The sequence below is a fragment of the Glandiceps talaboti genome, chromosome 17 (assembly GCF_964340395.1).
Source record: "Glandiceps talaboti chromosome 17, keGlaTala1.1, whole genome shotgun sequence".
NCBI lineage: Eukaryota > Metazoa > Hemichordata > Enteropneusta > Spengelidae > Glandiceps > Glandiceps talaboti.
In genome coordinates this window covers 3,100,096-3,152,077 of record NC_135565.1, presented here as the reverse complement: position 1 = coordinate 3,152,077, position 51,982 = coordinate 3,100,096, and the positions used below count along the sequence as shown (strand labels likewise).

Sequence of the window (51,982 nt, the reverse complement as noted above, 5' to 3'; positions counted from 1 at the left end):
TAGCGGTGTGATTCCATAGAACTTCGTGCAGCCAGGCAGCTGTAGTCTGACGTTTCTTAGATGTTCAATTTACCGGGTGTTGTTGTCAGGTTTACCGCCACAACATCGAGATATCCCGTTCGGTATCGATCCTATCCCACGCCAACTTGTGAACAGCTGGCAACACTTCGTTAACACATACTGTGAACGAAGTCCATCATCACAACGCTCTCCCCTCTTAGCTTTTGTGCCGCCTCAGTTGATATTAGTTGTTTAGATAGCGTGGTTTATCTCGTTCTGGTGTGATTCTTTAATTAAACAGTCTAAATTGACAGGGAAATCTTCAATGTAAATTGTAAATTGTGTTGGCAACTTTCACTAACTATGTCTTGGTTCGGAATTTTAATCGAATCTGAAGTTACTGTAATGAACGTTAGTCTCCCCGATGTTTGTATTCCTTGTAATTGAATTTATTAAGTAGTTAAGAAGTCAGCTTCCATCCCGCTAGTTGTTAATATATTCTGTGTCATGACAGTGTTGCCTGCTGTGACTATATTCTACCCCATACAAACAAAATCCAATCATCACACGCCATGGGACGCCAGGCAAGACTTGACAGCATATGTGCACGCATTCCCCAACAACAAAAATCAAAGGTATCGATATCAATGATGAAAAACAAGTCGCGGAAAATTCCTCAGAGGTCTATAAGGATGGGTTGTTGCGTTGAGTGCACTGCTGAAATATTTAATGGTTGCAATTTATTAAGAAATAGAGTCAACATTCCCAAAATAACACTTATAAATTGGATTATGGGTGGATATGTGATACTTAGCAGCAACAATAGCATACTTGTCAATCTTGAACTTTGACAAACTAATATTTATTTTGATCAAAATAGAATGTGAAGCATTATGAAAATAATTTACCAAGCTGAAAGTGTCAGTTATATATATACATAGGAACGTTAATGAGATAGATAAAGATATATAGGAAGACTGTCTTATAATGACATGGCTAGATTTATTGTCCGCAAACTAGAAACATCTTTACTGTTCACCACATGATTACATTTGATCAGTCAACAATATGTTATATCCCAATTGACTAGTAACAAATAAAATACTGCCTTTAAGAGCTTACAAAGCTATAGAACAGTTAATAAGGCGTACTACTAAACTGTGACTGTTTTGAGCGAATGGTAAATGTATTTTGACGTTTATGCTCTCATCTAGTTTGGGACAATCGAATTTTCCTTAAATTAGGCATGTCAACCGTTTTGGGATATAAAGGTCCACTTGAAGGATTAAGATTACGTTGATTTAAGATTATGTGGATTGCAGGGATCAACCATTTTAGTTCTCGTCCAACAAAAACGATTTTACTTTTAACTGAATCTGTTGTATTCCTAAACACAAATATTTCTATTTAACATGTCAAGTTGAGAAATTGAAGAATTCTGTATTCATAGTACTATATACTAATTTGAAATGTCAAGTTGAGAAATGGAAGAATTCTGTATTCATATTACTATATACTGATTTGAAATTAACTTTGCTTTCTGAAACACACATGTTGGCCAATTAAAGTTAACTAACAGTTTTGAACAAAAATGTCCACTATTTTAACGACAGGGCCTCAACGTACAAGTTGATAGAATATAACCAAATAAAAAACTCTTTAAAATATCATAAAAAACGAGGTTGCAAATGATGCTGAGTTGGCTTACTAAAACTAGACTTACTTTTAATGACCACAAAGATCTCATTTTTGGAAAGAAATTGAAGGATACTAGATCATATTGTTTAGGTTTTACGCAATCGACTGTTATGAATACAACATTTTGTGTTATCTGAATTAGGCAGAACGTCTCCATGCCATTTTGCTAGAGAACATAAATGTATACTTATATATGAATCAAACGTTGGATATATACAAGCATATACAAATCACTATTCTGATATACATATATACATATACAAATCACTATTCATATATGCGATTCGCCATTTTTATTCGAAATAAAGGCAACGTAGCTGTCATTAATTTTAGAATTTGTCTTTTGTCGGATTTTTTTTTATATTTTACGTGAGGGAGGTCTCGTGTAAAGGGAGGCTGCATTTGTTATGATCCGGAAATGCAGATAATTCATTTCAGTAGAGACCTGCTATAAAATGAAAATCCAGGCCAACATTGCCCAGGTAGTGATATTTTGACAATCCCCATTCAATATCCAAATCTGAAAATGTAATATACGTACGAATGACGAACCTGAAAGAAGGAGTTTGATTGGAATATGTTAGTAGATTGTCCTGTTCGGATAATGACCGTGGTTTTCAACAACACCCATCGTGATCTGAGGTTTCGTCTTTACTAAAGTTGAAATAACGTTTCCATGGTTACATGATGTAAATAATACGTTGACATGTTTCAACGTATTTTCTTCTCTCGAACGACATAACACACATACATAACTAAACCCATGTTGATCGTGCACAATCCAAAAGAGTGCCGGGAGAAGGCTAGGCTGTGTGCATCTTGGATTCAGCAAGGGATACTATTTAATAATATATATCGGCTACATATACTCACAATTTATTATAAGAATAAAACAGTTTCCAGACATTTACTGTTCAGCAAAAACCCCAGACGCGTGTGAAAAATGCAGAAAGTGAATTTCACAATAACTGTGTACAAAAACTATTGGAATGTCAGACTAGTTTCGTATCTCACAGGAACTCAAATCTATCATGATAAAATGTTATGAAATATTTGCTGGCGATTGCTTGAATATTTGACATCAATTCATATATTTAGGATTGTTCTCAATTTAACAATACGGTCCAATTGCTTTATTTACACCCATTTCCTTCGAACATTGTCGTTTGTTTTCAATTTATTTTGTTCTAGGAGTGATAACTGACTCTTGCACTCTTTGATTTAGTTTTATTTCTGTCTGTCTGTCTATCTGTCTGTCTGTCTGTCTGTCTGTCTATCTGTCTGTCTGTCTGTCTGTCTGTCTGTCTGTCTGTCTGTCTGTATGTCTGTCTGTCTGGCTGTCTATCTGTCTGTCTGTCTGTCTGTGTCTATCTATCTATCTATCTATCTATCTATCTATCTATCTATCTATCTATCTATCTATCTATCTATCTATCTATCTATCTATCTATCTATCTATCTATCTATCTATCTATCTATCTATCTATCTATCTGGCTGGCTGTCCGTGTGTCTTTCTGTCTTCATTCTATTTTGGTATCCGTTTTTGTCCGTAAATTATATATATTGTATGAAACTTCAAGCTGACATTCTCTGTTGCGGTCTGCCAAAAGAAAGGACCGTCCTAGACACCTTTATAGTTCGATTGATTAAAGTATTACATAAATGGACAGATTGCTTTCACCCTAATCTAAAAAGTCCGATCATCAACATCTGAAATCTTAGCCTTTTCACATCACTGAATGGTATGACAACTAACGGAGTAACACAACAGTCAGTGTCGTTACTGTACCTAGTTATAAACATTGCACCATTTTTTCTCAATCTACCAAACATTGCACTATTTTTTGTCAATCTACCAAACATTGCATAAAACATGCTTGTCAATCATTCTGATCAGTTGCATTACCTTTCTACTAGTCGTTGATACCGGTACTATGTACACTGTCCTGATGTCCGTGTGTAAACATTTTTCAAATGACGTATGTAGTTTATCAAGAAATTGTAAATGTGTGATGATATTTATAGAGTTTGATCCATATTATAAGGCACAACTAAATGAATGATTAAGTTACAGACATTGGGACTTTAAACAAAAATACGAGAAGAAATGTAAGATAACGTCTCTGCTTTGACCTATTACAAGTAACAACATGATTTGCAGAGGAGACTGGGAGTACGTTTGACAGTTATAATAGTAGAGGTTTACTTGAAAACAACAGAATTTTCGTCCTGAACTCTAGGAGGTAACTTAGCAAGAGAAATAAATGATGCCAACCAAATCAGTCATTTGATATGTTTGGTTCCCTTTATTCATATGATTTTAGTATTTTAATCAATACACAGAGTTACAATATAGTGAGTGGGATTTACATAGGTTGATTCTTACTACGGTGGAAACCTAGCTATCGGCTTATTAAGATAGTAACAAACTAAAACTGTTGTTGTTCGATGTGGTAGATGACACAAGTGGGTGATAGCAATGACTCACCCTGTAATCAAAATAATAGAAATATGGGAAGTCCCCAGAAAGGTACTTTGCAAGATCATGTGAGAACAACCTGCCTTATGTGACCACTGTTCATTCTGTTACTACAATTAAACAACTGTCCATTCAATAGCTATATTATCGCAGTCATTGTTTTACTTCGTGTCTATTCTAGTTACTTCAAAGCTTGCTTTCCAGCGTCGTAATCTGATCATTATCTATATGACAAAAAACAACACCATGTGATCAAAATAACCCGCTGGTCATATTAAAACCCTCGCCACAATAAATAACCACCTTACAAGCATTGCCAAGAATAGAACACAAATGAAAGAAACAAAATAATTACAAAGGAAAACATGATACAATAAAATTATCCACATCCATAACTGTATTTCAATTCCGTGATTATCATAATTCATTTTCGGGTAAAAATAAACTAGAACACTTCAACTTACTGGGCATGCCCAGTTAGTTATCACTATTTTCAACACTGAGTCTCTAGAAAGCATGTGCAACTATGACGTAATAATATTCTAGAGTGAAGACATTACGTCATTTTTAATTTTATCCAATGGTGATTGTCAGTTTTTCATTAAGTAAAATAATGTGTCACTGTAAAACAACGCCATATGAAAGTGAAACACCTAATAGTACACATAGTAGAATATATAGTATAACAGTAGTGGTTATTATGTTGGTAAAGTACAGGTGAGGACTTAGATAATATTAATGTGGTTATTCGAGATGAGAGAGAACAATAACATAAATATGTATTGTCTGCAGGATTATTGGTATTTATCAGGAATTTCTTTCTCTGACATCAAGCGAATTTCTTGTTGTCCAATAATCAATACTTGACGGTCAAGGTCCACAATCGCCTTAAAGAAAAAACAAATATTTTAAAAAAATAAATACACATTTAACTAATCACATGTACCAACTACAAGGCCTGCATGGCAATGACGTCATTGATATTTTAATGACAAGGGTGACCTTATTTCTAAATGTTTCTCATTATTTTTTTTGAGCAACTATGGGTTTTATTGGCGATTTCTTTTCCCAAAAAATAAAAAATTCCTCTTCATGTTTCTCTGCCTCCTCTCTATCTCCTTATTATTGGTTTCCTGGTAACAAGCTCTTTCTCAGCTACTCTACACAATTGTCACACGTTCTCACGCCTCCTACTTGAATGCTCTGTTCATGAATAATTGTCGTCGCTGCTGCCATGACTGTAGATGACGTCGACAGTCCAGACACCAGAAAATACTAAAGGGCAGGCGAAACTAAATATACATTGTTTTTACGTCGGAGCTGAAAATGTGGGTCCGTCGGGTAATGAGAAGAGAAATTAATAGCGTCACCCTTACAAACAATAGGATTGTATAAAAGTGGTGAAAATATCCAACTGATACTAAGTAATATCAAAGTATAATCCCTAATAAATTTAATAAAGGGTGATCAAAAAATGTATGAGGTAGGTTTTGTTTACAAAACTCAGAAATTATTTTAGCCAACTCTACATACACGACATTTATACAACATAGCCTGAGATGTTAGATTCTACATTCTGACATTGTTTACAAATACCCGTTAGACTACTCATTCTAACACAACATTTAAACAACTCTTCTCAGCAAGATTTGTCAAAATATTCATAGTTCTGTTTCAGTTAGGTTGCACCTATGATTGTCAGTGTAAAAAAAAATCATGTTTTTTTAAGACGAATTCAGCAATGTTTGCGATCAGTATGTAGTGCAGATTACAGCTTGGAGAGCGCCACCAATGGCGGTATTTTACTGTTAGTTATTGACATGCGCAAAGTAGTTCAGCGGTTAAAATAAGTTATATATTCTTACCTTACTAATACGTAAAGTGTCTAAGCCAATCAACAACTCCATATTGTCATCATCTGTAATGAAAGATTCGATACTTTTATGTACAATTAAAATGATAGAATATCACAATTCGTCTCAATATCACTTTGGGACTTGTATATTTTTAATGAACTGAATCCTTACAAAGTGTACATTAAACGCATATGGTAGTCATGGCGACAGTTTCTATGAAGGGAGTATAGAATCTCCAGATAATGTTGACAGTTGTATATAATTCTGTATATGCAGCTTTTCTACGATCCTGATGTAAGTAACAATGTTGGAAGTAATCTAAATGTTATCCATGGCTTTGAGTCTTAAGATCTCTCTTCACCCCGTCTAGCTCAATCAGAAATCATCAAACAAAGGTTCTCCATAATAATAATAATACACAAACATACTCATTTAGAAAATTAACAAATAAATTATTAATTAATAGACAAAGTTGAGGCTGTAAGATGCCACTATTATCAATCTAAAGAAAGTGAGAGTGATTTGTCATCTGATGACAGTGACAGTGAGAATGATGATACATCTAGTTCCAACTCTGATGAAGTTGAAGGAGAAATTGGGTCTGATGATGATGATGATGACAATGCCATGTTTATATACACAAGATCTGGAAGGAGAGCTACCACTTGGAAATCAAAAATTTAAATAAACACATTCTGAGACTTTGTTTAAAATCCTGCATTTACCTTTGTAATCTAACGTCAAAACCAGTCCAATAATCAGGCTCTTACAAGGTAAATGTTACCAGGTTCATTAAGATATACAATTACTATGATAATAGAGCCATCTTAATTATCATTACCACTAATATATATCACTTGATTCCTATTCTGTTAAATGAAATGTGGCTGGCATTTTTGAGTCATACATTTATTTTCTTTTGACATTATATTGAACTAATTTACATCAAACAAGAACGGGATACATGACAATGCAGTTTTTTCAGTGTTATTTAGACCAATTTGATTTCTTCTAGCACACATTTAGGAAACTGAACTGGAACAATACAGTATAAAACTCTCTTTAGATAACATGTGCATCACAATATTTGCAAATACAACTAAAATGACATTCAACTGTAACACTACTAGTATAATGTACTAATACAATATTGAACAGAAAACAAAGACTCGGTTGGTCTGCTGATCATTTTACAAGAGTTATTCAAAGTGTAATTCATTTACAAGTATATGTTGTTTTTTGGAAAGGCAATGCACTGGTTAACATAACATTTTGTTTTAACTGGTGTTTGTGTATATATATACACACAATATACAAATTGATTATATATATAATGGACAAAGTTGGTATTAAGTGTATTATGTACAGTTTTGTACTTGGTATGGAATGTTAACGCACAGGAAGAGTATTACAAAAAATTTTTATTCGGGTGGGGGGGTACTTGAAATATTTGGGGCTTTGGCGGGGGGGGGGGGGTACTTGAAAAAAAAATGGAATATGGCAGGGGGGGTACTTGAAAAAATTAGAGTTTTACAAAAAATCCCCCCCCAACAAGTTTTTGTGAAAGCAGCCTTACTGGGGTCCAGTGAACACTAAATGTACACATTTCACTGTGATTACTGGGGTCCAGTGAACACTGTATTGTGTACATTTCACTATGATTACTGGGGTCTAGTGAACACTACATTGTGTACATTTCACTGTGATTACTGGGGTCCAGTGAACACTAAATGTACACATTTCACTATGATTACTGGGGGCGATTGAACACTGTATTGTGTACATTTCACTGTAATTACTGGGGTCCAGTGAACACTAAATGTACACATTTCACTATGATTACTGGGGTCCAGTGAACACTAAATGTACACATTTCACTATGATTACTGGGGTGCAATGAACTCTGTATTGTGTACATTTCACTGTGATTACTGGGGTCCAGTGAACACTGTATTGTGTACATTTCACTGTGATTACTGGGGTCCAGTGAACACTAAATGTACACATTTCACTATGATTACTGGGGTCCAATGAACTCTGTATTGTGTACATTTCACTGTGATTACTGGGGTCCAGTGAACATTAAATCATAGTAAATGTACACATTTAACTATGATTTCTGGGGTCCATTGAACATTGTATTGTGTACATTTCACTGTGATTACTGGGGTCCAGTGAACACTACATTGTGTACATTTCACTGTGATTACTGGGGTCCAGTGAACACTGCATTGTGTACATTTCACTGTGACTAGTGAACACTGCGTTCTGTACATTTCACTGTGATTACTGGGGTCCAGTGGATACTACATTGTGTACATTTCACTGTGATTACTGGGGTTCAGTGGACACTACATTGTGTACATTTCACTGTGATTACTGGGGTGCAGTGGACACTACATTGTGTACATTTCACTGTGATTACTGGGGTGCAGTATGAAGTGATCAAATAACAATTTGACAATGATACAATTACAAACAACACAAGTATATGATCGTAAACATCAACTATCATTTTTACCCTGTACCTAATAAGTCACAGTGAACACGGTAAACCAACACGTTGAATGCTTACCTGTCACAAGTAAGTCACAATGGATGAGACAACCACCAAGATTAATCTCAGCACCTTCAATCTGACCTTTGACTTTCCATCTAGCATCTGGAAAAGCAGTTGCCATGCCGACATCACTATGGTTACTGGATTCGACCAACCTTGAATGAAATAAAAGAAGGCAATATACCATAATTATTGAAAGGGTTTCAATACGCGCACATACTTGTCAAACTGAGACAACTTATTCAAGATTTCCTTTCGTAGATTTAAAAACCAACAACGGGCGATTATTTCGATACCTGGTCCTACTAGATGGCAACTTGTTTATATATACAATATATAAAACTCTTCTAGTGTTATATTCATGTTGATGTGTGCCTGTAACGTTAATATAAAAGCGACCCTATACGCAATGTTATGATATCAATAACGTATTCTTTAATCCTAATGATTCCAATAATACTTTACGATACACCCACAAATGACGTCATTGAATAATTATATAATTGTGTTCATTACGTTGGCCCAAATGCAGTGTATAGATGTATCGTCCAATGACGTCGTCAGTATATCGTACAAATTTACACCAATCTAACACTGTGCAAAAATGATAAGATGTGGACCGTGTCCCCTGTAGGTACAACATACAAATCAGTATAAATGGCAGTATCACATTTCAGATTTCATGTACTCTAAAATGTATTATTCATGTTGGCAATACACACTGAATGTCGCTACTAGTATAAACAATTGAGACGACATGGATGGATTACTTTTCATCTCAAGCACTAGCTGTCACCATGGAAACTATATATATATAAATGGTTCCTAATTTATTCATAGCCTAGCAAGCCACAGGGATACCACGCTTTGAATATGGTTGTATGCATGCATGCATGTATGTATGTATGTATGTATGTATGTATGTATGTATGTGTGTATGTGTGTATATTTGTATGTATGTATGTATGTATGTATGTATGTATGTATGTATGTATGTATGTATGTATGTATGCTTAATATTTTCAAGACATTGTAAACATCAGTGTTTCTCTTGGCATATTTCCTTGCCAATGTCACTTCTTGTGCGAGCAGGAGGGTGGGTAGGTGGTTGAGTGGCTAGATAGGTAGTTAGGTAGGTAGGTATGATTTAGCACACACTGTATACGACTTATAATTATTAAAGTGAGCTATTTAACATCCAACATGATAATAACATATTTCTATTCCCAAAAATGATGTGCAGGTTAATTGATAATTAGGAGTACATGGTGTATGTAGGATTAAAACACATGGAACAGCAATTATACATGTGAAGATTTACTAGCAAATAACAACACGACGAAAGTTCACACAAAACGTTGGAAGTGTGACAGCGGTTAATGTCACCTTATGTGTACACATAGTGAACTAGCTGATAACAGCTATTAACACCTTATGTGTACACATAGTAAACTAGCTGATAACAGCTATTAACACCTTATGTGTACACATAGTAAACTAGCTGATAACAGCTATTAACACCTTATGTGTACACATAGCAAACTAGCTGATAACAGCTATTAACACCTTATGTGTACACATAGTAAACTAGCTGATAACAGCTATTAACACCTTATGTGTACACATAGTAAACTAGCTGATAACAGCTATTAACACCTTATGTGTACACATAGTATCCTAGCTGATAACAGCTATTAACACCTTATGTGTACACATAGTAAACTACCTGATAACAGCTATTAACACCTTATGTGTACACATAGTATCCTAGCTGATAACAGCTATTAACACCTTATGTGTACACATAGTAATCTAGCTGATAACAGCTATTAACACCTTATGTGTACACATAGTAAACTAGCTGATAACATCTATTAACACCTTATGTGTAGACATTGTAAACTAGCTGATAACAGCTATTAACACCTTATGCGTACACATAGTAAACTAGCTGATAACAGCTATTAACACCTTGAGTGTACACATAGTAAACTAGCTGATAACAGCTATTAACACCTTATGTGTACACATAGTAAACTAGCTGATAACAGCTATTAACACCTTATGTGTACACATAGTGAACTAGTTTAGTTTAGTTTAGTTTAGTTTAGTTTATTTCAGTAAAACAACAAGATCGACAGTGCAGATATACAAGTAAAAACTGGTACAAATTGTTGAATTACTTGGATAACCCACGAAAGTCAAAGACTTGTTTCCAGTGGGGTCCGTACAGTGATTCAAGAAAGTGGCAGGATTAGCATAAGTATTTGACTACATGGAATGGGAAAGAATAACAGATGAAAAGGAAAGCTATCGAGGCAAACTAGCTAATAGGGAATAAACACGCTGTTTCCAGTATTAGTGGTCCCTTAGTGTACTGGACAGATATGATTTGACTGCTTTTTTGAAGACATTCCTTTGTGATATCTGTTTTATCGATACTGGTAGATTATTCCAGTCCTTGATAGCATTAGCGTAAAATGTATTTGCAGCCTGACCTTTAATCATTGGCTGGTGAAAATTGTACCTACTTCCCCTAGTACCATAGTTATGAACAGAGGATACTTTGGTAAACTGATGGGACAAGTACTCCGGGCTGGAGTTATTGTATATTTTGAAAGCATGGTTGAATCGGAGCTGGCTCACTCTACCCTTGACATCCAGCATACCCAGGGCATCAAACTGATCAGCACCTATGTGTGATCTTGGCTCCATAGAAAGGATGAACCGTATCATTTTGTTTTGTGCAATTTGGAGTTTCTTTTTGAGAGTTGTGGTAAGAGCAGAGTACCAGGATGAACATGAATAATCAAAGTGACATTGGATCAGAGCAGAGCAAAGGGTTTTACGGGAGTATTGGTTGAGAAAATTTGCTTGTCTGTAAAGGAACTTAAGCCTTGAATTGGTTTTCTTAATGATATTCTGAACAATTTGGAGCCCTGATAGATTTTGATCAAGATCGAGCCCAAGGTATTTGACAGATTTGCTGGCATGAATATCATGTTGATTACAAGTTATTTTGAATTCAGAAACCTTACTTAGTTTGCGTTTCGAGCCGAATAGAATGAGTTCTGTTTTCCCGAGGTGGAGAGAAAGCTTATTGTCAATCAGCCATTTGTTACATGATTCAAGTTCTTTGCCCAACTCCGAGGCAATGTGATGCACGTCCTTATGTGACACTAAAATGGCACTGTCATCAGCATAAAGTAGGAGTTTACATTTGATGGAAATTTCCATATCATTCACATAGCATAGAAATAATAATGGCCCTAGAATACTTCCTTGCGGAACACCACAGTGAATATCCTTGATATCTGAATTCGTTTCATTTACATTAACTAACTGTTTTCTGCCAGTTAGATAAGACTGGAACCATTGCACTGATTCTATACCCATAAGGTTAAGCTTTTTGCACAAAATAATGTGGTCAACGGTGTCAAATGCTTTTTGAAGATCTAATAGAAGCATGCCAGTGTAATTTCCAGAAGCTGTTTGGGATCTGATATAGTCCTGCAAATGAATTAAACAGGTATCGGTGGAATAGTTACCCCTAAAGCCAGATTGTAGGTGATAAATCATGCTATTATCGCTAAGATATTTTTCAAGTTGTACATAAACTGCCCTTTCGAGAATCTGAACTAGCTGATAACAGCTATTAACACCTTATGTGTACACATAGTAAACTAGCTGATAACAGCTATTAACACCTTATGTGTACACATAGTAAACTAGCTGATAACAGCTATTAACACCTTATGTGTACAGATAGCAAACTAGCTGATAACAGCTATTAACACCTTATGTGTACACATAGTAAACTAGCTGATAACAGCTATTAACACCTTATGCGTACACATAGTAAACTAGCTGATAACAGCTATTAACACCTTATGTGTACACATAGTAAACTAGCTGATAACAGCTATTAACACCTTATGTGTACACATAGTAAACTAGCTGATAACAGCTATTAACACCTTATGTGTACACATAGTAAACTAGCTGATAACAGCTATTAACACCTTATGTGTACACATAGTAAACTAGCTGATAACAGCTATTAACACACCTTATGTGTACACATAGTATCCTAGCTGATAACAGCTATTAACACCTTATGTGTACACATAGTAAACTAGCTGATAACAGCTATTAACACCTTATGCATACACATAGTAAACTAGCTGATAACAGCTATTAACACCTTATGTGTACACATAGTGAACTATCTGATAACAGCTATTAACACCTTATGTGTAGACATTGTAAACTAGCTGATAACAGCTATTAACACCCTATGTGTACACATAGTAAACTAGCTGATAACAGCTATTAACACCTTATGTGTACACATAATAAACTAGCTGATAACAGCTATTAATACCTTATGTGTACACATAGCAAACTAGCTGATTAACAGCTATATATATATATATATATATATATATATATATATATATATATATATATATATATATATATATATATATATATATATATATATATATATATATATATATATCCTTATTGATCATAACAATGGTCAAAAACATTATCTAATTTTCACATATATGATTGTAGTTCTCTTTGATTGAAATACTACATCCCGAGTAATTAACTCTTTGAGAGATTATACACTTTCAGGGCCAATGGCCGACCGCAGGTGAACAAAACCATGAATGGAACAACTTACCCACACTTTCCTGCTCGTTTTGATGACACAATAGTGTAGCGACTTCCCGTGTCGATCAACGCTTCAAACTCTTCTTTATTGCACTGGAGTAAAGAAACATAAATGATGACATCGATATATCACATTGCGTGTCTGTACATGTTAGATACGCCATTTATGTTTGCCACCACCACCCCCCCCCCCTCCCAAGAAGAGGGCAGGCGTAGGGGAAGTATTACAATGGGCTATGTCTATCAGTCTATGTGTATGCGCGTCTGTAATATGCCATTTCTCTGACGTGTAATATCCGATTTCAATCAAACCTGGTGCAAATGTGATATGTCGCAATGGTTCATGTGCACGTCACTATGTTTTACGAGATGTGCCCATTTGACAGAATGATGGCTATATTTGTTGTTAAAAATCAATATTAATAACGTAACTCTAAAACTGAAATATCTATAGACTCCATTCAAGAGTCTACTCCAATATCATCAGGTGCAAGCTTATTTCCTCAAGACATTGAACTTTCACCTTGAGCGTCATAGTCAGTTGTAAAAATTAAGCCATGTATTGCATATCACAGACACTTTATAGTAGTTTGTTGTTGCCACTTTCTTAAAAACCATGTTTACCGATACTACAGAAAGAGAAGTATACACAAGACATTCGGTTTACTTTTTACTCAATAGGTCAGTTTATTATTTTACCAAAGTCAAGTTATTTCGTGCATATGGCAGACACTTAGTGGTATCCATATGTAACCAATTTGTTGTAATATCTTGAGCACAGATAGTAAAGAACAAAGGGAAGGGAGGAATGGAGAGAGAGAGAGAGAGAGAGAGAGAGAGAGTGAGAGAGAGATGGAGAGAGTGTGTGTGTTTGTGTGTGTTTGTGATAGTTAGGCAGATATATACATAAAAGGAAAATAGTGATATAATAATTAAATACGTTGTAGAGAGTCTTATAGGAGGGAGAAGGGGTAGGGGAGAGAAGGATATATGAATTAATCAAATATTGAATATGTAGGGGAGTGTGCTGAACGAGTTGATATTTGATTGGAAATCAACTTACCTGACATTTAACCATCAATGGTAAATGTTTAGATTTGATAACTTGTTCAGCTGTAGTTTCTTTGATTGAAGTAAATTGTCCTCCTTTGTTACCACTTATATCAAGTCTATGTAGATCACCTTCAACTTGTTTCTTTTGTACAAGGACGTGTGGTTGCTGCATGAATTGAATCAAACCAAATATATTATACTCTACTTTACGGGCCGGATATGGGTTTACCGGACCGAGGTTGTTCGGTGGAAGAGCTTGTTACAACTGGTTATATAGTAAAAAAATGATAATGTATCAACCCAATATTGTAGTAAATATTTAGCGATACTGCATCAAAATTAACCGAATAATGTATCAATTGACGGATAATGTAGTAACTTTTGTTACACATAGAGTAGTGTAAATATTTACCGATACTGTAGTAATTTCTGGTACTGATAATGTAGTAAAATTTACTGATTTTGTGTACTTTGCGATTCAAATGAAATCGAGGACGAATACAATTTCCTATTGAAATGTGATTGTTTTGCAAACCTTAGGTCAAAATACACCCCGCAATATTTCTATGAGCTGTTACCTTTTGAAAAGTTTACTCAACTGTTATCACCTGATCAAACAAGTGAATTACTGAGACTTGCAGACTTCATTTATCACTCATGAAATATCAGGTCAGAAGCAAATCATTTAACGGAACTGTAACATTTTTGGTTAGATAAGCTTGAAATTGTTGTTTGGGCCTATGGACTTTGACTACTATAACGTATAAAGTAATATATGATATATATATATATATATATATATATATATATATATATATATATATATATATATATATATATATATATATATATAACTCGGTGAGTATCAATCTGCTAAGACAGTGCTCTATACCGCAGTGGCAGAGCGTAATAGTTTTGGTAGTACTGGAACTCTGAGTGTCTGATGATCGCACTATGCGTGAAACTCCGAGTTACAACCTAGAAAGAGTTCCAGTACTACCAAAACTATATATATATATATGTATATATATATATATATATATATATATATATATATATATATATATATATATATATATATATATATATATATATATATATATATATATATATATATATATATATATATATATATATGTTACACCCAATCTGTGAAATTGCCCAATTCATGAAATTGGTGGGTAACTTTGCCCAGTTCATGAAATAGTCAATCGTGTTGCCCAGGTTATGAAGTGGGTATGGTAAGATATGCCCAGTACATGAAATGAACATCTTTTATAGGACACACACAAAATAGAATAAGAATCAAACAACTTTATTATCATGTATTTACAAACTCATCACTTCACAATTCTTATTTTATTATAATTCAGTGTAGCTTGAGTTTTTAATACAGTTCGATAATCAACATCCCAGTTCAAAACTCTTGCCCCAAAAATTTAATTTCGCCCTTTTATATCGTAATCTATACTCTCAATTGCATAAGGTAGACCATTTCATGAACTGGGCAAAATTACATTGCACATTTCATGAATTGGGCAGTTTCACGGATTGGGTGTAACATATACACACCCTCTACTCGAGTCAACCTTCATTGTGAGAAATAAACCAATGGTAGGTAAATGCATGTATGGCCAGTACCGTAGCCTGCGGGGGGGGGGGGCAAGGGGGGCAGCTGCCCCCCCCCCTGAGATTTTGGAAAAAAGAAAGAAAAAAGGCTACTTTTTGAATACATAGCGATGTTATTAAAATCGTTATTTACGTGACGATTCCTAGCATGCGCCATTTAAATTGATAGTTCACTATTGACTGTACACTAACTCCTCGCTTATATGTATCTTATATCTCTATTGTACGCTGGCTTAACTTTGAATAAAAATGTGTCCACTTAAAAATTGTAACTTTTTGCAGCAAATTAAAAGAAGTGCGCACATGCACTGTGCATTTTCCTCGAGTAACAGTAGTCTTGAAAGTCTCCTTCATTTGAAGATATCAAGTCGCAATTATAATGTCAGCGAGTGAAACTCATCAAAAAGACGGAAAAAGTCGTTCAATGTGAGGTCGCCTGTTATTTCATACTGATAAAACGGCAGATCTCTTTTTGGAATATTTGGTGGCCCTGAAAAACTATTAAACTAGGTACGCAGTTTAAGATCCACTCTTTGAATTGAATTGAAGATCCACTTTCAATAATTGGTATGACAATGACAAGGAAAATTCACTGAGTTCACCCTGGGTTCCGACATAAACGCGACAATAAAAGTTTTAGTAGTTGGGTAAAGAGAATGATTATTTTGTTGTGTTACTTATTTGAGAAAGCACCGTCCATTTTTTTTACTTTGAATGTGACATCTTTTCGGCAACTACTTTGAAAGATACGACATTAGGCCAGAGAAAGTGAAAAAGCTGTTCAACCTACGCGTATATTGTTTCTGGTGATGGGCAATATATCCTCATGCGGGCTTCGCATTTTTTTTTCAAAATTAATGATATTTCAATGGTTCATGTAACAATACACATTTGGGTCTATTCCAAATTATATAACATCTTATACAATGGTTATTTGGCTCTGGTGATGCAGACAAACATGAATTGAGATTAGATTTAGCTGTTGCATATCCAATGTACACTAAAACGAATTGAACAAAAGTTTACGACCATTGGAGTGGGCTGAGCAGTCATTGGGCCATCAAAAGTCTGAAAGTTTTGAAATGTTTTGGCTTTGGGATTTTTTGGAGCCAAATTAAACTTCAGGAGAAGTCATTTACAAAGTGCACATCCGCAAAATATCTTTCAGCTTTGCCACAACAAAATGCACTTCCAGATAATATGTAATGCATAGCATAAATGTTTCAATTCTGGTATTTTATTACAATATTCAAGCATTGTAACACTTTAGATTAAGTCTATGGTTTGATATTTTATGCCTCTAAATGGCCTCCTACGCTGTCTTTTTTCAGGTTTTTTTTTCACCCTTGGAGTTGTCTCCTTCCAATCAGTAGCAATCAAGGTGATAATTGTCTTTCTCCCAAAACAAGATGGAAGGTTTCTGGCTAAGTACCCCCCTGTATAGGTTAGAGCTAATTAGAGACATCTCCTTATGCACGTGAAATCCACATTCTGTGTAAAGTAATCTCGTTAGGAATATTATTGTAGTTGGCTATCGCTTATGCATCACTGTACCATATGATCTCCACTGTAGTGTAGGTGACAGAAGGGGTGGCTAAAATAATGCTTGAGTTTCATTTGGCGAGGCTTAACATTTTTTGGAGAAGAGAGAGTGAGAGGAACTACACCATTTGTTTAACCGTAAATTGTGTACATTTCCTAACTGTAGCTATGCAGACAAATTGCAAGAGATAGTATCAAGATAACTTCTATCTAAACTCGACCTGAAATATTTTGCTATCATTATATATGGTTTGTTTTTACATCCTGTCAGGCATTGTGAAAAGATTAAATCGACCTACCTACCCAATGTGAAGAGTTAGGTTACCCGTTGACCAGCATTTTTTATTTTTTCTGGCCTTACACATGATATTTAATTGCGTATGCTAAAATAGATATTATGTAAATTGTATGCAAATTAGCACCTTTCTAAATTTTAAACGCATGATTTCACCAAGACAAAGTACTGCCCCCCCCCCCCTTGGCAATATGGTCAGGCTACGGCTCTGATGGCACATACATGACCGCGTACCGACGTCCGTGAGAGATTATGTGAGGTTATGTCGGCTGACGCGACGTCGGTCAAATCAGATCAACTATTTAAGCACTAAAGGGGAACAAAATAAAGGAATTTGTCCAGGCTATACATATTGAGTAAAGTACTGCGGCTAAAGTAACCTTTTTCGCATTGAAAGTTCAATATAATTTGTTCTTTCTACTATATACAACAATGCAATCAGTTCATATCAGGCAGTGTACATCATTACAATCAGTTCGTATCAAGTATTGTACAACAATATAGCCTGTTATTATGAAGTATTGTACAACAATACAACCAGTTCATATCAAGTAATGTACAACAATACAACCAGTTCTGTTTACAGCGTCTTATACCCCTGTAGGACTGGGTATAGTCGTTTTATTTACAGCGCCTTATACCCCTGTAGGACTGAGTGTAGAGTGTAGAGTGGTATTTATAGTTGGGTTATATCCCTGTAGGACTGGGTATGAGCGTTGACTTGTTCTGTATTAAAATGGCCATGGATAAGGATTGGGTATGTAGTTTTCGACTTTTAATTTTGAGACAATTTTATCATGTCCTTCTACTTGAAAGCACAATGTGAAACAATATCGACAAGTCCTTCTTTGTTACTCAGTAATTGCCAAAGATTAATAAATAAATGTATACAATGTTTGTTATTGTACATGTACGTATAGTAACAAACGTTTTGCAATGTATTAAGTTACAAACAGTATGGTTTGTCACATTGATTTTTCAAGTAGGAAGTCATCATGTTAAAATGCTTTTATAAATCACAACTAAATACCCAATTCTCATCCTTATGGCAAGTTTGAAACAACCATCACACTAACAGCAACATATATATATTCTCGTGTCGGCATTAATAGAATATGCATGTGTGTTATCTTATGGCCGTAGGTACGTAGCAATGACTATTTAACATAATACCTACTTTAAATAGTAATATATCACTCGATGAGTTTAAATTACTGTCACAGTTGGTAAACGAACGTTTTAGAAGAATTCTACAGTGATAGATTTCATTCGTATAATTTTACATATTTTACATTTTTAGATATACCTGACATTTTGAAATGAAGTGAGTCATGGGTTATTACCATCTATCTAACACGATACATCTGCCCACGTCTGACCTTCATGAAAACGTGACAGTCTTAGAAAGCCATCATTATTTACGGCTTGAGGGTCTGAGGAACAGTCATGAAACACTTGAAATCCATAAATACGAGTGACACCTGCCTAGCTTGAGATATTCGAGCGACCGCCGCCCTTAGGCTGCAATCACAAACACCTTGGGTGGAAGGTCGGGAGATTTTACACCGGCAATTCAATTTTTCCCAAATACCCCTGATACACTCAAAGAAATTGAAATACCACCCTCCCTAGTTTCAAGAGTTTTGAAGTAACCCCCCCCCCTAAACCTGTGAATGAAAAATATTACATGTGAAATAATTACTGTTACATGTATTTTATATTACTCCGTCAGTTTTACATTAATTTTACTATTAAGTTATACAAATTTCTGATCAAAATTATATTATAAACATTATAGAATTTGTGGATTATTTCTGTTTATGTTATCTTTACAAACATTCACAAGAATACATTCAGCAACTAATTGGGTTTTTTGATAACAATACTATTCTAAATACGACAGTTTATGTGCTTACAACAGTTGTAGTATTTGGGGAAAATTAACAGTACACAACACATACACTGCATAGGTTATTTTGTTCATATACAATTGGGGTACCTAAAGTAGTATGGACTTTTATACCACCTCACAGAAACTTAAGATTGTTCTTAAAAGGTGTTGTATATTGACATTGAGAATAATCTTCAAGTGGTTATAATAAAATATGTATTCAAAGAAACATTGGGAGTTTGGAGTTACTGATCCATACAATACATTTATGCTTTGAATAAATGCCAGTCTGCACTGTCTTCTTCTAAACCAATCTCTTCTTCCACTATGTCTAAATCACAACTACTGTCTGTACTGTCACTGTTTTCTTCTACTATGTCTAAATCACAACTACTGTCTGCACTGTCACTGTTTTCTTCTACTATGTCTAAATCACAACTACTGTCTGCACTGTCACTGTTTTCTTCTACTATGTCTAAATCACAACTACTGTCTGCACTGTCACTGTTTTCTTCTACTATGTCTAAATCACAACTACTGTCTGCACTGTCACTGTTTTCTTCTACTATGTCTAAATCACAACTACTGTCTGCACTGTCACTGTTTTCTTCCACTATGTCTAAATCACAACTACTGTCTGCACTGTCACTGTTTTCTTCCACTATGTCTAAATCACAGCTACTGTCTGCACTGTCACTGTTTTCTTCTACTATGTCTAAATCACAACTACTGTCTGCACTGTCACTGTTTTCTTCCACTATGTCTAAATCATAACTACTGTCTGTACTGTCACTGTTTTCTTCCACTATGTCTAAATCACAACTACTGTCTGCACTGTCACTGTTTTCTTCCACTATGTCTAAATCACAACTACTGTCTGTACTGTCACTGTCTTCTTCCACTATGTCTAAATCACAACTACTGTCTGCACTGTCACTGTTTTCTTCTACTATGTCTAAATCACAACTACTGTCTGCACTGTCACTGTTTTCTTCCACTATGTCTAAATCACAACTACTGTCTGTACTGTCACTGTCTTCTTCCACTATGTCTAAATCACAACTACTGTCTGCACTGTCACTGTTTTCTTCCACTATGTCTAAATCACAACTACTGTCTGCACTGTCACTGTCTTCTTCTAAACCAATCTCTTCTTCCACTATGTCTAAATCACAACTACTGTCTGTACTGTCACTGTTTTCTTCCACTATGTCTAAATCACAACTACTGTCTGCACTGTCACTGTTTTCTTCCACTATGTCTAAATCACAACTACTGTCTGCACTGTCACTGTTTTCTTCCACTATGTCTAAATCACAACTACTGTCTGCACTGTCACTGTTTTCTTCCACTATGTCTAAATCACAACTACTGTCTGCACTGTCACTGTTTTCTTCTAAACCAATCTCTTCTTCCACTATGTCTAAATCACAACTACTGTCTGCACTGTCACTGTCTTCTTCTAAACCAAATTCTTCTTCTACTATGTCTAAATCACAACTACTGTCTGCACTGTCACTGTTTTCTTCTAAACCAATCTCTTCTTCCACTATGTCTAAATCACAACTACTGTCTGCACTGTCACTGTCTTCTTCTAAACCAAATTCTTCTTCTACTATGTCTAAATCACAACTACTGTCTGCACTGTCACTGTTTTCTTCCACTATGTCTAAATCATAACTACTGTCTGCACTGTCACTGTTTTCTTCCACTATGTCTAAATCATAACTACTGTCTGCACTGTCACTGTTTTCTTCCACTATGTCTAAATCATAACTACTGTCTGCACTGTCACTGTTTTCTTCTACTATGTCTAAATCACAACTACTGTCTGCACTGTCACTGTTTTCTTCTACTATGTCTAAATCACAACTACTGTCTGCACTGTCACTGTTTTCTTCTACTATGTCTAAATCATAACTACTGTCTGCACTGTCACTGTTTTCTTCCACTATGTCTAAATCACAACTACTGTCTGCACTGTCACTGTTTTCTTTCACTATGTCTAAATCACAACTACTGTCTGCACTGTCACTGTTTTCTTCTACTATGTCTAAATCACAACTACTGTCTGCACTGTCACTGTTTTCTTCCACTATGTCTAAATCACAACTACTGTCTGCACTGTCACTGTTTTCTTCCACTATGTCTAAATCACAACTACTGTCTGTACTGTCACTGTTTTCTTCCACTATGTCTAAATCACAACTACTGTCTGCACTGTCACTGTTTTCTTCCACTATGTCTAAATCACAACTACTGTCTGCACTGTCACTGTTTTCTTCTACTATGTCTAAATCATAACTACTGTCTGCACTGTCACTGTTTTCTTCCACTATGTCTAAATCATAACTACTGTCTGCACTGTCACTGTCTTCTTCTACTATGTCTAAATCACAACTACTGTCTGCACTGTCACTGTTTTCTTCCATTATGTCTAAATCATAACTACTGTCTGCACTGTCACTGTTTTCTTCTAAACCAATCTCTTCTTCCACTATGTCTAAATCACAACTACTGTCTGCACTGTCACTGTTTTCTTCCACTATGTCTAAATCATAACTACTGTCTGCACTGTCACTGTCTTCTTCTAAACCAATCTCTTCTTCCACTATGTCTAAATCACAACTACTGTCTGCACTGTCACTGTTTTCTTCTACTATGTCTAAATCATAACTACTGTCTGCACTGTCACTGTTTTCTTCTACTATGTCTAAATCACAACTACTGTCTGCACTGTCACTGTCTTCTTCTAAACCAAATTCTTCTTCCACTATGTCTAAATCACAACTACTGTCTGTACTGTCACTGTTTTCTTCTACTATGTCTAAATCACAACTACTGTCTGTACTGTCACTGTTTTCTTCCACTATGTCTAAATCATAACTACTGTCTGCACTGTCACTGTTTTCTTCTACTATGTCTAAATCACAACTACTGTCTGTACTGTCACTGTCTTCTTCCACTATGTCTAAATCATAACTACTGTCTGCACTGTCACTGTTTTATTCCACTATGTCTAAATCACAACTACTGTCTGTACTGTCACTGTTTTCTTCTACTATGTCTAAATCACAACTACTGTCTGCACTGTCACTGTTTTATTCCACTATGTCTAAATCATAACTACTGTCTGCACTGTCACTGTTTTCTTCCACTATGTCTAAATCATAACTACTGTCTGTACTGTCACTGTCTTTACTGATATCACTTTCGTCTACACTGCTTTTACATTAGTGACAATGTCTTCTGTTGCTTCTATTTTATTTGTCTTCCTCATTTTTCAAGTGCCCCCACGTTAATGAAGCTTTAGCGAGCCTTTAGTAATTACAGGGGGGGGGGCATTTTTTAGCACAATTGATTAGGGGGAGTGTTACATTTTATGCCGGCATGCCACAGACCGAGCTTGATTTCCCCCGACCCTCCCCTTGTAATTACTGACGGCTTCCTTACACATGATGTTTTAGTAAGCCAACCCAAAAATATTTCTTAAAGATAAATAAATAAATAAATAAATAAATAAATAAATAAATAAATAAAATAACAAAAGTCAACAAATAAATAGTCATTTATATACTGGATGATACTTAATATGGATATCTTTTAAATTAATACCTGGTGCATTTAGCCTTTTGACATTCCAGTGTACATCAATTCTGTAATAGTTATATTAGAGAAAGAGACATTAGGGAAGAACCATTCGATTTCAGGTGGGTGGGTGGAGGATTTTAGGAAAAATTGTCGGCAGTTGAAGGAGAAAAAAAATAATTTGATCCTGTAATGGGTTGAGAAAAAAATTGTTCCAAAAGACAGAAGTAAAAAAAAAGTGTTGCGATGTGCTGAAATCAGCAAAATTTGGGAATCCGATTCTCTCATTTTCTCTGGAGGTGCGCTGCCTAAGACAGTGCTAATATTTTCAATATTTGTGAGCAAGCCCTATGTTACTCCCCAGATCAGTCAGCTCCTCATGGATTTTTACCAGCTATCTCTTGTACATAAAATTTAAATAGCAGAAGCATGGATTGTACACTGCTACTTATTGTTACTTACACAGAACAAGTTAGTTGTCAGTGAACCAGTGACATGTAGGTATAGTTATGAACCGCATTTAACAAATTTGTAAACGAGAAAAAAAATTACATTGCTTCTGCATATGGAAAAAATAATTTGATGCAGGAATGACAATATAAAAAAATTGATGTCACAGTGATGGGAAAACAATTGCTGCCATACACACTTCCTCCACCCCACCCCCCCCCCCGAAATGAAATGGTTTTCCCCTTAAGGCAGACACACGTGTTCATGGTTGTCAAAATTAAACACAAGTAAGTGAAGTTTACATTATTGCGGCAAAGCCACGAACCTTTTGACAGGGGAAGCATGACTCTTTAAATTCCATCTTATGTATATGAGTGTGTTGTATATTTGAATATATGTTTGTGAAATATAGTAGCCATCCCCATTCACTCCTCAATATTTGAGTTACCCCACCCCTTTATAGTTTTGCACATTTTTAAAGTAATCCACCCCTCAGATCCCCCCTCCGCCGTATATTTTGACCAATCTCTTACAACTTTGGAAATAACAGCGTTGCGGTTGCTTGCTTGTGGCAATGAAGAATGAGACAAGTTTCAAGCAAAGACATACAATATAATCAGTGTCGGTAACTTTTCAAAGTATAAACACCACAGGATCCCCGGTGACACACTCTGTTTACTGATTAGGACACTGCATGTGATAATGATCAAATGGGACAGTGTGGCTCATACCAGAGGCTCATACCATTATGAAGTATAATATTAAATTCAATTTCGTATACAACAACAACAACAACAACAACAACAACAACAACAACAACAGTAACAACTTCATCTTATTATAATTCAAGCTACATACAACATGTTATTTGTTGATCACTGAAATCAGTATTGAAATGGATTTATTATTTTGTCTATTCATGTACTTCGAATGATTTATTTTGTTATCCAGCAGGCACACACGTAGCATTACTTTTACAAAATGAAGTCATCCCTCGGAAAATGGTTCATGTAAATTTACGCTCAAAAGTTGTGAGAGTTGGAACAAAAATACTCGACATGTTATCAATTTATCATTATTTCAAACCCAACTGCTTGTCCGACATGTAGATAATCGACTTTGGCTTTCCCATCGGCATGCAAGGGTAAACAATGCCTTCTGTAAACATGCTATACCAAATCATGTACTGTTGTCCTCGCTTGGTACATGTAATTCCGACATCTTTGCTACCTCTGATTTGCAAAAAGATGACTTCAATTCTGGTCGACACATTATGTGACTGTACAAATACGTGTGTGGTGTACGGGCCTTAGTTTGCTGTCAGTATACGTAAGTTAACAGTATCTCTCTTCCCATCGCTCATTCCATTTTGGCTGTGTGTTGTGTCGGCATTGATAATCTAATGTACGTATATCGAAGTAATAAATGCTATTTCTTGCCAATTATTTTGTAATAGACTAAACATTCCATAATCAAAAATACACACCACTCGGTTTCATTTCACCAACATTAAGATGTAACATTTCAAAATTCAAAGACCAACCCTACCGAGAAATGGTATATGCTATGGTTCGTCTTGTACAATCTTATTTAATGTTATCAGCAGTAAAAGGAAGTCACGTTGACGGCATGAACAGTCCTAGAACACCGTGGGAGTTTATTTTAGAACATGACAGATATAAACAAAGTCATAAAGCTTTCCGTCGACCGACATCAGAGGCACCGGCTGTTGTTTTGTGTCAGTTATCTTGTTGTCTTTACCTAAATTGTCTCTACTTGAAGCTCACTTCATGCAAGCAACCGCAACGCTCTATATTCCATAGTTGTATTATTGTGCCCCGTGCCCATGCTGAATTTCTGTCCATCTCTCTCTGACTGTTAGGTTTGAGTATTATAATATTTGTGTTTGTCTCTCTGTGTCTCTCAATCTTTTTGTTTCTGTTACAGTATGTCTTTCTGTTTATCCCTGTTTGTCATTCTCTCTCTCTCTCTCTCTCTCTCTCTCTCTCTCTCTCTCTCTCTCTCTCTCTCTCTCTCTCTCTCTCTCTCCTGAATAATGACGTCGCAACATGTGACTGTGTCTTCAGATGTCACTGCTAAAGTGCTCTTATAAATATCAAAACCTTTGTCAATATGATATCGCGTACTCACCGCATCTTTAGAAGTACCAACACGCATATCCAACGGCAGCAAATCTTCCGAATTTTTATGAGTAAATCCAACACCTGGTTGTCGTCGTTTTGGTTGTCGGTCCATGATATGTGTTGTTTAGTTGTACTGACACTACATCTGATTGCTACAAATGGAGTTGCTTTTCAAATAGCCAAGATAACAAGGTCCCTGAAGGTCTAAACGTAACAAATGAGACAGCTGTAATGAGAAATTTTGAACAATTACACGTTACAGCACATATGATCTCCTTTTACTGTTTGTGAACAACTCGTTGTAGGCTCTAAATGACGTCGATGCAAGGTTTATAGAAAGCAGCTAGTAGATGAGTAGATGTGTCGCTTATATTCAGTGAATATTACAGTCTAGAGTTCATGCCAAGCATGACGGTCATTGCACTGATGTATGTTTTATGCATAGGCTACAAACAATATCATATCAAAACATTTCATAGATCAACACAACATGATGAGGAATACAGGGAATTGCGTATACTGGTAATTGTTTTGTCAATTTCAAAGGGTACATTCACCAATCTGTACATACATACATACATACATACATACATACACACACGCATACACATACATACATACATACATACACGCATACATACATACATACATACATACATACATACATACACACACACATACATACATACATACATACATACATACATACATACACACATACACACATACACACACATACATACATACATACATACATACATACATACATACATGCATGCATGCATGCATGCATGCATGCATGCATACATACATACATGCAGGCAGGCAGGCAGGCAGGCAGACAGACAGACAGACAGACAGACAGACAGACAGACAGACAGACATTTTACATAGATGAGGAGAAAAGATGCATTTTCACTAATAGCTTGCCAGTCGTACACAACTATGGTACGTTTTAAAAAACATTTAAAAAAATTTCCGTTTTCATTATCACAAAATATTATACGAATACTTTGATCTGTGAAATGTACACCAATGTTCATGGTCACCAATCCTATTATGGTGTAACAAAAAGATTTTCTTCAAGATTGTTATCTTCGAAATATCTTATCTTTTAAGATACAAAACGATGCGCCGTAAAGTGCATGTTGTTGAGAGCGCTTCGAGGTACCGTTACGTTATTTATGGACAGGGGTGTGAAGTGCCATGCAAGGAGAACAGGTAACTGTGTAAAACTAATAACAGCGATATATGTAAAAATCTGATGTAGTGAATACAGCTAAATTTCTTTATTTACCGTCATGGTGACCTCCCCGTCATTTGTTTATTGTAGTTTATTTTTCGAATTTGTTGTTCCGGGAGTGATCTCGTTCAAATCTCGCGTTCAGTAGCTAATCAGGACGAAACATACTTGCAGACGGAGTAAGTCAGCACTCGATATATATGTACTTATTTCAGCATGTCAGTGTGCATATCTGGTAACGTACGTATTCACGACATCAGATTTTAATTACTACGAAGGGGTACCATTTTTCTTAGCTTGGTGTTAGTCTTCTGAATTCAAATATCAATTGTGATCAGGCAGGTTATATTGTTATCACTTGAAATGTTGAAATAACACCAGATAGCACTCTTTTATTCCTTGAATTTCAGAAATGTCTAGGGGTGAGAGGGAGGGGAATTCCACTCCCGTACCCACCCCTACGCTGCTCTCTTGTATTTATATTCCAAAGTTTAACTAGTATTGTTGCCACTTTGACATCTTTATAGCATCACAAAGCATTCATTTAGTTCTTGAATTTCAAGACATTTCTAGGGATACCCACAGCAAACGTACTCCCTTGTATTTTGATTCAACGTTTACCTGGTATTCTTACTACATTGACATGTTAAAATAGTACCACAAAGCATTCTTTTAGTCCTTGGAATTCAAAAATCTCCAGGCCTCCTCACATACCCCCCCCCCCCCACTTGGCTCTCTCAAACTTCTGTTCAACTTTTACTGCCTACTTTCCAATTTTACTAGCTACTTTGGGAATAAGCTGCTGTCATTGTTACATCATACTTTTGAAATAAGCTAAATTCATCATGTATATCTCCTGTTATGAGAAAATTCATTTTCAAAAGTAAAAAGTGACACGACGCGACACGACGCGACGAAAAGTCAAATTTAAATCATATATTTAAAACAAATGTGCTGTACTCCTCGTTGACAAAACAAGTTGCTATCTAGTTGCCCTCAAAACATTTGCTGTCATAGTGGTTGAAAATAAATTGCTGTTGGGTCCAAATCATCGTGCCTCCCCCGACATCAAATGGTTTACCCCTAGTAGATGGATTTCTAGATATCTGTCGATGCGTTCCTACTTAAATACGTGACGTTGATAATGAATACACCGGTAATTGCATTCAAAAGATATCTAAAGGAGAGTCTCATGTTACCAATCATGGCTAATCAGGAGGGCTCATTCCGTTGTCTTTTTTCGTCACGTGACTATTGCTATCAGCCGGACTCATAATACCGAGTGTGCTCGGTTATTTCCCGTGGTTGCCATAGCAACAACTGATTTAAAATGAAGACGTCTGATGTTTGAAGAGTCAAATATTGAGGTATTATGAATGGAGACCTAGACAACAATGAGCTGTCTGAAGACGTTAATAGGCTGACAAGGGGACAGAGAAATGTTAGTGGACAGCAGACTTAAATTAAAGGATGTAGTGACAACATTATAATGTGGCAAAATAACAAATTAAGGCTTTATTTGTGGAGCGTAGGTTGCAATACACGAAAAAAAAATTGTCACGCTGGCAGCAAGAAATCTTAATGTAACTGTGCCGTGTTTATAACGTTAACGTTTTATCATCCATTCTCCGCCCTTGTCATACACTCCGTCTTAGATTTGTATCATTGAAGCAGATTTGCTGCACGCCAGACCGTGTGATAATAATAAATACTAGGTTAACTTGCAATTTAGAAAACCAATTATCATTTCATTTCACTTCAGTGACTTGGACTAAATCCATGCATATCATATGATTACGTCACTTTAAACACATCACAATAATCCGTTAAAAGCGTGATATTCTATATTACAGGTGGTCATACCAAACCATATATAGAATATGTTCGATTTCCAGAGCAGTATGATGAAAAATGCACCTATCGACACCGATTATGTCGATATTGTATTCAGGTGTTATCGTGTACGAATTTATCTGATACACGACCTCTGTGAATTTTTCAGAAATACGAATTGCTACTCAATACTATATATATACATGTGTGTGTGTGTGCGTGTGTTTGTGCGTGCAATGATTGTTGTTCCAATCATGTGCGACTAGTGAAAATAATTTGTGCCTAAGTATGATAGGTTGAGACAAATGTTGACATCCTTACCTTGATAACATAAAACACAGTGACTTACCATGTCAACCCTCACCTCAGTTTAAACTGGCGCCGTCAGCGTTTCAAGACGTCACGTGATCGGCAGATATACTGATCGTCAGCAAGGAAACGATAAATAATTGTTTGATTGTCACATGCAACGGCTACAAGTTACAGTCTTGAACGACTACAACACGTAATTACGTGTACGTAATTAATGTGATAGCTAAGTGTACGTAGTCAATGTGAGAGCAGCGTGTACGTAGTAATTAATGTGATAGCTAAGTGTATGTAGTAATTAATGTGATAGCTAAGTGTACGTAGTCATTGTGATAGCTAAGTGTACGTAGTAATTAATGTGATAGCTAAGTGTACGTAGTAATTAATGTGATAGCTAAGTATACGTAGTAATTAATGTGATAGCTAAGTGTACGTAGTCAATGTGATAGCTAAGTGTACGTAGTAATTGTGATAGCTAAGTGTACGTAGTAATTAATGTGATAGCTAAGTATACGTAGTCAATGTGATAGCTAAGTGTACGTAGTCATTAATGTGATAGCTAAGTGTACGTAGTAATTAATGTGATAGCTAAGTGTACGTAGTCATTGTGATAGCTAAGTGTATGTAGTAGTTAATGTGATAGCTAAGTGTACGTAGTAGTTAATGTGATAGCTAAGTGTACGTAGTAATTAATGTGATAGCTAAGTGTACGTAGTAATTAATGTGATAGCTAAGTGTACGTAGTAATCAATGTGATAGCTAAGTGTACGTAGTAATTAATGTGATATCTAAGTGTACGTAGTAATTAATGTGATAGCTAAGTGTACGTAGTCAATGTGAGAGCAGCGTGTACGTAGTAATTAATGTGATAGCTAAGTGTACGTAGTAATCAATGTGATAGCTAAGTGTACGTAGTAATCAATGTGATAGCTAAGTGTACGTAGTCGTTGTGATAGCTAAGTGTACGTAGTCATTGTGATAGCTAAGTGCACATAGTAATTAAGGTGATAGCTATGTGTACATAGTAATTAATGTGATAGCTAAGTGTATGTAGTCAATGTGATAGCTAAGTGTACGTAGTAATTAATGTGATAGCTAAGTGTACGTAGTCAATGTGATAGCTAAGTGTACGTAGTAATTAATGTGATATCTAAGTGTACGTAGTAATTAATGTGATAGCTAAGTGTACGTAGTAATTAATGTGATAGCTAAGTGTACGTAGTAATTAATGTGATAGCTAAGTGTACGTAGTAATTAATGTGATAGCTAAGTGTACGTAGTAATTAATGTGATAGCTAAGTGTACGTAGTAATTAATGTGATAGCTAAGTGTACGTAGTAATTAATGTGATAGCTAAGTGTACGTAGTAATTAATGTGATAGCTTAGTGTACGTAGTAATTAATGTGATAGCTAAGTGTACGTAGTCAATGTAATAGCTAAGTGTACGTAGTAATTAATGTGATAGCTAAGTGTACGTAGTCATTGTGATAGCTAAGTGTACGTAGTAATTAATGTGATAGCTAAGTGTACGTAGTTAATGTGATAGCTAAGTGTACGTAGTAATTAATGTGATAGCTAAGTGTACGTAGTAATTAATGTGATATCTAAGTGTACGTAGTCAATGTAATAGCTAAGTGTACGTAGTAATTAATGTGATAGCTAAGTGTACGTAGTCATTGTGATAGCTAAGTGTACGTAGTAATTAATGTGATAGCTAAGTGTACGTAGTAATTAATGTGATAGCTAAGTGTACGTAGTAATTAATGTGATAGCTAAGTGTATGTAGTCAATGTGATAGCTAAGTGTACGTAGTAGTTAATGTGATAGCTAAGTGTACGTAGTAGTTAATGTGATAGCTAAGTGTACGTAGTAGTTAATGTGATAGCTAAGTGTACGTAGTAATTAATGTGATAGCTAAGTGTACGTAGTAATTAATGTGATAGCTAAGTGTACGTAGTAATTAATGTGATAGCTAAGTGTACGTAGTAATTAATGTGATAGCTAAGTGTACGTAGTAATTAATGTGATAGCTAAGTGTACGTAGTAATTAATGTGATAGCTATGTGTACGTAGTAATTAATGTGATAGCTAAGTGTACGTAGTCATTGTGATAGCTAAGTGTACGTAGTCATTGTGATAGCTAAGTGTATGTAGTCAATGTGATAGCTAAGTGTACGTAGTAGTTAATGTGATAGCTATGTGTTCGTAGTAATTAATGTGATAGCTAAGTGTACGTAGTCATTAATGTGATAGCTAAGTGTACGTAGTCAATGTGATAGCTAAGTGTACGTAGTAATCAATGTGATAGCAAAGTGTACGTAGTCATTGTGATAGCTAAGTGTACGTAGTAATTAATGTGATAGCAAAGTGTACGTAGTAATTAATGTGATAGCTAAGTGTACGTAGTAATTAATGTGATAGCTAAGTGTACGTAGTAATTAATGTGATAGCTAAGTGTACGTAGTCAATGTGATAGCTAAGTGTACGTAGTAATTAATGTGATAGCTAAGTGTACGTAGTAATTAATGTGATAGCTAAGTGTATGTAGTAGTTAATGTGATAGCTAAGTGTACGTAGTAGTTAATGTGATAGCTAAGTGTACGTAGTAATTAATGTGATAGCTAAGTGTACGTAGTAATTAATGTGATAGCTAAGTGTACGTAGTAATCAATGTGATAGCTAAGTGTACGTAGTAATTAATGTGATAGCTAAGTGTACGTAGTAATTAATGTGATAGCTAAGTGTACGTAGTAATTAATGTGATAGCTAAGTGTACGTAGTCATTGTGATAGCTAAGTGTACGTAGTAATTAATGTGATAGCTAAGTATACGTAGTAATTAATGTGATAGCAAAGTGTACGTAGTAATTAATGTGATAGCTAAGTGTACGTAGTAGTTAATGTGATAGCTAAGTGTACGTAGTCATTGTGATAGCTAAGTATACGGAGTCATTGTGATAGCTAAGTGTACGTAGTAATTAATGTGATAGCTAAGTGTACGTAGTAATTAATGTGATATCTAAGTGTACGTAGTAATTAATGTGATATCTAAGTGTACGTAGTAATTAATGTGATATCTAAGTGTACATAGTAGTTAATGTGATAGCTAAGTGTACGTAGTAATTAATGTGATAGCTAAGTATACGTAGTAATTAATGTGATAGCTAAGTGTACGTAGTAGTTAATGTGATAGCTAAGTGTACGTAGTAGTTAATGTGATAGCTAAGTGTACGTAGTAATTAATGTGATAGCTAAGTGTACGTAGTAATTAATGTGATAGCTAAGTGTACGTAGTAATTAATGTGACAGCTCAGTGTACGTAGTAATTAATGTGATAGCTAAGTGTACGTAGTAGTTAATGTGATAGCTAAGTGTACGTAGTAATTAATGTGATAGCTAAGTGTACGTAGTAATTAATGTGATAGCTAAGTGTACGTAGTAATTAATGTGATAGCTAAGTGTACGTAGTAATTAATGTGACAGCTCAGTGTACGTAGTAATTAATGTGATAGCTAAGTGTACGTAGTAGTTAATGTGATAGCTAAGTGTACGTAGTAATTAATGTGATAGCTAAGTGTACGTAGTAATTAATGTGATAGCTCAGTGTACGTAGTAATTAATGTGATAGCTAAGTGTACGTAGTAATTAATGTGATAGCTAAGTGTACGTAGTCAATGTGATAGCTAAGTGTACGTAGTAATTAATGTCATAGCTAAGTGTACGTAGTCATTGTGATTGCTAAGTGTACGTAGTAATGAATGTGATAGCTCAGTGTATGTAGTAATTAATGTGATAGCTATGTGTTCGTAGTAATTAATGTGATAGCAAAGTGTACGTAGTAATTAATGTGATAGCTAAGTGTACGTAGTAATTAATGTGATAGCTAAGTGTACGTAGTCAATGTGATAGCTAAGTGTACGTAGTCGTTGTGATAGCTAAGTGTATGTAGTAATTAATGTGATAGCTAAATGTACGTAGTAATTAATGTGATAGCTAAGTGTATGTAGTCAATGTGATAGCTAAGTGTACGTAGTAATTAATGTGATAGCAAAGTGTACGTAGTCAATGTGATAGCTAAGTGTACGTAGTAATTAATGTGATAGCTAAGTGTACGTAGTAATTAATGTGATAGCTAAGTGTACGTAGTAATTAATGTGATAGCTAAGTGTACGTAGTAATTAATGTGATAGCTAAGTGTACGTAGTAATTAATGTGATAGCTAAGTATACGTAGTCAATGTGATAGCTAAGTGTACGTAGTAATCAATGTGATAGCTAAGTGTACGTAGTAATCAATGTGATAGCTAAGTGTATGTAGTAATTAATGTGATAGCAAAGTGTACGTAGTAATTAATGTGATAGCTAAGTGTACGTAGTAATTAATGTGATAGCTAAGTGTACGTAGTAATTAATGTGATAGCTAAGTGTACGTAGTCATTGTGATAGCTAAGTGTACGTAGTAATTAATGTGATAGCTATGTGTTCGTAGTAATTAATGTGATAGCAAAGTGTACGTAGTAATTAATGTGATAGCTAAGTGTATGTAGTCAATGTGATAGCTAAGTGTACGTAGTAATTAATGTGATAGCTAAGTGTACGTAGTAATTAATGTGATAGCTAAGTGTACGTAGTAATTAATGTGATAGCTAAGTGTATGTAGTCAATGTGATAGCTAAGTGTACGTAGTAATTAATGTGATAGCTAAGTGTATGTAGTCAATGTGATAGCTAAGTGTACGTAGTAATTAATGTGATAGCTAAGTGTACGTAGTAATTAATGTGATAGCTAAGTGTACGTAGTAATTAATGTGATAGCTAAGTGTACGTAGTAATTAATGTGATATCTAAGTGTACGTAGTAATTAATTTGATATCTAAGTGTACATAGTAGTTAATGTGATAGCAAAGTGTACGTAGTAATTAATGTGATAGCTAAGTGTACGTGGTAATTAATGTGATAGCTAAGTGTACGTAGTAATTAATGTGATAGCTAAGTGTACGTAGTAATTAATGTGATAGCTAAGTGTACGTAGTAGTTAATGTGATAGCAAAGTATACGTAGTAATTAATGTGATAGCTAAGTGTACGTAGTAATTAATGTGATAGCTAAGTGTACATAGTAATTAATGTGATATCTAAGTGTACATAGTAGTTAATGTGATAGCTAAGTGTACGTAGTAATTAATGTCATAGCTAAGTGTTCGTAGTAATTAATGTGATAGCTAAGTGTACGTAGTAATTAATGTGATAGCTAAGTATACGTAGTAATTAATGTGATATCTAAGTGTACGTAGTAATTAATGTGATAGCTAAGTGTACATAGTAATTAATGTGATATCTAAGTGTACATAGTAGTTAATGTGATAGCTAAGTGTACGTAGTAATTAATGTGATAGCAAAGTGTACGTAGTAATTAATGTGACAGCTAAGTGTACGTAGTCATTGTGATAGCTAAGTGTACGTAGTAATTAATGTGATAGCTAAGTGTACGTAGTAATTAATGTGATAGCTAAGTGTACGTAGTAATTAATGTGATAGCTAAGTGTACGTAGTCAATGTGATAGCTAAGTGTACGTAGTAATTAATGTGATATCTAAGTGTACGTAGTAATTAATGTGATAGCTAAGTGTATGTAGTAATTAATGTGATAGCTAAGTGTACGTAGTAATTAATGTGACAGCTAAGTGTACGTAGTAATTAATGTGATAGCTAAGTGTACGTAGTAATTAATGTGATAGCTAAGTGTACGTAGTAATTAATGTGATAGCTAAGTGTACGTAGTCATTGTGATAGCTAAGTGTACGTAGTAATTAATGTGATAGCTAAGTGTACGTAGTAATTAATGTGATAGCTAAGTGTACGTAGTAATTAATGTGATAGCTAAGTGTACGTAGTCATTGTGATAGCTAAGTGTACGTAGTCATTGTGATAGCTAAGTGTACGTAGTAATTAATGTGATAGCAAAGTGTACGTAGTCATTGTGATAGCTAAGTGTACATAGTAATTAATGTGATAGTTAAGTATACGTAGTAATTAATGTGATAGCTCAGTGTACGTAGTAATTAATGTGATAGCTAAGTGTACGTAGTAATTAATGTGATAGCTAAGTGTACGTAGTAATTAATGTGATAGCTAAGTGTACGTAGTAATTAATGTGATAGCTAAGTGTACGTAGTAATTAATGTGATAGCTAAGTGTACGTAGTAATTAATGTGATAGCTAAGTGTACGTAGTCAATGTGATAGCTAAGTGTACGTAGTAATCAATGTGATAGCTAAGTGTACGTAGTCAATGTGATAGCTAAGTGTACGTAGTAATTAATGTGATAGCTAAGTATACGTAGTCAATGTGATAGCTAAGTGTACGTAGTCATTGTGATAGCTAAGTGTACGTAGTAATTAATGTGATAGCTAAGTGTACGTAGTAATTAATGTGATAGCTAAGTGTACGTAGTAATTAATGTGATAGCTAAGTGTACGTAGTAATTAATGTGATAGCTAAGTGTATGTAGTAATTAATGTGATAGCTAAGTGTACGTAGTCAATGTGATAGCTAAGTGTACGTAGTCGTTGTGATAGCTAAGTGTACGTAGTAATTAATGTGATAGCTAAGTGTACGTAGTAATTAATGTCATAGCTAAGTGTACGTAGTCATTGTGATAGCTAAGTGTACGTAGTAATTAATGTGATAGCTCAGTGTACGTAGTAATTAATGTCATAGCTAAGTGTACGTAGTAATTAATGTCATAGCTAAGTGTACGTAGTAATTAATGTGATAGCAAAGTGTACGTAGTCATTGTGATAGCTAAGTGTACATAGTAATTAATGTGATAGCTAAGTGTACGTAGTAATTAATGTGATAGTTAAGTATACGTAGTAATTAATGTGATAGCTAAGTGTACGTAGTAATTAATGTGATAGCTAAGTGTACGTAGTAATTAATGTGATAGCTAAGTGTACGTAGTCATTGTGATAGCTAAGTGTACGTAGTCATTGTGATAGCTAAGTGTACGTAGTAGTTAATGTGATAGCTAAGTGTACGTAGTAATTAATGTGATAGCTAAGTGTACGTAGTAATTAATGTGATAGCTAAGTGTACGTAGTAATTAATGTGATAGCTAAGTGTACGTAGTCATTGTGATAGCTAAGTGTACGTAGTAATTAATGTGATAGCTAAGTATACGTAGTAATTAATGTGATAGCAAAGTGTACGTAGTAATTAATGTGATAGCTAAGTGTACGTAGTAGTTAATGTGATAGCTAAGTGTACGTAGTCATTGTGATAGCTAAGTATACGGAGTCATTGTGATAGCTAAGTGTACGTAGTAATTAATGTGATAGCTAAGTGTACGTAGTAATTAATGTGATATCTAAGTGTACGTAGTAATTAATGTGATATCTAAGTGTACGTAGTAATTAATGTGATATCTAAGTGTACATAGTAGTTAATGTGATAGCTAAGTGTACGTAGTAATTAATGTGATAGCTAAGTATACGTAGTAATTAATGTGATAGCTAAGTGTACGTAGTAGTTAATGTGATAGCTAAGTGTACGTAGTAGTTAATGTGATAGCTAAGTGTACGTAGTAATTAATGTGATAGCTAAGTGTACGTAGTAATTAATGTGATAGCTAAGTGTACGTAGTAATTAATGTGACAGCTCAGTGTACGTAGTAATTAATGTGATAGCTAAGTGTACGTAGTAGTTAATGTGATAGCTAAGTGTACGTAGTAATTAATGTGATAGCTAAGTGTACGTAGTAATTAATGTGATAGCTAAGTGTACGTAGTAATTAATGTGATAGCTAAGTGTACGTAGTAATTAATGTGACAGCTCAGTGTACGTAGTAATTAATGTGATAGCTAAGTGTACGTAGTAGTTAATGTGATAGCTAAGTGTACGTAGTAATTAATGTGATAGCTAAGTGTACGTAGTAATTAATGTGATAGCTCAGTGTACGTAGTAATTAATGTGATAGCTAAGTGTACGTAGTAATTAATGTGATAGCTAAGTGTACGTAGTCAATGTGATAGCTAAGTGTACGTAGTAATTAATGTCATAGCTAAGTGTACGTAGTCATTGTGATTGCTAAGTGTACGTAGTAATGAATGTGATAGCTCAGTGTATGTAGTAATTAATGTGATAGCTATGTGTTCGTAGTAATTAATGTGATAGCAAAGTGTACGTAGTAATTAATGTGATAGCTAAGTGTACGTAGTAATTAATGTGATAGCTAAGTGTACGTAGTCAATGTGATAGCTAAGTGTACGTAGTCGTTGTGATAGCTAAGTGTATGTAGTAATTAATGTGATAGCTAAATGTACGTAGTAATTAATGTGATAGCTAAGTGTATGTAGTCAATGTGATAGCTAAGTGTACGTAGTAATTAATGTGATAGCAAAGTGTACGTAGTCAATGTGATAGCTAAGTGTACGTAGTAATTAATGTGATAGCTAAGTGTACGTAGTAATTAATGTGATAGCTAAGTGTACGTAGTAATTAATGTGATAGCTAAGTGTACGTAGTAATTAATGTGATAGCTAAGTGTACGTAGTAATTAATGTGATAGCTAAGTATACGTAGTCAATGTGATAGCTAAGTGTACGTAGTAATCAATGTGATAGCTAAGTGTACGTAGTAATCAATGTGATAGCTAAGTGTATGTAGTAATTAATGTGATAGCAAAGTGTACGTAGTAATTAATGTGATAGCTAAGTGTACGTAGTAATTAATGTGATAGCTAAGTGTACGTAGTAATTAATGTGATAGCTAAGTGTACGTAGTCATTGTGATAGCTAAGTGTACGTAGTAATTAATGTGATAGCTATGTGTTCGTAGTAATTAATGTGATAGCAAAGTGTACGTAGTAATTAATGTGATAGCTAAGTGTATGTAGTCAATGTGATAGCTAAGTGTACGTAGTAATTAATGTGATAGCTAAGTGTACGTAGTAATTAATGTGATAGCTAAGTGTACGTAGTAATTAATGTGATAGCTAAGTGTATGTAGTCAATGTGATAGCTAAGTGTACGTAGTAATTAATGTGATAGCTAAGTGTATGTAGTCAATGTGATAGCTAAGTGTACGTAGTAATTAATGTGATAGCTAAGTGTACGTAGTAATTAATGTGATAGCTAAGTGTACGTAGTAATTAATGTGATAGCTAAGTGTACGTAGTAATTAATGTGATATCTAAGTGTACGTAGTAATTAATTTGATATCTAAGTGTACATAGTAGTTAATGTGATAGCAAAGTGTACGTAGTAATTAATGTGATAGCTAAGTGTACGTGGTAATTAATGTGATAGCTAAGTGTACGTAGTAATTAATGTGATAGCTAAGTGTACGTAGTAATTAATGTGATAGCTAAGTGTACGTAGTAGTTAATGTGATAGCAAAGTATACGTAGTAATTAATGTGATAGCTAAGTGTACGTAGTAATTAATGTGATAGCTAAGTGTACATAGTAATTAATGTGATATCTAAGTGTACATAGTAGTTAATGTGATAGCTAAGTGTACGTAGTAATTAATGTCATAGCTAAGTGTTCGTAGTAATTAATGTGATAGCTAAGTGTACGTAGTAATTAATGTGATAGCTAAGTATACGTAGTAATTAATGTGATATCTAAGTGTACGTAGTAATTAATGTGATAGCTAAGTGTACATAGTAATTAATGTGATATCTAAGTGTACATAGTAGTTAATGTGATAGCTAAGTGTACGTAGTAATTAATGTGATAGCAAAGTGTACGTAGTAATTAATGTGACAGCTAAGTGTACGTAGTCATTGTGATAGCTAAGTGTACGTAGTAATTAATGTGATAGCTAAGTGTACGTAGTAATTAATGTGATAGCTAAGTGTACGTAGTAATTAATGTGATAGCTAAGTGTACGTAGTCAATGTGATAGCTAAGTGTACGTAGTAATTAATGTGATATCTAAGTGTACGTAGTAATTAATGTGATAGCTAAGTGTATGTAGTAATTAATGTGATAGCTAAGTGTACGTAGTAATTAATGTGACAGCTAAGTGTACGTAGTAATTAATGTGATAGCTAAGTGTACGTAGTAATTAATGTGATAGCTAAGTGTACGTAGTAATTAATGTGATAGCTAAGTGTACGTAGTCATTGTGATAGCTAAGTGTACGTAGTAATTAATGTGATAGCTAAGTGTACGTAGTAATTAATGTGATAGCTAAGTGTACGTAGTAATTAATGTGATAGCTAAGTGTACGTAGTCATTGTGATAGCTAAGTGTACGTAGTCATTGTGATAGCTAAGTGTACGTAGTAATTAATGTGATAGCAAAGTGTACGTAGTCATTGTGATAGCTAAGTGTACATAGTAATTAATGTGATAGTTAAGTATACGTAGTAATTAATGTGATAGCTCAGTGTACGTAGTAATTAATGTGATAGCTAAGTGTACGTAGTAATTAATGTGATAGCTAAGTGTACGTAGTAATTAATGTGATAGCTAAGTGTACGTAGTAATTAATGTGATAGCTAAGTGTACGTAGTAATTAATGTGATAGCTAAGTGTACGTAGTAATTAATGTGATAGCTAAGTGTACGTAGTCAATGTGATAGCTAAGTGTACGTAGTAATCAATGTGATAGCTAAGTGTACGTAGTCAATGTGATAGCTAAGTGTACGTAGTAATTAATGTGATAGCTAAGTATACGTAGTCAATGTGATAGCTAAGTGTACGTAGTCATTGTGATAGCTAAGTGTACGTAGTAATTAATGTGATAGCTAAGTGTACGTAGTAATTAATGTGATAGCTAAGTGTACGTAGTAATTAATGTGATAGCTAAGTGTACGTAGTAATTAATGTGATAGCTAAGTGTATGTAGTAATTAATGTGATAGCTAAGTGTACGTAGTCAATGTGATAGCTAAGTGTACGTAGTCGTTGTGATAGCTAAGTGTACGTAGTAATTAATGTGATAGCTAAGTGTACGTAGTAATTAATGTCATAGCTAAGTGTACGTAGTCATTGTGATAGCTAAGTGTACGTAGTAATTAATGTGATAGCTCAGTGTACGTAGTAATTAATGTCATAGCTAAGTGTACGTAGTAATTAATGTCATAGCTAAGTGTACGTAGTAATTAATGTGATAGCAAAGTGTACGTAGTCATTGTGATAGCTAAGTGTACGTAGTAATTAATGTGATAGCTAAGTGTACATAGTAATTAATGTGATAGCTAAGTGTACGTAGTAATTAATGTGATAGTTAAGTATACGTAGTAATTAATGTGATAGCTAAGTGTACGTAGTAATTAATGTGATAGCTAAGTGTACGTAGTAATTAATGTGATAGCTAAGTGTACGTAGTCATTGTGATAGCTAAGTGTACGTAGTCATTGTGATAGCTAAGTGTACGTAGTAGTTAATGTGATAGCTAAGTGTACGTAGTAATTAATGTGATAGCTAAGTGTACGTAGTCAATGTGATAGCTAAGTGTACGTAGTAATTAATGTGATAGCTAAGTGTACGTAGTCAATGTGATAGCTAAGTGTACGTAGTAATTAATGTGATAGCTAAGTGTACGTAGTCATTGTGATAGCTAAGTGTACGTAGTCATTGTGATAGCTAAGTGTACGTAGTAGTTAATGTGATAGCTAAGTGTACGTAGTCATTGTGATAGCTAAGTGTACGTAGTCATTGTGATAGCTAAGTGTACGTAGTCATTGTGATAGCTAAGTGTACGTAGTCATTGTGATAGCTAAGTGTACGTAGTAGTTAATGTGATTGCTAAGTGTACGTAGTCATTGTGATAGCTAAGTGTACGTAGTAGTTAATGTGATAGCTAAGTGTACGTAGTAATTAATGTGATAGCTAAGTGTACGTAGTAGTTAATGTGATAGCTAAGTGTACGTAGTAATTAATGTGATAGCTAAGTGTACGTAGTAATTAATGTGATAGCTAAGTGTACGTAGTCAATGTGATAGCTAAGTGTACGTAGTAATTAATGTGATAGCTAAGTGTACGTAGTCATTGTGATAGCTAAGTATACGTAGTAATGAATGTGATAGCTAAGTGTACGTAGTAATTAATGTGATAGCAAAGTGTACGTAGTAGTTAATGTGATAGCAAAGTATACGTAGTAATTAATGTGATAGCAAAGTGTACGTAGTAATTAATGTGATAGCAAAGTATACGTAGTAATTAATGTGATAGCAAAGTGTACGTAGTAGTTAATGTGATAGCAAAGTGTACGTAGTAATTAATGTGATAGCAAAGTGTACGTAGTAATTAATGTGATAGCAAAGTGTACGTAGTAATTAATGTGATAGCAAAGTATACGTAGTAATTAATGTGATAGCAAAGTGTACGTAGTAATTAATGTGATAGCAAAGTATACGTAGTAATTAATGTGATAGCAAAGTGTACGTAGTAATTAATGTGATAGCAAAGTATACGTAGTAATTAATGTGATAGCAAAGTATACGTAGTAATTAATGTGATAGCAAAGTGTACGTAGTAATTAATGTGATAGCTAAGTGTACGTAGTAATTAATGTGATAGCAAAGTGTACGTAGTAATTAATGTGATAGCAAAGTGTACGTAGTAATTAATGTGATAGCAAAGTGTACGTAGTAGTTAATGTGATAGCAAAGTGTACGTAGTAGTTAATGTGATAGCAAAGTGTACGTAGTAATTAATGTGATTGCTAAGTGTACATAGTAATTAATGTGATAGCTAAGTGTACGTAGTAATTAATGTGATAGCTAAGTGTACGTAGTCAATGTGATAGCTAAGTGTACGTAGTAATTAATGTGATAGCTAAGTGTACGTAGTAATTAATGTGATAGCTAAGTGTACGTAGTCAATGTGATAGCTAAGTGTACGTAGTAATCAATGTGATAGCTAAGTGTACGTAGTCAATGTGATAGCTAAGTGTACGTAGTAATTAATGTGATAGCTAAGTGTACGTAGTAATTAATGTGATAGCTAAGTGTACGTAGTAATTAATGTGATAGCTAAGTGTACGTAGTCAATGTGATAGCTAAGTGTACGTAGTAATTAATGTGATAGCTAAGTGTACGTAGTAATTAATGTGATAGCTAAGTGTACGTAGTAATTAATGTGATAGCTAAGTGTACGTAGTAATTAATGTGATAGCTATGTGTTCGTAGTAATTAATGTGATAGCTAAGTGTACGTAGTCAATGTGATAGCTAAGTGTACGTAGTCAATGTGATAGCTAAGTGTACGTAGTCATTGTGATAGCTAAGTGTACGTAGTAATTAATGTGATAGCTAAGTGTACGTAGTCAATGTGATAGCTAAGTGTACGTAGTAGTCAATGTGATAGCTAAGTGTACGTAGTAATTAATGTGATAGCTATGTGTTCGTAGTAATTAATGTGATAGCTAAGTGTACGTAGTCAATGTGATAGCTAAGTGTACGTAGTAATTAATGTGATAGCTAAGTGTACGTAGTAATTAATGTGATAGCTAAGTGTACGTAGTAATTAATGTGATAGCTAAGTGTACGTAGTCAATGTGATAGCTAAGTGTACGTAGTAATTAATGTGATAGCTAAGTGTACGTAGTAATTAATGTGATAGCTAAGTATACGTAGTAATTAATGTGATAGCTAAGTGTACGTAGTAATTAATGTGATAGCTAAGTGTACGTAGTCAATGTGATAGCTAAGTGTACGTAGTAATTAATGTGATAGCTAAGTGTACGTAGTAATTAATGTGATAGCTAAGTGTACGTAGTCAATGTGATAGCTAAGTGTACGTAGTAATTAATGTGATAGCTAAGTGTACGTAGTAATTAATGTGATAGCTAAGTATACGTAGTAATTAATGTGATAGCTAAGTGTATGTAGTAATTAATGTGATATCTAAGTATACGTAGTCAATGTGATACCTAAGTGTCAATGTAGTCAACACAACATGACACAACACAATACAACACATTACAACACACCACAGCATAGCACAGCACATCACAACACAACACGACACAAAACAATGCAACGCAATGCAATGCAACACAACACAACACAACACAACACTAAACGACACAACACAACACGACACGACACAACATAACACAACTGAACACCACAACACAACACAACACAACACAACACAACACAACACAACACAACACAACACAACACAACACAACAAAACAAAACACAATAGAGCACAGCACAGTACAACACAGCGTGACACAGCCCAGCATAGCACATGGCATGACACAACATGACACAACAGTGTGGCAACACAACACAACACGACATGACACAACACAACAAAACACAACACAACACAATACAATACAGCACAGCACAGAACAACACGGCGTGACACAGCGCACGACACAACATGACACAACAGTGTGACAACAAAACATAACAACACAACACAACACAACACAACACAACACAACACAACACGAACACAGCACACCGCAGTAATGCAACGCAACTCAATCACAGTAGAGTACACCACAACACAACACGATACTACATAACACAACACTGTTACAACACAACACAATGCAATACAATACAACACGATATAACACGACACAACACACCACAACATAATACAACACATGACAGTGTGACAACACAGCACAACACAACACAACACAATACAACACAGCACAGCACCCACGACACGACACGACACGATACACCACACCAGGACACGACACACCACAACATGACACACCATGCCACACCACTCCACACCACACCGCACCACACCACACCATAGCAAAGCACACCACACCACATCACGAAAGCCTGTTGTACTAGAATGTGTATCAGACCACTGTTGTACTAGAGTGCATAAGACCACTGTTGTACTAGAATGTGTATCAGACCACTGTTGTACTAGAATGTGTATCAGACCACTGTTGTACTAGAATGTGTATCAGACCACTGTTGTACTAGAATGTGTATCAGACAGCTGTTGTACTAGAGTGTATCAGACCACTGTTGTACTAGAGTGTATCGGACCACTGTTGTACTAGAGTGTATCAGACCACTGTTGTACTAGAGTGTATCAGACCACTGTTGTACTAGAGTGCATAAGACCACTGTTGTACTAGAATGTGTATCAGACCACTGTTGTACTAGAATGTGTATCAGACCACTGTTGTACTAGAATGTGTATCAGACCACTGGGTACTAGAGTGTATCAGACCACGGTTGCACTAGAGTGTATCGGACCACTGTTGTACTAGAGTGTATCAGACCACTGTTGTAATATTGTGTATCAGACCACTGTTGTACTAGAGTGTATCAGACCACTGTTGTACTAGAGTGTATCAGACCACTGTTGTACTAGAATGTGTATCAGACCACTGTTGTACTAGAATGTGTATCAGACCACTGTTGTACTAGAGTGTATCAGACCACTGGGTACTAGAGTGTATCAGACCACGGTTGCACTAGAGTGTATCGGACCACTGTTGTACTAGAGTGTATCAGACCACTGTTGTAATATTGTGTATCAGACCACTGTTGTACTAGAGTGTATCAGACCACTGTTGTACTAGAGTGTATCAGACCACTGTTGTACTAGAATGTGTATCAGACCACTGTTGTACTAGAGTGTGTCAGACCACTGTTGTACTAGAGTGTATCAGACCACTGTTGTACTAGAATGTGTATCAGACCACTGTTGTACTAGAATGTGTATCAGACCACTGTTGTACTAGAGTGTGTATCAGACCACTGTTGTACTAGAGTGTATCAGACCACTGTTGTACTAGAGTGTATCAGACAGCTGTTGTACTAGAATGTGTATCAGACCACTGTTGTACTAGAGTGTATCAGACCACTGTTGTACTAGAGTGTATCAGACCACTGTTGTACTAGAATGTGTATCAGACCACTGTTGTACTAGAATGTGTATCAGACCACTGTTGTACTAGAATGTGTATCAGACCACTGTTGTACTAGAGTGTGTATCAGACCACTGTTGTACTAGAGTGTATCAGACCACTGTTGTACTAGAATGTGTATCAGACAGCTGTTGTACTAGAGTGTATCAGACCACTGTTGTACTAGAATGTGTATCAGACCACTGTTGTACTAGAATGTGTATCAGACCACTGTTGTACTAGAGTGTATCAGACCACTGTTGTACTAGAATGTGTATCAGACCACTGTTGTACTAGAATGTGTATCAGACCACTGTTGTACTAGAGTGTATCAGACCACTGTTGTACTAGAGTGTATCAGACCACTGTTGTACTAGAATGTGTATCAGACCACTGTTGTACTAGAGTGTATCAGACCACTGTTGTACTAGAATGTGTATCAGACCACTGTTGTACTAGAATGTGTATCAGACCACTGTTGTACTAGAGTGTGTATCAGACCACTGTTGTACTAGAGTGTATCAGACCACTGTGGTACTAGAGTGTATCAGACCACTGTTGTACTAGAATGTGTATCAGACCACTGTTGTACTAGAGTGTATCAGACCACTGTTTTACTAGAATGTGTATCAGACCACTGTTGTACTAGAATGTGTATCAGACCACTGTTGTACTAGAGTGTATCAAACCTCTGTTGTACTAGAGTGTATCAGACCACTGTTGTACTAGAATGTGTATCAGACCACTGTTGTACTAGAGTGTGTATCAGACCACTGTTGTACTAGAGTGTATCTGACCACTGTTGTACTAGAATGTGTATCAGACCACTGTTGTACTAGAGTGTGTATCAGACCACTGTTGTACTAGAGTGTATCAAACCTCTGTTGTACTAGAGTGTATCAGACCACTGTTGTACTAGAATGTGTATCAGACCACTGTTGTACTAGAGTGTGTATCAGACCACTGTTGTACTAGAGTGTATCAGACCAATGTTGTACTAGAGTGTATCGGACCACTGTTGTACTAGAATGTGTATCAGACCACTGTTGTACTAGAGTGTATCAGACCACTGTTGTACTAGAGTGTATCAGACCACTGTTGTACTAGAGTGTATCAGACCACTGTTGTACTAGAATGTGTATCAGACCACTGTTGTACTAGAATGTGTATCAGACCACTGTTGTACTAGAGTGTATCAGACCACTGTTGTACTAGAATGTGTATCAGACCACTGTTGTACTAGAATGTGTATCAGACCACTGTTGTACTAGAATGTGTATCAGACCACTGTTGTACTAGAATGTGTATCAGACCACTGTTGTACTAGAGTGTATCAGACCACTGTTGTACTAGAGTGTATCAAACCACTGTTGTACTAGAGTGTATCAGACCACTGTTGTACTAGAATGTGTATCAGACCACTGTTGTAGTAGAATGTGTATCAGACCACTGTTGTACTAGAGTGTATCAGACCACTGTTGTACTAGAGTGTATCAGACCACTGTTGTACTAGAGTGTATCAGACCACTGTTGTACTAGAATGTGTATCAGACCACTGTTGTACTAGAATGTGTATCAGACCACTGTTGTACTAGAGTGTATCAGACCACTGTTGTACTAGAGTGTATCAGACCACTGTTGTACTAGAATGTATCAGACCACTGTTTAGTCTATCTGCTAGACCTCGGATGTTCTTCCGATAGAATACGACACACGACCGATCGGCCTCTGGCCTCGGGAAATAGCATGTGATTCTGGTAACTCACAGTCCCTCGGGTGTAATAAACGGGTGATATAGCCCTCATGGCCAGGCAATATGTGTTCAATATGATAGGAACGTTGAAGGAAGCGCGAAGCGAAGTACTATGAGGTCAATGTGACGTCTCGTGATGCATGATGCAATGACAACATGACGTTTGCGTAGAGTAGAACTAAATGTTTTCTAAACTTCAGTGGAAAGAAATTTTGTCGATCAGACACTGACTATTTTCAAATTCTTAAAACTTCTGAGAAAACTGAAGAGAGGAAGCAAAATGTGACACTGACAGACAAGATAGACGTACGGTACGTGTACAGATCGGAGGCGAGGCACACCATGTGGTGCAAACTGGACACCGATCGTGTGTGTCACGTATATGGCATCAGATGTAATACATGTGTAGCTAACCAAATATTCTTGGAATGTAGTCTTTCTTGTAACAACTATTGGAAATTGTCAGAAACCTGAGGATTTTATGACTGAATATGTTTCGATCAAGAATTCCCATACTTTCAGTTAAATTTTCTGATGACCGGGAAGCAAGACGTTTTTGAAACATTTAGTGCAACATTTGATACTGATAAGCGACGTTGATGACGGGTACAGTGATATAATTCATAAACAAATCTAACGTTGGCAACTCTTTTATTTCTGTAATGATCCTCAAATCTCAAGGACAACTGCCTATGTTGTACACATAGATCAAACATCACTGCCTAGTCCAGTTCCTATACCTGTCGACTGTTCTCTACGATCTCTAGCTCTGTGCATGTTGTGGAGATGAACGTAACGCGAACTAACTAGACTACAAGTACAACCGTGGCGGCATCAGAAAATATTTGTTTCATTCGAATTTGAGAGTTGAGAAATCGTATTAAATTCTTTCCAGATTTCTCAAAAATCATTACCATATGTTTTGGCACTATCCGGCATTAACCCTCGTCATGTAAATGATATCGTAGTCAAACATACGGAGACAGAGCGGAGACCAAACTAGAGTCGGTACTCACCCCACCACGACGTATGCATTTTTGCGTTTGTTTTGAAATAGCTGGGGTGGTACTCGTACACATCGGGATAACAGGGAGAAGCATATGTTTGCATGGCCGTAACCTGACCAAACTGCCAGGGGGGGGGGGGGCGCAGAACTTTGTTTTGGTGCAATCTTGCATTTAAAATTTAAAAAAGCGCTAATGTACATAAATTTGCATACAATTTACATAATATATATTTAGCATACGCAATTAAATATCATATGTAAGGTCAGAAAAAAAAATTCTGGTCAGCGGGTAACCTAACCCATCACATTGGGTAAGTAGGTCAATTTCATTTTTTCACAATGCTTGACAAGGATAAAACAAACCATATATAATGATAGCAAAAATATTTCAGGTCGAGTTTAGATAGAACTTATTCAGTCATCTTGATACTATCTCATGCAATTTGTCTGCATAGCTACAGTTAGGAAATGTACACAATTTACGGTTAAACAAATGGTGTAATTCCTCTCACCCTCTCTTCTCAAGAAATGGTAGGCCCCGCCAATTGAAACTCTAGCATTATTTTAGCCACCCCTTCTGTCACCTACACTACAGTGGAGATATAAAATCATATGGTACAATGATGCATTGGAAGGAGACAACTCCGAAGGTGAAAAAAATGAAAATAAGACAGTGTAGGAGGCCATTTAGAAGCATAAAATATCAAACCATAGACATAATAAAATACCAGAATTGAAACAGTTATGCTATGCATTACATATTATTTGGAAGTGTATTTTGTTGTGGCAAAACTGAAAGATATGCGGATGTGCACATGGTAAATGACTTCTCCTGAAGTTTAATTTGGTTCCAAAAATCCCAAAATAAAGAACAAAACATTTCAAGACTTTCAGACTTTTGATGGCTCAATGGTCGTAAACTTTTGTTCAATTCGTTTTAGTGCACATTGGATATTTAATCTCAATTCATGCTTGTATGCAACATCAGAGCCAAGTAAACCACTGTATAAGATATTATATTATTTGGAATAGACTCAAATGTATATTGTTACATGTACTATTCAGAAAATATAAAGAAATATCCTTAATTTTGAAAAAGAAAATGCGAAGCCCGCATGAGGATATATTGCCCATCACCAGAAAAAAATATATAGGTAGATTGAACAGATTTTTCATTTTGTTCGGGCCTAATGTCGTATCTTTCAAAGTAGTTGCCGAAAAGATCGCGCATAGCTAGCTACCTAGTGTACAGTATAAGTATGGAAGTGTAAAGCTTAGTCCGCTGTGGTCCGTGCGATACTTGTGAAGTTAATTTTGAAGTTTTCCCGATTATGTTGTCCAAACACGAGACCAACATGTAATCTGTAATCTGTAAAACAAAATTGTCATCTATCTAACGCTTTTGGTGTTTTCAAATTTACGTAACGATCGACCAAATGCCGACGCTAGTGTACCTGTGTAACTGTAATAGTATCTTGTACAAATGATACGTAAGTAAGTTAGTTCGTACCCAAGAATATCAGTTTACAATTTCAATTATACAAATTTGGATGGTGTTGGAACAGGTCCCTCAAAATATGATTTTCTCGGTCAGTGTTTCTATGGAAACAAATACTACAATAAATGTTCACAATGCACTGTACATCTAATAGTTATCTTTATGTGTTGATACATTTTTTCTCTATAGTTGTCCAGTGTGTCTGTGTCTGTGTCTGTCTGTCTGTCTGTCTGTCTGTCTGTCTGTCTGTCTGTCTGTCTGTCTGTCTGTCTGTCTGTCTTTGTTTGTTTGTTTGTTTGTTTGTTTGTTTGATTTCTGTAAAAAACACCTTAGTTGCCACAGTTTTGATCATTTAAAGGCCAACACCACTCCAGGAAATAAACATATTTTTATAAACTTTGGTTCTTGAGAGAGTCATTTCATGATTTCACCTCACATCATTTTTCACTTGGTTGCCAAGAACCATCAAATTGAAATTTGTTCATCTATATTATATTCTTTCAGTGCTTCACTATTGCATCATGGCTCTTGGTAGACATGACTATTTATTAGATGAAAAATATACATCAATTCATGACTAAAAGAAGCTCATTTAAATACTACCAACTCAGAACTCAGTTTGGACAGACAGCAAATTGAGCAAGTTAATAGCCTCGATCACTTGGGAGTTCACATAGACAAAAATAATGAACTTTGAGGCACATATTAATAACATTGTCAATAAAATTAATAGAGGTCTTGGTATTCTCAAGAGAATAGCGCAAATGGTACCTCTAAATATTCGAGTAACCATTTACATTACATTAGTTCTTCCATATTTCGATTTTTGTAATACTGTGTTTTCCCATGCTAGTGAGACCAATATTTTGCGGCTGCAGCGGCTGCATGCAAAACCGTGGCATGCGTATTATTTTGAAATGTCACTATAGAAAACACAGTGTTGATATGTTAACACGTCTGAAGTGGATGTCAGTGAAGCAAAGATTTTACTTCTCTAAATGTGTTTTAATGAAGTATAAGATCAACAGCAATCTAACTCCTCATTACCTTAACAGTTCAACCAAAATAGATAAAGTTCATAATTACAGAACCAGGGCTCGTGCCAGAGGAGATTTCTATCACAATGACTGGCATAGAAGTTCTTTGAAATATATGGCATCCGATATTTGGAATAGGATTCCCAGATCTATAAGAGATCTGGAATCTCTGAATGGTTGTAAACAGACATGTGCCCGACACGTACTCAATGTTTTGTAATCGTTTCTTGAACTGTATACATGTTTTAAATCTTTAGCGACAGTACTCGACTTTGTACTCTGTTTGGGACTCAAAGAGGGGGGGTCACCTTATTTTCAAAGACTGAACAAAATTATGAACCCCCTGCTGTACATTTCCATACATCAAATATATGTGCATATAATAAACCATATACCAATGGCTATAAATATACGTTCAAATATAACATATACTCTTTGTCTCTTGATACATCCCAAGCATATGACATGGAGACATAACATTGCACCTTTTAAGCAACAGTTTTGTTAGAAATGACTTCTCAATATTGCAGGCCATTATTAGATGCATTGTGTCATCATGTGGTATAAAAACTTGCATGTGTAGCTGTACACATAACACAAAGGAAATGAGATACCTTGAAATTTACGTCCTGGATGGATTGACTCTAAATTCTGTGCCGCCATTGACCTGAACATGTGGAATTGCACACAAACATAGCCAATAGAGACACACTTTCAAATAATTTAATGAATTTGTATCTCTAAATGGTAACTGACCTCCACTGTGCATGTTTTCCCAAATGTTCTCACTTTCTACTTGATCTTTTTTATTATTATTTGTGTCAATATGACCTAAAACGATTTAAACTTTGAAACCCTAAAATTAGTGATACTTTTATGATATAACTATATAAAAAGGTTGTGTTTTATTTCTGAATGGTGCTCTAAATGGCCCCCAAAGGGTGTTCTTTGCTCTGACCATGCTCTTACCATGGGAGGGACGACACCCCCTCTCCCCAACACCTGCATAGCAGGCGGGGCACGACTTGAAATAATTTAAACTTTAAAATTAGAGATACTTTTCTGATATAACTAAGTTGTGTTTTACTTCGAATGGTGGTTTAAATGGCCTCCAAAAGGTGTTCATTTTCAAACAGCTCTTCCCCCCCCCCCTGCTTGTATAGCAGGCACACACGCACGTAGCGTGCACTTCTCCCAACACTATTTCAAGTTCTCTCCCTAATTTGAAACTTACTGAAACCCCTAGGTTTACAATTATATTAACTCCATTTCTAATATTGTACTTTACAATTAGCTGAATTATTCTATAATGGTAATAGTTCACTCAATCTAAGAGATATCCTAAAACTTTTGGTTACTAAACCATAAATAATTTGCATGTCCATGAACAGACAATCATACTTCTCATAGGGTTCCTGTCTAAATACGTTTATATATGTGAGGCAATGGATTTGGGATAGCAATTTACCAGATACACTTAAAATTAATTACTGTAAATGTAACAAGTAAAATTAACTATGCAGTTTGTGCTGTATTGTGCTTTGAGAATCTAGAGTGTCTTTTGCAAGAATAAGAAG

At 35.4% G+C, this 51,982-nt stretch overlaps 1 protein-coding gene across 1 annotated transcript; it reads right to left on the bottom strand.

Moving 5' to 3' along the window:
* Positions 1-4,972: 4,972 nt before the first annotated feature.
* LOC144447914 (nuclear receptor-interacting protein 3-like) lies at positions 4,973-25,981 on the bottom strand. Its single transcript, XM_078138010.1, has 6 exons — positions 25,877-25,981; positions 14,341-14,496; positions 13,288-13,370; positions 8,610-8,749; positions 6,044-6,096; positions 4,973-5,065 (listed from the first exon to the last, which is right to left on the bottom strand). Exons 1-6 carry the CDS (start codon positions 25,979-25,981, stop codon positions 4,973-4,975), a joined length of 630 nt encoding a protein of 209 aa, XP_077994136.1.
* Between the last annotated feature and the right edge of the window lie 26,001 nt (positions 25,982-51,982).

Bases quoted from the DNA above. Each gene is read 5' to 3' on its own strand.
- LOC144447914 (XM_078138010.1), bottom strand. From the start codon at position 25,981: ATGGACCGACAACCAAAACGACGACAACCAGGTGTTGGATTTACTCAT. The intron at 13,371-14,340 runs GTAAGTTGATTT...TCTTTACTCCAG, and splicing joins CATTGATGGTTAAATGTCAG to TGCAATAAAGAAGAGTTTGA. The intron at 5,066-6,043 runs GTAAGAATATAT...TTTTTCTTTAAG, and splicing joins ACACTTTACGTATTAGTAAG to GCGATTGTGGACCTTGACCG.